The following is a 72,089-nucleotide window of genomic DNA, read 5'->3' as shown; positions in this document are numbered from 1 at the left end:
GCATTTCCCTTCTCTTTAGTGAGGTTAGCAGGGATTTTTTGCTTTCTTACAGGATCATTATCGGTTTCGGATTCTAGCACCTTTGTATTCCTCCCAATAAGACTACTATATACAAGAAGTAATAGTGTGCTCAGTGCAATAGTAGTAGAGTAATAGCTTCTCTAAAAGATCAGGAGTGTAAGACTTCTAGAAGAGCAAAGTTCAACAGGGAAATAGCAAGAAAATCATAACTTTTTATTTCATGCTATCAGGAGCTAACAGGTCAAATTACACAGATAGGAAACATTACAAAAGAAATAGGTTTCTGTAACTGAAAACAAAGAACGCACTATAATTAGAAAGAGGCATTATCAATAAGATGTAAATATGAGAGTTCATAAGAAGAAAAGAAAAAGTGAGGGAAAAGCTCTTTTTGGTTTTCCAACATTTGTATGTTAAATGTTTACTTAAGTTTTCACCTGTGCTGGCAATAAAGCAGGTGTTGTCCAGATATCTCTCTTGTGTGATCCTGCAGGCTAGGCAGGTCAGATCACTAACTCAAAGTGGGATTAACAGAGCTGGGCAGATTCCTTATGTCATTGGGAGAAGAATCTGAGCACTGAAAAAGAGATATATTTTGGGATACTGTTCTTTTTGTTTTGTTTTGGTTCTTTTGAACTGTTAGGATCCATTCCTGTACTTGAGTCAGAGAGAGAAAAGATTTCAATTAAATGAATGTAAAGTCTTCTTTAAAACAAAAGAAAACAGGGAACTTACGTGTAAGTGTAGAATCTCTACTGTTTAACAGATTGAATACACATAACATAAGTATGTCTTTTCAGTGAAAAGATTTCCAGACACTGGTTCAGTACTAATAATCTCAAATTAGAATCTACCATAAACTTATTTTATCCTGGTAGAAAATTGATTTAGGAACAATTCACAAATGTCATTTTATTATTCACCCAGCACTACATGCCAGAAGGGCTCCTTTTCTATTTTTGAGCAATTGCCCAACTTCTTATTTCTTCTTTAGCCTAAGGAATTTTAGAATATGTAACTGTAAATTCAGGAAATCCAGTACACATCTGATCAAACAATTTCACCCACTTGCCTAAGCTGCCACCTTTTAGGTAGGATGCACTTCCAGTAAAAAAAGAAATGAAACATTATACTGGTAGTATTACAATATTGTCTTGAATAATTAAAACAAAATGTCTTAAAAGGCAATATTTTCCTAAAACTGGCACAGACTTATTTGAATAATGCCCTGGAATAAAAAGGTTAAATATATGTCAGTTATATGTAATTAATATCATGCAATACTGTTCATGCTACTTTTCCTGCATCTGTCTCTAAAAGTTTATGACATGTTGAAGTTCTCAAAATGGATGTGTTTATATTAAACTGACAGTGATCTGTAGCAGAGATGACAGCTCTTTGAAGATCATACAAAAATAGAACAAGAAGGTATACTACATAAATACCCAGAAAGATCATGGCTTTAAAAAATAAAATTAAATAGAAGAATAGAAAGTAGAAAACAAAAATCTTGTGAAATGTTTTGTTTATTTCTTTGTTTAGTTCTGCATAACAGTGGCTCCTAGGTAGTTGCACTAGCTGAGGTGTGTTGTTAGTTGTTAGATGATTAATTTTAGAATTGACCAGAAAACATTGAGATCTTATGGCCAAAAGCTGGCGTGACAAGGAAACAGTATTTTGTAAAGGCTCTAATGATGTTAGATGGAAAACAGTGTTTAGAAGGTCTAAAAATTATAACCTTGGGGTAAGTGTCATGTGCAAGGAGTCTGGTTTTATTTTACAGTTAAAGCAGATTTTGGCAGAAAGGCAAAATGGGAAACACTGAATATAAATGAGGTATTTATGATACCACTGTAATTAGGAATTCTCCATGCAATGAAATCAAATATGGCAAAGTGGTTCTCCAATAACTGTGCAAATAAAATTAAATTAAATGAAAACCCATTACATATTGTTATCCTTATCAGTTCTTAAAGAATAAACAGAAGTAAAGATCTAAATTGCATCTTTTAATTGTATATTAAACTTTTAAGATTTACATAATAAATATGGAAATGTCAAATGTGAAATATATATATACATTAAATTAATCATGCACGTTTAGATTTACAGTTGTAAGTAACTTGTTACAGCGATTAACCAGAAAAATAATTCAGATGAGGGTTGTTTTTGCAGTCACAGTTAACGTCTTTGTTACATATTTTTTCAGTGACTTAGAATTAATTTAATTATACAGTATGGTGTGTTTCTTTGCTCCAAGATAGGTTGAATATTAGCTCATACTCTCAGGAAAAGGGTAAGTGATCCTTTGCTTCCCATGCTAATGGTCACCTGCTGATGGGGAGCAACAGCTTCCTGGTAATTGAGAAAAGCAGTTTCCTCGCCTTTCTCTCCCTTAAAAGAACTTGTGCATCCTTAAAATTGGTATTTGTTGCCTTTGTGTATGAAAAGTAAAAATGTTTACTAATCTTTGTGAGATGTTTTCAAGGTCAGTGGAAGGAAAGTCACGTACAAGAGCAAAGCATTAGGATTTAATAAAATCTTTGTCAAATAAGGCACAATCAATTGCACAGCAATATTACTCAGGCCGCTCACCAGTTATTTTCACAGCTTTCTTAAGCAAGGGTGAATAGTATATCAATTGGCAGTAGTAAGATATTTAGCACCCCTTTTCTACTTTGATTCTTGCAGCACTTCCTGCCCACAAGGCATCTGTACACCGGTTGTGCAACTTCTGGCAAGAAGAAAGGACAAGAGCAGTATCTCATAGGACCTGAAGACATTTCCTTCTGCGCTGCACCCGCTTAAAGGGCATAATCCAACAAGTATGTTTTTTACCCTGCCTTCCTTCGATAGTGCTGCATTTCATGGTGTCGCTGTGACATCTCATTTCAGGATATTTAACTCTGACTTTTCTCTTTAAACCCAAAACATTTGTATTTCTAACATGACAATGTGTAACTTCAGTTAACTACTTTTTTGTAATTTTCTTATCTGATTCCTTTCAATTTTCAAAGAACAAACAAAACAGGTTATTGCTAGAGGCTATTATTTAGATGAAAGTTACCTTAATTTTCTTGTCAGAATTTGGGGGTGGGAGGAGATGGGGGAGGGGGGGCAGTGGGGAATGGGGCAAGGGAAATGCATATATAGTAAGAGAACAGATGGGGGAAATCTTATGCTTCATTGAGGCTGGTGTTTACTTCACTACCTAAGGAATGTTCCTCCTGAGAATCACAGCTGAAGTCTGTGTCAGGTTTTGCCCTCAAACTGTAAGAGAATTTTAGGCATAGCTTTGACCTAAAAGTTGTGAGTTGAACTGCCATATTTTTTTACAATTAAAGGAAATGGGAATTTTTAAGGCAATGCAAGCAGAGGTTCTCACATTAAAAAAAAATGGATTCTCGTGTTGATTTTACAATTTAAAAAGCATTTTTGATGTAGACTATACAGCTTCATTCTTTCATGCTTTTGGAAATAACGTCAAAATCTGTGCAATTCTAAGAGGCAAAATATTACACAAAATCCAAACCCAACTTTCTTTTTTTCCCCAGGAGCATAATTGGCTAATTTCAGGCATAATTTTGGTTGGGAAAAGCAACTCAGATTTTGTCAAAACCGTTATATACTTATTCAGACCAAAATTCCAAACCTTAAGAATGTATCAGTTTTTCATAACAGCTTTATTGTCAATGTCTTTGCCTGAGTTTCAGGCAAGATTTCACACTGACACTGACACAGGTGAAACAATAACACAGCAATTCATTCAACATTGATGGACATTCAGAAATGCCTGTGCATTAAACTTTGATTTGTGTGCTCATAGTAAAAAATTCAGGTATCAGGAATATTGAAACTGACCAACAGTGGAGCATTTAATAGCACAAAGTAAATAATGTATTGGGACATGATGATATCATTTCACATTCTGTATATTTTAAGGCTGCAATTTTCTCATATGTTAAAGTAATCAATCCCCCTTGCACTATAAATGTCAAGTACTATATATGAAGGTTAATGTAAATTTTCCCTTTTGCAACAAGAAAACAATATTCTATAAACCTGGAGAAAAGCCATCATATAATACTAAAATGTTTTCAACAGTTAAGCAGGAAAAAGCTGTCAACAAAAGCAAGAATAATGACCATTTAAGCTGTTACAAAAAGATTAGCAACAGTCCTTCCTCACCATATGCATGTGGTTAAAAGTTAATTTTACTGTACATATTGCCAGTCATCATCTTACAAATTCCCATGTATGTGAATAATTATCAGGCAAGAAAGAAGATTAGTTAAAAAAACTATGCATGCATATGAGCTTTGGTAGCACTGTATTTTCTCCTTGAAAGGTGTACAGCAATCTTTTTAAAAAATAGTAGAGCTTGAATTCTGAATTACTACTGTATCTTTTGACACCTTGTTTCAAAAATTTATTAGCCAAAATATTGTGAACATTTAAGCTAAAGCGACTAATTCTTAAGCATATTTTGCAATTTGTTTCCATTTCCTTAGTGATCCAATTAAACAAACTGTCTACCTATTTCCAGTGTGATAGTTAAAGACTAACTTAAGATTTATTCAAGTGTTCCTAAAAGCATTTCCAAAATATACAGCCTTTATTTACATTTACAGTCAACACAAAAGAAAATAGACAGCCTCATTCCAGAGTATTTTGATGGCTGTTTGACCGTTCACCAAGATTAGAGGGAACCAACGGGCACGACTGCAGGTCCACCTTGTCACATCAGGTTAGATTTTGGGGTTTTCTCATTGTCTAACAGTTAAGCTCTCTTGGGGTTTGACAGGAGATAGTAAAAAAAGGCTGCCCAAGAAGATCTAAGAGGCTGCTGGTAAGTGCACTCCACTGGGGTGAGTCGCAAGCTTGTGTCTGACCCAGGTCAGGGCTGGGAATCTAGTTATATCACCTTTTAAATGAGGGTCCCATTCTTTGAACAGGTAGTTATCAGGAGGTTCCCTCTGTCTGTTTCTGCCTGACCATCATGATCAGCAGTTTCAGCTTACGCTTGAGAAACCTTTTTCAACAAAAACGTTACTGAAAAGAGCTCATTCCTAAAAAAAATAAATCCAACACAACACAAAAAAACCTCCAAAACCTCCATTTAAATCAATTATTGACATATACTTTGTCAAAATGATCCCACCCACCCAGTTAGGAGTAAGTAGGCACATTATTCATTCACATTGAATTTGTCAAGCTATAAGGTATCAAGTCAGATTGGCATCCATCTATCATTTCAAACAAGGATCAGATAGCCCATTTATCTGGAACACGGTATCAGATTTCATGTACAGCATACAAGCTCACATATATCCATGTAATTTGCTTGCAGAGTTGACTAGAGGTCATTCGAAGCTTGGAAAATGCTGAAGAACTTCAAGCAAATGAGCATTACCATTACCAAAATTTTTAACGAGTTAAAAAGGAAAAAATCTTGGGGAAAGAAAGTGCATCAAAGTCTACTTAATAGCAGTGTTCTCACCAGGATGTCCCACAGCGAAACTGACCAGGTGGTGTGTGGTGGGATGCTGGGGATGTATGATTGTTTTGTTCTTACGTGCTTCGCAGATTAACTGCTATTGGCCGCTGTTAGAGGGATGGCATTAGAAAGGATTTGGTCTGATTCAGATGAGCCTTTATTTTATTCATCTTCCCTATTATGTCTCAGTACAGGCATATCATATTCTGTCTTTATAAATCAGTTATTTTTATCCTTTTGAAAATTATCCTAATTTTGAAAATTAGGAAACATAACCTACATAACAGAAAGGCAAGCAGTATTCTAATGTCAAATAGTAACAGTATTTACAGCCCAAGTAGTGTCCACTCCACAGTGTGTAACAGGTTTCTAATTTATTTATAAGTGAGGTAGATAGAGCCTTAAAATGTAATAAGGAGAAAAGGTAAGCACTCCTGAAAACTAGGATGGCAGGGCATAAAATCCTGAGATGATTTCAAAATCAAGAGTAGAGGGCAATATGTGAGTTTACTAGGTTACTTTGGTTGCTTTGATGAGAACATCCTCGCTTGCATCTTTCAGTTTGCTTGGGGCCTGTGGGCAGAATCAGAACTGTCAGCCACAGGAGGAAGGTGGAGTTCCCTGCTGTGAGGACACTATAGAAAGGCTAAGCCACAACCACTTTCCTAAACTACAGTGATAAGCAGAGGGTGAGTAAAAAACACAACAATGTCTCTTCTGCCAAAGCTGGATGCATTCTGTCAGGTGTCAAATTCATGGATGTTGGTTTTCATGAGCCTGGATGATTCTCCTGACTTGAGGGAGGGTCAGAAAGGGAAGTCTTGTTGGAATTCCTGATCGGGTTTCCCATTCTTCCTTACACTGAGATAGATTATAATGAAACTTTTCAAACTGGAATCAAATAGGAATCCACAATAAAATGGCTTTTTTTAAGCTTTCATCCCAGACACTAAAGTGTGAAGGAGATGTCTGCTAGAAGGAAGAAAATGGCACTGAGCATGTTTGAACATCTTAAATGCAGAATTTGGTAAATTTCATGGAGTACACTTAATTTCCCAGCTTTCAGCAGAGAAAACAGAACTTCTTTACACTGAAACTGTCAGTCTTTAGAAGTGTTTCGGTTGGTTGCTGACTTGAAAACACAAAAATTCTTGAATACACTGAGGGCTGAAAGTTCAGACAAGTCTGAAGTATTTTGATCTGGAGGGACTTATCTTTTTATGGTTTCTAGTATCACATTAAAAAATCATTTAAGTGGAGAAAGTAGCAGCTGAGAAGTTCAAGCTAGTGGACACTGAATAAATGCTTCTGCCATAATTTGTTCTGTGACAGCCCAGAGCTAAGTGCTTGCCAGCCCCTTGGTGTTAATTTGACACACTAGTGTCATTCCCACACCAGTGAACAGGTAGCTGGTTTAAACCCAGCTGAGAATGTCTGCATGTGTTGTGATTGCTGCATTGGATCACGTAGGTCTACTGAAAAACAGAATCACTACAGCCATTTAATTCAAGAAGATAAATTAAGAATTATTTGTCACAAATGAAAGTAGGAAGGTTTAAAATGTGAAAGAGAGTTTATAATTTCTCTCTTCCAATTTCTGCTTCTCTAGGAGAGTTATGCTACCCTTCTTTTGCCTTTTGTGTCATAAACAGAAAGGCTGTATGACTTATTTCTATTTGTCTATAAGCTTTTTTCATAGAAAATAGAATATTACATCCATAGATATTTTTTGTGATATTACTTAGCATTATTTCAGTATTTTGTGCTTTTAATAGTCTACAGTACATATTAGTGAAGACAAATGGATTTCAGGCGTTCCACAAGCTATATATAAAACAGGTATAATTGCAAATGTGGTACCTTTGAGACTGCAGTCTTAGAAACAAATATTGCATGTTTCATCTTTGTATTTAAGTGTTGAAGCAAATGCTATTTTAATAGTCATATTCTTTAAGAATGAGGATTATAGCCTTTTCTGTGTATTGACATAAGGAATTGAAAGGTTTGCAAAGTAAAGCAGGTTAGATCATACAATCATAGAATGGTTTGAGTTGGAAGACATTGTTAAAGGTCATCTAGTCCAACCCCTCCTGCAATAGGCAGGGATGTCTTCAACTAAATCAGGTTGCTCAGAGCCCCATCCAACATGGCCTTGAACGTTTCCAGGGATGGGGCATCTACCACCTCTCTGGGCAATGTGTTCCAGTGATTCACCACCCACATTGTAAAAAATTTCTTCCTTATAACTAGTCTTAATCTTCCCTCTTTGAATTTAAAACCATTAGCTCTTGTCCAATTGTAACAGGCCTTACTAAAAAGTCTGTCCCATCTTTAGTATAAGCGCCCCTTCAGTATTGAAAGGCCACAATAAGGTCTCCCCGCATCTTCCCTTCTCCAGGCTGAGCAACCCCAGCTCTCTCAGCCTGCCTTCACAGGAGAGGTGCTCCAGCCCTCTGATGACTTTAGTGACCCTCCTCTGGACCTGCTCCAACAGATTCAATTTTATTACCAATTAACTTTCTGTCCTTTTCATTGGAGAACTTGCCACGCAGATTTGTCTTCTACCTTCCCCTCACTTTACTATTTGTACTTCCACCCTTACCACTAACAGTCAGAATCCTATCACATTGCACCTAGGCTACAACTGCTCTCACACCCTATTTGGAAACCTTTTATCTTTTGTTCCCACACTACCGTCTGGGAAACCATAACTAAAGTTAATATGTTGCATAATATGTAATGTTTGAAATACATGAGCTGTCTTGAAATCTTGCTATAGTGCAGAGTTTATCAGTATTTTCAAGATGTGAATCTCATTTGAGAGGAAAATATTAGGTTTTCAGAAAAGTCAGAGAAAAAAAAGGAATATCCCCACCAGCTCCTTGCTGGTCTTTACTGTCTTCTGTTTCTTCTCAGTGTCCATCTTGTTTCTTGTAGATATCTTTCTACCAGTGCTTTGGCAGTACCAAATTATTTATGGATATGGTAGTTTTTCACATCAGAATTGTAATATTTTTCTCATAACTTACTGCTAGCTCCGTGCAAACACTTCCCAGGGTTAACTGAAGTGCTGCTTGAGGAAGGGCATTGCTGACATCACCTCAGCATAGGAGAGCCATAACCTCCCTGCGTAACCAAGAAAGAACAAAACAAAACAAAACAAAAATTTGGGAGATCACACCAAGGTAGGTACAAAAAGAAAAAAAATTCAAAAAAAATTTAAAATACTGGTCTATACTGTCAGCTTAGGGCCACTCCCTGATTATCCAAACTGCTTATGTGTTTGCCCCTACTGCCTAACAGAGGAATGAACCTAGACCCAGCAAGAGATCTGATCACATTCAGACCCTTCCAGTTAAGAAATTTGGGCCATGTGGTGTAAAGAACTGAGAAAAATGTATTGGGCTAGACCATGCCAGAAATACCTGCTATAAAGTAATCGGGGCAAAATCCATTCATTGTAATTATATTGGTCCGTGAAGGAACATTCTTGCAGTAGTATGGCTGTTTGCATTTGTTAGGGCATCATCATAACATAACATCTGCTCTTTTATATCCTTCTTTATAGCTCTGACTTTCAGAGAGATGGTAGTGATTACCTCACATCTTTATTATATAAAAAAGCTGTTTGCTAGTTGAGTGTTCAGAAAAAAAAAGAAAAGTTTTTGTCAGTTACTCATCAATTTGCTCATCTGTTTGTCCTATGCAACATGATGATTTCAAGTCTGCTGACACTGTTACCCAAGGGAGTATGATTCATGCAATGATTTTCCTTCCTTCCTGCCTATTTCTTTTAAAATTGCTAGAACTTTAATATATCCCATAGATATTTTTCACCTTAAACTGTTCTATCCTTACTAGCACTACAGTCATTAATTTCACTTTTGAAATCTTCTTATTTTATGTAGGAGGCTTACTAGTATCAAAAAAAATACTTTAAGATGGCATAAAATTTTGGTTTCTTACTCTTAACATCCCATTCTTGCCAGGACACCCATTTTCTTTTTCTCTTCTCTTGGAAAATTAACTCCTTCTTCAAGAATAAAGACTAATATGCATAATGATACCTTTTTGTTTATAGAATCCATCATCACCAAGGCTATAAAAGAATCTCAGCAGTGCGGGTAGTTCCCCATTTTCAGTAGGGAGGTCATTTAGCATGTTCCAGGATACACAGTCAGCCAGCGACCTTCTCAGTGAGCCTCCTGACACTGAATCCTGTAGTGAACAGAGCACAGTTTGTCGTAAGGAAACACATCAGGCACTTCTGGGTGGAGCAACACAGGACTTCCCATTTCCACTGCGAGGGAAAGACAGTCAAGGAGAGACCATGCTGGCAGCGGTTTCACTTGGGAGAGCTCAAATCAGGTGAGTCTGAAAATGCACAGCAAAGTATCGACTGTGGCAAAACCACTTCTTTGTGGTTGCCTGATTTGTGAGCTAAAACGGTCACGGCTCATTTCTTCATGCTCTAGATGAACTGAGCTGAGGGAAGCATTTTGATTTGTAAAGTACACCCTAATCCACAGAGCAAAGGAACAGGGAGTAATATCTTGTGGTCAGTCTCCCTCTTGAGCACAGTGCTGGAGGCAGTGCCTGAGGTTAAATGGCTTTTAGCTCCCAGCATTGACCTATTTATTAAGTGTTCATTTGCTATTTCTGAAAGAGAGCGTTCATTCTTGTGTTTTGAAGGGTTTAGAAGTTTTCAGTTTAAATGAGCAATGTAATTTTGGTCTCTCTCACAGGAGCTCTTGTGGAGGCTCCTTATGCACAGGAATGCACAAGTGCCTTCCCAGAGAAAGCTGGCAGACTGTAAGGATCATTTCTTTTTACTTCATTGTCCGTTTCTCCTTTCCCTCAGATAACTGTCTTCTCCTTTCCTTATCCCAGATGTAGAAATGTCCAGTCACTCTCCTATGTCCTCCACTTGCCACAAAACTTGCACCTTATCGTGATTTTTTTCATGCAGTTTTTCCTCTGTTTATTATTTACCTTGGTTTTCTTCTTACCTATTCTTTCAAAATATTAGCTTAGTAAAAAACCACAAAAACCACCCTTGAAAAAAACCAAAGGCACACCTGACTTCAACACCTTGTTTCACCCAAACTTGTTTCTATGCACACCTCGCTTCCAGTTCCATTCCAGACCCTTTCGCGTTTGCTGTGCACATGGGATCAACTGTCCTTCAAGGTCTCTGTACCTCAGCTGGTGGGGTAGCCTTTGGCCTCTAAACCAGCATCTTCTTCTAGATACAGACAGTCGATACACGGATGCGAGTTCATGGTTTCCACATCCACGCTCTTTCTTCTCTTTCATATTGAACATTTCTTATCTGTGATGCTAGCCCTTTACTAGAGCTATTCTTACTCCTAGCTGTTTTAATGCCTCTAGAAAGGAGCTGAGTCACACCTGAATCCCCTCAAAGGAAGAAAAAGTGGTACTCTTGCACTTCTTCCCCTGTAAGAGATTTGTTGTTTGGAGGCAACACCCTGCCCCGACCTATTCAGGCATATTAGCTTGTTAATGGGAAAAAGCTGCACTGCAATGCTGTAATTTACAGACAGACACCCTGGATGGGCAGTGAAGCATTCAGAAAATCATGAGAAATTATTAAGTCATGTTTTAGTGATTTTGCCTCAGAACCAGTCCTCATGCTTTTGAAATCTGGGAACTGAGAATCTTGTCACTTCTATGATACTAATTCCAGTAAATCTATACATAACAGCTTTGTAGGCATTCTACTTCATCTCACAGTTGTAAATCTGCATCATCAGATCTTTTAGCCAGCTTGGAAGGTTCTGCACACAGCTAAAACCATGTAAACAGAGTTAATGTAAGGCTTAAATTAAATTACAGTAGATGTCAGAATATGTTAAGACGTCAAATTAGCCTGTTTTGCAGTATTACATACCAATGGAGCCCTCTAAGGGTTACAAAGCAAACTTACTGCTTTCTAGCCAAGATGTAATGCTGCCCATTATGTATTTAATTGAAACATTTATGTATTCTCCACTTTATATTTTTCTGATAAGTTAATACAGCTATAGTGTATCACACTTAACTGGGTAAAATTTAAATGAGTTGACCACTCTGTAAGGGTATCTTCTAAGACAACTATCTAAGTTAATGATACTGAATACTAATGGCTGTTACCAATTAGAATTGACTTAATATGTGTCTGCCTAATGGGCATACATATAAAAATCCCCGAAGGCTTTGGTGTAACTGAGTATAAAATCCTGACTGCTAGTATTTTAACCCATAATTTGCTAGGTAAAATAAAAAAAAAGAAATGCAGTGATTATTAACTTTAATGCAGTTAGTATACTTTTATCATTATCATTCAACATTTTGTATGATGCCTCAGCTAGACTTTTAAAAGAGGGTAATTTTTATGTGAAAGACAAGGCCTCCATCTTTCAATTGAAAGTATTTTTGGTGATATTTCTGAGCTATTGCAATCTGGAATTGACAATATTGGTACGTATTAACATGCAAAATAATTAAATAAGCTGAAAAAATGTGATAATATCCATTTTTTTCTGTTGTTTTAGCTTACTTGGCATGTATTTTATGTCTCTCAACCATGATGCAACCATGACAAGTTTCTTTACGTTTATTAATTTATTATTCACTTTACAAATACATTGATATGACTTGCAGTTCATACTACAAAAAACCCCTGAAAGACTCCAATGCATTTCACGCCACTTAAAGCGTCAAAATCGTGATTTCAGTCTTTTTGGTTGATTTATCTAAACTTAGAAGTCTAGAAAGTCATCAATTCCATGTGTTTCTTCAGAGCTTGGAAAAGAGCTTGCCATTTTCTAACATAGATGTATAAATCAATCTCTCAAGTATATTTCATTCAAATATAAAGCTTACAAAACTTTTTGTAAACTTTATACAAGTTAATGGTTTCGGGAACCATAGCTTACCTCTAAGCTATGTTCTTTTTTTAAGTATCAAATAGTTAGTGACAAATCAGTTTCTGAGGAAGCTGTATTTAAGAATATTTTGGAACATTTTTACTTCTGTTTCAAAGATAATTACACGGAACTCATCTACCATTACAATTGTCATTGTTTGCTCACATGTAAAACCAGTCATCTAATTTTGCATCTTAAATTTGTTCTTCCCACAACACCGGGGAAGCAGAAAACTTGGGTAACACACACTATTCACTAACAAATTGGAATGTTTGATAGTAAAAATCAATAAACTGATTCGCTAGAAAGAAATCAGTCTCATGAGGTTTTTTTTTTTAGCTCTTCCTAATGAGAGGGATGTTGTGTCCTGCTTTTTGAGAATTACTGTAGAATAATTAGTCTGATTTAGGATTTAGAGCCATTGAAACAAGAAAATAGGTAAAACTGGACTGGTTTGCTTGTGTTGACTCTGATTTCAAAAACAGACTGTGATTACTTACAAAAGGTCTATCCATAAATGTACAAACCCAACACCTTTAAGTAAAGCCATGAAATCTATTTCTAATCCCCTTTTACAACACAGTTGTAGACTGCATGTATTTAAACAACCAAAAAGCTTAGTTCCCTGGATCCTGTCAGAAAACACTTTGCCATGAGAAGCCAAAGACTTTCATATTATTTCTTTAGTACATCAGCTTCCTGATTTTTGTGGTGCTTTTGCTTGAGTACAAATCTTACAGATGGCATTCTCTCCAGGGTGACTATACGAAGCTGATTAACTAATCCCTAAATCAGGGTGGAATATGGTATCGGAGGCATGACTCACAGTTATGGACCTAAAATGATTCACGTCTTGTAGATCCTACTCTATATTACTTCAATGTATATTACTAATGAGATGTTGGGTAGATCATTACTACCAACTGCAAAGGAATACCCCACTTTGTTCAAGCATTTATCTCAGTTCCAGAGCATGATTACTTAAATGACCTGAAGAATTTCTAAAAACTTGTTTCTACCATATTAAAACTCTTCCAAGCTTAGTGTTCCTTAGATCAAGGTGTATCAGTCCTGATTATATGAAAAACTTCAGATCCTACCCTGCTAGTTGAAACTACCTAAGTGTATTTATTACACAATCCTATGATTGAGAGGCCAGTATGACTTCAGCTTTGTCCAGCTGCCTCCCCTCGGGTCACTGTGCAAACCCCTTTTCTCAGGTTTTTGCTGGATCAGAAGGGAAGAAAGGTATACAAGATTGTATTTCTTAGATTCAGGGTTGGATTAACAAGCATGTTATAAATGACATTTGGAACTTGTCCATTTTAAGAAATGTACCTTGTTTCAATCAGTTCTGCTGAATGCCTTGGTAATTATTATAACATTTTCAGATGAAAGGGGCAACACATTTGATCCTGACATTGATTTCAACTGGTTCTAGCTCTGGAGTGGGCCAAAGAAAACAGGACCATGATTTCAGTGGGACCACTTAAAGTCAGTGCTTATAGTAGTGTAACGTATTACCAGTTACAGCTCTTTTCCTGGCTTCATTATGCCTGTGAAACTGCATGAGAAAGGTTCCTACAGTTCGTATTTACATGACACAATAAACACAAATACAGGAAATGTGGAGGCCTTCCTTTTAAGTCCTTTGAGATATTTCCTACTCAGTACAACACCATTCCAGTTTTGCAGCAAAACAGTGGTAGAAGTATGGCCGCAATTTGGAGAAACTGGTCAGAAGATAGACCACAAAACAGAGGTCCATAAAGCACATTGGTTTTGAGTTACAAGGCAGGCATTTCACAAGCATGTTGGGTTATAATTGCCTAACCTCCTAACCTTTCCAGAGTTGCTAGGTGTATGTGCATGCATGCAAAATGACAGGAAGGGGACTGAAGTCCATTCAAACTGAAATACAGACTTCTTAAAGAGGTGGTGTGTGGAAACAAGGTCAGATGAATTCCAAGGACAAAAAAAACAGGCTCAAAACCAGGTATGCAAAGGGGAACATCAAGTAGAGAACTCTGCATCTACAACTTCTCAAATGAAGTCATAAAGCCTCTGAACACTGCTAAGATGGTGCAGAAAGTCTGAAGTGACTTCCAAGAATCTCAGTCATGACTTAGCAAGTAATTACTAGCTACACAACACACTCAAGACAGACTAGGTAATGGTGCATTATGCAAAGGTAAATCACAAAGAAATTGAAGACACGCATAAGGTCTGTCAGTTCATGAATCTGCTTCAGTGAGCTTTCCTACATATTGTTCACACAACGATGTCATTGTTTTATTTTTCGTTGTTATACTGCTTTTTAATTGGTTGAAGACAGGCTCCTCCATATGAAATGCAGGTATAAGCAAAAGGTTGTTTATTTCACTGCCGCATTAAGAAGCTTTAAAACACAAAATAGCCCCAGTCCTGATTCCGGAAGCATGTATGCACATCGCTGCTACAAGCACTTTTTAATGTAAAAAACAAGACTCTCAGTACACATTTGAAAGTGACTGGGGATGTGTCTTGGAACTGAGATAACAGTTTATGGTTTTGAAGGTGGAAGCTACACTACAAGCCGTCCTGGCCATTCCAAAATGCTGCAGAAAGTATTTACCAAGCTATGGTGAAAAGCCCTACAGAACAGCTCAAAAGGAAAGCGTTGAGAGGGCTTTTACGTGTCAGCTAGTGACACCCAGTGGCGAGTTTCGTTAACTGTAAAGACCTCGCCTACTGATGCACAGAAAAACACCAATACTTTTATTTTGTTGAGACACATCAAAATATTTAAAACCTATTTAAAAACATTAAAACATTTAAATAGAGAAATATACACAATGTGATTTACCTACAAACATACTCTGATGTGTTAATTATAAAATGGCGTGTTCACCTACAGTGAAAAATTACTTTTTCCTTCTGATTTTTTAATCAAGCTTACAATAAAAGCAAAAATAGCTGTATTTAAAGAAACAGAGACATTACAGCTGATTTTTTTTCTATCTTGATCACACAAAGAATCACTACTCCTCTTTTTCCTGACATTCCCAGTTCCTACAAAAAGGAGTTCAAGATTTGAGCTTATGATTCTCAAAATACAAAAGCAATTCTTCAGAGACTCTTCCTCCATTTAAGATTCACAGCAGAACACCATCTAACATAGCATTTCTGGAGTAGGTTCCTTGTTTTAAGACCCAGATGATGAAAAGTATAAAGAAGTAAGACTTCTCTTCAGAGTTCTTTATTTGGAATACATGCAATGATGCAGGAGACCTCAGTTTACTGTCCTCCCGTGCCTTTTGGAGGTAGGTGATTTTTACGTGAGATTGGGATATCCAAAACATGTATCAACTAAAGTACCAAATACTCCCGAGTAACAGACATGTAAATTCCCTTATCAGATCTGTTCCATGACCAAAAAAGCGGTGAAAACACAGTCCAAGATAAGGATATGAAATTTCAGTGGATATGGAAAAAAAAAAAAGAGAATTCTAGGTTCTCATCCTTGGAAACTCATCTCTTCTCAGTTACTGTATTTCCACAGTGAACACGGCCAAACCAAACTCCAGGAAGTCTGCCAACTAAATTCTGCTAATCTATCTTTTCACATATTTATATGCAACAAAACTGCTTTCTGCTATGGTAAAATTCCAGGTTAGTATTACTTTCTCCCTTTTAATGTTTTTCCACATTGGCTGACATCATGTGCTGTTGTGGAAATGCATGTTAAGGAAGGCTGAAGATTTGAGTCACTGCCTGCAAGATAGACAGAACGAGTAACTAATCACCTCTCTCTCGTGTTAACTCTCCAAAGAACTCAACTGATCAGCTATCAGCTTTTCTGTATGCACCTTCCAAACTGAAATAAACAGGCTCTTTTATAGGCAATCTAAATTCGGGTCTCCAATTAAAAGCAGCCTTAAACATTTGGCTCTCATTCACTTACACATATGAAATTGTAAGTAGGTAAAACAGTCTCTAAATTCACGATACTACTTTGGTTTGTCAGCAAGTAGGCCCTTACAATATATTATTGCACTATCACTTCATAAATCCAGGCACATAATGAAAAGCCACGCTTTATTTAATTCAAAGGGTTTCTCTTATGGTTAAAGATACCTACTTATTTTCTTTTTTTCTTAAACTTAGCTTTTAAACTTCATGTCTCTTAGGCAGGGTTAGCTAGAGGACAACTCAGATAAAAGCTTGAGTCTTTCTGAAATGTAGAAAATGGGAATATTTTTCTGACAAATACATATGGAAACCACACTTCTGTGTTTGTAAAAAATTATCTTACATAAAACTTTTACTTACAGTTTCAGTAGTCAGGGAATGTATAAAAACACCAAGCTTCCAAAAGTGTATATGTTGAGATGTTTGTCTTTCAAAAAATACTGATATAATTTTGGAATTTTCCAGCTGTTTATACTTTCACTCACCAATACTTTTAGAGACAACCCCCATTGATACTTTCTATACCAAGTATTATTTGCGTCCTAGCTATTGCATTATGTCAGTAGTACCAATACTCAACAGATAACATACAGCTTAAATACATTTCTACTTGCTAATTAAAAATAAAGTGTCTGCCACTCACGCTCCAGGGTTTCTGTTCTTCAACTTTCTCAAAGGGCTATAATGCCCTGGGATCTAATATAAAACGGCAAAATTACTCCGGTAATGCAATGCGAATGAAATACTGCCTGAAAGGTCAACTACACTGAGAGAAAGAGGAAAGAGAATTTAAGCAAGCACCATTTTTTTTATTTCACTGGGGAACCCCAAAAGTAGCGAGAATTTCTCTAACTGTTGCGCCAAGCAAGAGTAACACAAAATTGGGCAACATAGACAAAGTAATTTCTGTTATCTTAACTGGTATGCTAGAAAGGACAGTTCTAATTGCTGTATCTCATCAGTTGCACATACTTACAGAGGAGCAAATTCTCATTTTTTTCAACCTCACACAGAAGAAAGTAGACAAAGTACTGAACTACCTGGGGAAGGTTTGCCTTGGATGTACTACATAAGGCACATTGTTTTTCAGTTGCAAGAGACTTGCTGCTTAGCTGCTCTGAACCACCTCATTTACTGTGAATCAAACTCAGACGCTGTGAAGCTGAAGGCTATAGATAACAGGTGGTATCTCAGTATGATGAGGTACTACAGCTTTACACGTGTGATTCTGAAACAACTGCGCAATGATATAGTTGCAGAACAGTTCACAAGTGGAAAGTCAGGAGCATAGCATTTGTGTGGTCATGCTTAGGGCCATGTATGAAAAATTGCTTATCTTTCCCCACTGAATCATTAAAAGTAAAGCTGAACTTTTCTAAACAAGCCTGGAAGGACTACATCTATCTATCTAAAAATCAGAGGCCTGGTTCCTTGGTCCTGAACACAGGTGGCATAGCCTATCTTGCAGCAATTTGGATAGATTCTCCTTGCTCCTTCAAAACAGGGACTGTTCTCAAAAGGCACATGCTATCTACCTGACCGGAAGAGATGCCTTCACAGAGACGGGACAGTTGACACTACCCAAAATTGCACCAAGACTCACAACAGAATGGATGATTATGGGACAACATAGCAGGTCTGCATCTATTAAGTTTGCCAATACAAAGTAGCCTAGCTGTCTGTAATAGTTGATAGGGCAATGAGTGAGTAGAGCCATGCTAATTCAATCCATGGGAAAGGTAAAGAAATCAATCCCAGACGAACACTCCACTGCCCTTCCACTACATTGTGAAGCCCTCTAGACAGTTTCACTCTCTAAGTAGAAGACTTGCAAACTGCAAGCAGATTCATCTGCATATCTCCCTTGGGTCTGTATTGCTATTGGTGTGAAGACTACTCAAGTGTTTAAAATTAATTTCGCAAATAATTACTTAGCTTAAAAATTCACTAGTGTTCTGCATTTTTGTACCCAACTGTTCTTCACAATAGTCTAAGTTCAATTTTGTAGATCATCTTTCCTATGTCTTAAACGACATGTACTCTAGACAGAAGTTTAGGTTTCCACACAAAGGTTTATCTATTTCCAGATAAAACTTTTACTAAATATGTAGACAGTCTTCCATTGTGTTCACTTCTCTCCCTAAATTTCCTTATTCCAATAAAACCAGGTTACTCTGAGTAAAACTGAAGTGATCTTCATTTTTACCAGAGTTAATTTTTCATTTTCACTTATTAAAAAAAAAGTAAAGCATTAAAAAAATTTAAAAGGAACAAAATTGCATAGAATGCTATGAACCTTCTCCCCTTCCTTTCTGTTCTACAAGTAAGTGAAAACCATTAAAATTTCAGCCAGTTTTATCTATTAGCATTAAAATCATGAAGTGTGCAATTTTACCATCTGGGAATTTTTATGAGAAAAAAAAAAAAAAACAAACCAAATTAACTCAATTTAAGATACAGTGGATAATTTTATTTATAAAATTGTTATTGGAACCCAACACACATAGGAAGTATGAAACTCGATTTATAAAGAAGTGAAATGCTTCACAGAAGCATGGATTCCTAAGGCATTCTGAATACAATCCCTCATTTACTGGAATTCATGACACTGCTCCAGTTGACTTCAGCAGCAGAAGACTGGATACTTGATAAACACACAGTTAAGACATAGTTAAAAAATACATAGGCAAAAGGAAACGAACTGGAAGATTGTGTCTCACCAACAACAGCAGCCCCGGCCACAGTGGAAAACTATCTTATGCAGAAGGGCACAAAGACCTGTTAAGACTGGGTTTCTCAACTTCACAGCCAATTCACATGTATTCTAGATACTTGCTTTCACCTAGTTGTCCATGACAACAGGTTGCAAGTCCTCTTGACATCAGATACAAAATCATTGCTGTTTCTGTATAAATATACAGAAGAACTGGTTACCTGGACAAGTATTATTAGAAATAAAAAAAAAAAAATAGCATAAGGCTCTTTCAGTTCTTTTTCTCTTTCTCTGCTTTTATTCTCTGCTGTAGCATCTTCAGTTCAGTCATTACATTCAAAGTTCTGTAAACCCAGGTAACCTGAAAAGTAAATAAATTATTAAATTTAACTAATCCACATACATTTAGTTATCAATTTAATGAAAGCATCCATATAAATGAACACATACATACCACAATTATAATAGTATTCACCAGCAGTGGTGCTGAAAATACAAGTGAAATAAACATCCCTCTTGAATCAAAGTACTGGTATTTAGAAAACAGCCTGAAAGAAATAAACCAAACAAAAATAAAATAACAAGTTTTATTCAGTGTAGTTCACATAACACTAGACTTTCACACCAACTATTCAATGTCGACATTGTACAGATTATCCTATTTCTGGGGATCCCCATGCACAGGCCAGCATTCTACTGTATTAAGTCAGAACAAAGTGACAGTCAGTATCTTGTCAGTTATGAGTATTTATTACAATACCAATCTTTCTCTTTCTTTAAAGTTTTACTGTGCAAAACCTAAATAAAACAACCATAGATTAAGTAACTTACTAATGTTATTACAATAATACATATATTTGATCAGAAATCATGCTTATCCTGAAGGGTCTGCAATGACTTTCTCAGGTATTTTGCTTACTCATACTAGAAAAAGATAACAGAAATAATAGCTGTAGCAAGGCTGTAATTTAGCCTGAAGTGAAACATAAAGACTTACAAACAGATGCCTGCATAAAGTAGTGTTAAACATGTAATTTCCAGTTTCATCAGGGAAAGGTTAGTTCAGTGCTTATGAAAATAAACCACCAATTTAATTCTGGTACACTGGCTTAGTAAAAAAGACAACTGTTAATGCTTTGTATGTAACTATGCAAGTATGTAAAATAGTAGTGATACTTTTGAGAAGTGGTGCTTAACTTCAGCTTATTAAACACAAATAGCTACCAAAGAAAATCCAATAAAAACAAAAAAATTAAAATCACAGCTCACATCCTTCTTCCCTTAACAATCGCATTCTTCTTTTCTCTTAGTTCTCTGACTAGTTAGTTTACAACCATCCATATGAACATATTTATGCAGTACAATCATGCTAGCTATGAAAAATTACCTTTTCTTATAAACTAAGTGATAGCTGTGTTGTACTATATGATTTTATTCAGAAGTTTTATATTAATCAATGGAATAGACCCTCTGCAATCGCATTCTAATGATGATGCATCTAAGAGGTGTCTAATGATGACATGTTTTCTGGGAATGACAGGAAAACAAGACTATTAAGAAGAACATTCATTTAAATGTAAAAATTTAAGTGAAAACATTTACCTCCAATTCATGGCTGCTAATTCATTTATATATTCAGCGCAGTACACTAAGCCCACTGTACAACAAAAGAAAAATATTTGATTCAGTATTTCTCTAAAACTTAACTGCCATCAGTTCTGCCATGTATACTAAAGATATATACATATCAGACATTAGAATTCCTTGACCCTCAGAAGATCAAATTACACATTTAAATATTTAACTGCACAAAACTAATTTAATGTCTCATATAGTTACTAAGTATAAAGTGATCACAAAACGTACCCACTATATTACAAACGTATAGTCCTACTCATCTGAGCTTACAGAAAGACCTCAGCACACAAATGAATTAAAAAAAAAAATAGTTGTTATTTTTGATGTTATGGTGTCCTAACATCACTGTCTGAAGTTAGGGTACTAATTACATATACGCATTTTGGTAAAATACAAACTTTGTTTGAATAGGTCTATAGCAGAGTAGTCTGCTGCAATCAGGTGAAAACTAGCATATTCTTACTCAATAATTGCATGAAATAAAAAGCTATCAAGCCAGTAAGAAAATTCAGTGCAATCACATGTTTAACAGAAAACCAACACAAAATTTTAAGTTTGTCCTTGTATCATTTTCCACAATAAACAAAGCAAAAACTCCCCAGATTCACTGGCTAAAGATGACCTGCACAAGGCAATTAAATAAGTAGTCTGGTGATATGAAGGAGTGCTATCTTGTTTTGCCATCATCTGGATTATCTCTGTTTGGTACTGCACAGTATAAATATACCTATGGCTGCCCAGCTGCCAAGGAAAACCAATATGATAATTTAATAATTTCCTCAGTTATTTCTGACTATCTACAATACAAAATTATATATATTGCAGACATATAAAAAATGGTTCAGTTTTCCAGGTACAAACAAGGCTTGGACTCAATATGGATATATTTATGCACTCATCTTGTTAACAGCAAGTTTACATCATATCTGGGCTTAAAATCCAGCAATGATCAGTTCCATTGCATTTTCCAACGCAGTTAGACCTTGGGCATTCAAACTAGTGTTAGTATCCCCAGCAATACTTCAGATTAAGAGTCTAAAGTAAACAGCATGTCACTGGAAATTCTGAATGTCTAATAAAAAAATTAAGAAAGAAAATTCTGTATTCTTATAGGGAACTTTCAGGCCTATCGTGTCATAAACACGCATTGTTATTTTGCTCTCTGTAAACAACTTTAAACTTTGCAGTTACAAACAGATACATGGAAAATACTAAGTTTTCTAGATTCCTTTTTAGGGGTACTTAAAGTTATTGGAACCTTAGCTTTAGCCAAGATAAGTTATTTGCAGATTTGAGGAAGCTATAATTCCTCCATCAACTTGACTAGTTCATTGAATGGTATTTGAAAAAGTCAACATAGTCTGCAAGCGGCTTTTTGCCTGCAAATCTCTTTCAATTGCTTATTCTTCCCTCATTACCCTGCAAGCATGACAGAACTGAGGTACTGTATAAAAAACGCAGCTCACCAGAAAATCCAACCCACAGCTAGAACCAATAGGCTCATAATACGTGGCTCTAACCCAAACCCATGCCATCTTAATTAAACTGAAGCTGCTGGATCTTCGGCCAGCCAACCATAAAGGCACAGCTTTGGCTAGGCAAGGTGACTGTGGATTCCTAGGCTAAAATCTGATAAACACCAAGATAACACAATCTGTGTAGGAAACCAACTGGAAAAACAATCTAACACCAAGGAAAGCTCTGAAGGGTGGGAACCAGCAGGAGACAAAACTAATTTAAGGGAATAGGCAGTAGAGATCTGCTGAGCCTCTCGAGGAAGATCTCAAACACTCTAGGAATGGCTCACACGCAAGATCAAACAAAGGTTACTTTGTATGAACTAAAGACTAGTAAGAGCCAACAGCCCACCGAAGGGTGAGTGAGTAACAGCACAAGAAGCAGTAGAGTCAGCAGATTTCTGCAGTAACTGGGAGAAAGGTAAATGTGCCAGGGGGAGATCGTGACCACCAACTCAATTCAAGACCAAAAAGACTTGCCGTTGCTGCCCCCCCCCCCCCCCAACTTGTAAGGAGCATGTGTGCTAATTTATGTGGCAAGCGTGGCTGATGTTAATAAGAGGTGGTTCACACTGAAGGACAAGAATAAAAGAGGAAGGAAAGCATCTCTTTCAGAGGGAATAAGAATTAAGAATAAAAGAAGGGATGTCTGGATGGGTGTTCCTACAAGAAATACCACCTGTTGGCGGGCCCTGGATTCAGGACTGGTGATCAATCTCTCTCTCTCTCTCTCTCTCTCCCCCTGTCGTCCCCCCCGTGTCCCCATCCCCCCCCCCCCCCGCCCCCCATTTCTCTTATCCTTTTACCTTTTTCCAGCAAGTAACACAAGGCGTAAAACTTTATATCATGGCAAGTAATAAGCATTTCTCCTACCCGATTATTTACCAACGAGCCTGACTATGGAATAGAAGTCTCTATTTACCTATGGACCTCTGGTATTGCATATATCCTGTTCCAACCAGGAGAATCAGCAAATCTGAGTCACTCCTCCCTCCTTCTTGGTGGGACGTGACAAGCTGTTACTGCAATATACCAAAGCAGTCTTGCTCTTCCTCATGCCAGTATTACATCTGCCAGCAGGGCATATGATGAACCTGCTCTAGAAATTAATTCAGCTGAAAGTGGACCATATTCACTGAACTGCAGCCTTAGAGGCATAAGTAGAAGAGTAGAAGGCAAATGCTGGCTCTTAGTAGATTTCTCTTCTGCTTCTCCAGTGCAGCAACAATATCCTGGGAAGCTGTGATACACACAGCATTTATCATGGAGAAACTTACTTATCCCAGATCCTCACCAGGGCCAGAGTTTTAAGTCACTACTTCATACAGTCTTGGAAACTAAATACATGTTTACAGATCACAGCAGCATCTGTAACAGTTTATCACGTATAGATACACACATTACTACAAGAGCAAAACTGACTCGCATGCACTTTATCTCCTGCGAAGCGTAAACCTGTATGCTGCGCCAGTACGTGAAGAAAAACGTTATCGTTAAAAGACCAAAAGAAACTACGTGCCAGTACCAGCGGCCCCGGGAAGGCCCACAGCCCGCCCGCACCCCCGGGGCGCCCCTCAGGGAGGCCCGGCCCCAGCACTCACCCATGCAGAGGAAGTGCCCCACTTGCACCCGGTAGTGCTGGAAAGATGCGTACGTCAGGAGGAAGCAGAGGACGTGGAAAACCGCCAGCCCCACCAGCCAGGGCTCTGACCAGTCCGTCTTCTACGGACAAAACGAAAGCAGATTAGGCAGGAGCGCCGCCAGGCAGCGGGAGCGGCCAGCTGTCCTTCCTCCGCGCCGAAACAGCGGCCGATCCCAGTCACAGGCCGCGCTCAACAACCGGCCCCACGCCAAGCTGGGCAAGGAGCGACCCCCCTCGGCGTGGGCTTCCCGCGCACACACGGGGCCGGCGCCTCCACCCCGCTCCCCGGGCGAGCGGCCAGCCCGACCCCAGCTCCCTCCTTACCGCCAGGACAGCGGCCAGCCCCGGCGGGTCGCTCAGCGGCTGCTCCATGGCGGCGGCAGCGCCGCTTCTCGCGAGACTGGGCGCCCGCCTGCTGCGTGCCCCGTGGCGGCGGGCGGCGGGCACGCGCCAGAGCCTTTTCCCGCCCGCCGTGGCAGCGCGAGGGGCAGCGTTAGCGCGTCCGCCCTCGTCCCCTCAGAGGGAAGGGTTGTGGCGGCTGGTGCTGTCCGTGTTTGAGAGGGCCAGCGAAGGCGGCTCCCCACACCCCGGTGGCTGCCTCTCGCTACTGGCCGCTCTCACAAACGTGGTGCTTAAAGAGAGATTTCAGTCTCAGATTCCTGTCAGCGAAGCCAGGAAAGTCCATGAAGCTCACCAAGATTAGCTTTGTTAAATCAACCATACTACCATAATGCCTCCACGTTCTGCTCCCATAAAATTAGTTTTTCTGACATTTTGGCTTACCAGATGTAAAGCCTTGGCTTCCACGCACGACCCCCTCCCCCCCCCAAAAAAAAAAAAAAAAAAAAAAAAAAAGTTTGAAAGTCCATGTGTAAGTATACATTGCAAATACTTTTTCCATTTAGTCTACCACATAACCTGATACTGGTCTTCACCATGAGGTAGTCTCTCTTCACTGTCACACTTCTGCAATGTAGTGTGAGATATACCTGAAGCAATAATTTGCTTTAAGTTTATGGTAGTCTTTTCTACAACGACAAGAACACCGAGAGGGTAGGGAGGCTTTTACTTAAAGCATTGTAAAATTAAGTAAGGTGATGCAAAGGGTGGTCATTTCTATTACCAATTTTAAGGCAGGGTGGTGGGGGTGGTGGTTTGATTCCTCACCGTAGGTTGGGAAATAAGACTGGAAGAAACAGACTTGTCATTTGGAAAGGCTTATGGCTAATGTAACAAATCAAATGGGTTTGGATTTTTGTAAACGAGGAATCAGTTTCTTGGAATACCTCAGTAGCGGACTACAGTAACTCCTTGTGATGGCTGCGGGGCTTCACTGAGTGGAGGACAGAGCAGCTGCCTTATGGGCAGAATGTTCTCGTCAGTGGTGAATACGTCATGCAGACAAGCTGGGTGGACAGGAAATTACTGCCTTGTCATGGCTACAACATAGTTTTAAAAAATACATATATCTTTTTCTGTCAACCACTGCAGCAACAGTGGAAACTTTCTTATAGGGATATAGGTGTTGCTTCTTCAAGATTGACTAGGATAAAGTCAGTAATGCTGTTTGTCAGCAGGTGGTAGCAAATCTTTTGTGTAGTATAGGTTCTCTTCCATTTCTTTTTAGTGGAGAATGAAATGTGAAACAAGATACTTAAAAGGTAACAAAGTGATACATTGCTCTTTCATCGGGAAAAATGTGTGTATTTGTCCTGTTACAGCTTCTTCGCAGGGCCAGTATGCCACACTTAGATACAAATTTTAAAAATACTCTAATAACCAGAAATACACAGTGCTAATGATAATACATAAATATTTCTGTTCTTGTTACTATAAGCAACTTAAATAGTTTCTAAAACTCAGTCTCAGATTTCTGTTATAAGATTCAGATTCCTGCGCACTTCCTTTCCACACTACAGTATTATCCAAGTAGATTGGATGAAAGATTAAAAAAAAAATTGCTTTACAAAGGAAGAATCTAAAATCAGACATTTGTCTTAAGTTTAGGTTGCTGAAAAAACACGGTGGGTGGTAAAAAAGCCTACCTACAGGGAATCCCAAGCTTAAATGCTAAATTGTGTTTCTAGTGGTAGCCCTAGATGTCTGCTAGCTGATCTTATGTTGCTGTACTAGCCACCACTTGAAAGTACCTTTTGTACTTGCTGCTGAGATAAATGCAGCTCCAATTCTCCATGAGAATGGAAAAGAAGTTTTATTTTTGAAGCTCCCTACAAGTATGGGAGTTGCTTAATTTCTTTTATTTGATGAGCCTTTGAATTAACAGCTAGTTAGATAATTTTTAATGGTCTTGTTTCATTAAGATCCTAAGATGTAAGCTGTCTTTTGTGATAATTAATTTTTAGTTTCTTGCAATGTAAGATCCGTATTTAAAATACCTTTCAAAATTCAAATAAAATTTCTGCTGTCCTTGTGCTGAGCAAGTTATATCTTACACCATTTTATTCTTTGCATGTGGTATATTGAATGTTCTATCTTTGCAGGGTGTGTTCCATTGTAAACTAAATTTTGTTTACAAGGGATGGGGTTTTCTTGAGATTTTTAAGCTTTTCAAGCTTTTTGTGGGTGAGTCTCCATTTAAACAAGCAGTTTCCTGGGGAAATGTGATGAAGAGTCTTGTCTTCAAACATGAATCAAAATATACAAAATGCTAAACAAAAATAGCTTACAAATGTCTTAGTGTGATAAGGTATGTCAGCGTGACAACGGATGCATCCTCTGATCAGATCAGAGGTTACACGCTGGGATTGTTGGACCACAGTCTGCAGTTATTCTGCTGTGCTTGTCCATACCATGCAGGCTGATCTACAGTTGTAGAGGAATGAAACTAGGTTAATTAACATTGCTAATGTACAGCTGTGGGCTGGCTTCAGAGGTGGTGGGATGGCCGATGTAGATAAGGTGCAGCTGTGGCTGATTGAGTGGTTGAGAGCCAATGAAGAGAGAGCAGCTGAGGAAGAAGCAGGAGAAGAGAGAACACATGTGCTGGGTGAGGAGAGACGAGGAGAAGGCAGCAGAGGGACTGTATGAAGAGTATGCTGGTATCAGATGGTAAAAGACCTTGTTGCAGCCAGCTAGTTTGGGGAGTGCTGCAACAGTAGTTCAGCATCAAAGACAGCCAAGAGGTAGTGAGCCAGTATATCTACCTATTGATCCTGGAGCTATGCATGGTTGTCACTTTCTGCTGTTTGTCTGTCAGGTATCTGAGCCCATAGCTCTGATGGTATAGTTTGACCAAATGGCTCAGACCAATAGAGCATGTTAGCTGAAATTTGATCTCTGGAAATAGAAATCAACACACACATTATAAGCACTTATATAAGATATTTTAAAATATGGGAAGCTATAAACATTTGTACAAATCTATAAACATTTAACATTGTGACAGAGCTTTTGGATACTGTTCTGTACATGGATTTGATATGACAGTTATGTGTTGGAAATGTCAGTGAAATCATCAGAGAGTTCCAGTTATAAAGATTTCCCAACTGTGCCGAGATGCATATCCTCATGAGGTGTCCTGCACAAGAGATCCTACTACAGAGAAAAGGCAACTTGCACATTAAGCTTTGTAGGTGCCTGTGGGCACCTCTCAAACCTGAATCATCAGCCTTGAACAAGGAATAAATCTGTGGATGGAAGCTCTGAGACACTGAAAAGGGAATTGTATGAGAGCCAAATCAGCAAAGTTTTGGAAGCTAACACACAGCACGCCTAGAAAACCGGTAGGAAAGGTCAAATTGCTCAGACAATTCCAAGTCAATGATGAATGCAAGAAGCAGACTACATCAAGCATTTTGGGCAAAGACTAAGTTTTAGAGCTGCAAGATCAAAGAGTTGAAGGCCTAATTGCAGTATTCTTAGTTGCAGTCCTGATGTTTGCAGTTGCAGGACTGTGTGATATTTGGACAGTGAAACACATAAAAATGGATCTGGTGTTAAAACTGCCATTGGCAAAGAAACATTATCATGGGAGTGGTTATATACACAGGGCATGTTGAAGTGCTGTACATTGCAAAAGGTAGCCAATTTCAAATTGAGAGCTGTGGGATTTAGGTGGAAAAAGCTCCTGTTCTGATGAAATAGAGGAATTCAACAAGAAATATGTATCTGCCCAGTAACTATATCATAACCTTCTTTCCTGGAAAAGTATTGTACGACAGGAAATCCCCTCCTCCAGCTCCCTTCTCCTATTTTTATTTTGTGTCCTGTCCTTCCATGCCCTGCTTGTACCATAACCAGTACTGCCAGAAATAAGGTAGTAGCCATTTGTTTAAAAGAAAAAAATAATTGGCCCCTGCAGTGCCTTTTGATGATATAGTGGAAAATACAAAATGAGAAGGAAAAAACACAGCAAAGGAAAGACAATGACAAAATATAGTAACACCTGGGGCACCAGTGAAAATCTATTCCAGAGCCTGCGTTATCAATTAAAGGATAATGCTCCTCTGTAGGCTTGACCCCATACACAGCAGTATGTGGAACAGCACCTTAAACATTCACCCTTTTGTAGTCTTCCTTGCAGCATCCTTTCTTTGTTACTGCTGTTTTCTCTGGAGTTGAATTAAAATTTACCCTGCTTAACAGCACTGTCTGTCTATGGTTTCAGAACAGACTCTGCTAATGCGTTGCCAGATGCTGCATATTTACACAAGTGTGGGTAGCATACAGTCACATAAAGGCAGCAAAAGAAACTTGATTCACTGCTGCTCTAAGGAAAACAAATTAAATGTTTGATCATATGAAAATAGGTACTCTGCCTTCCTTTCCCCCTATCCCTTAGGTCAAACTACTGCAGCTAAGTGAAAATGTGGCTGCGTTCTGTCATTAGCTGTTGCTAGTTGAAAGATGCAAGCAGAGATCTTTTCCTTAAAGATTAGGTCTAGGCTTTCACCACTAGCAATAGATAGGCAATCTTCCAGAAGCCGTGAACCATGGGAATTAACCATGCCCCACCAGTACTATACTGAGTCAAAGTCAGAGCTCTAACATTACCAAATCTTTTCTGTTTCAGAAATCCCCATGCTGAGACTCTAAGGTACTAGGATGTTCTCACTGGGGAGGGTGGTTAATCTTTTTTCCAAAGTCTTTGAATATCACTCAAGAGGGTCCTCTGGTCTCTTCCAGGCCTCAGGTTGAGTAGTGCAGTAGCCTTATTTTCCTTCTTCCAGAAAAAACTCTTCAGCTCACTCTGACAAGGATGGATTTGTCTGGGTTTAGCAGAGACTTAGTTTCTGTCCCTATTTTTCAAATGTTGCCTTCATTTTTTCTTTTAATTTGATGCAACATTGATTCTGTAGGATGGTACTCCTCAGAGATCAGCTTTCTTGAGACCTTGGCAGACTGCCATCAGGTTGTTCAACCTCCCAATGGAATAGTTGGTCCTTTCCCTGGTTGGGTTCACCAGGGTAAAAGTATCTCGACAGAATCAAAGTGGTGACACTTAGGTAGCAGCCCTTGGTTTGGTTCTCTTGAACTGCAGAAGTAATGGTGGTATAAGCTCACTTACACTGATGAGGTAAATACTGTGTTAAAGTTGTCCTCTCTGGAAGTAGAAAGGCCAGGTATAAGTTTGTGTTGCTCAGCTAGCAGTTTGCAGTGATGATCCCACTAAGATATTTCTTTCTTTTTTTTTTTTTTTTTTTTTTTTTGTGAATGCCCAGAAGCTGGTGTCTGATCACTGATTACTTTCCTAATCATTTTGGATTCCCTTCAACTGCAGAGGAAGGATGAAACGTAAATATTTCCAGAACTGTTGCTTGCATATAGCAGGAGGACTTCAGAGTTGCTAAATTCTTGCTTTAAAGGCTGTAATTTGTGTCCCCGCTAACACTGGGCACTCTAGATTGCATCCCAGTGTGAAGCTTTCTGCTTAGGTGAGAAAACTGTGTGCAGGCTGTGTGTATAAGATGTGTTCTCTGTGACTCTGAATGTGGATACTCAGCACATTTGTAACTAAGAGAAATGCTGCTGCTCACTAAACCACTAATGTAGACACACCTTAACTGTTCAAGTTAAGTATGTTATCCTCAGTTAATTAAAAATATGCAAGGACTCAGAAGTTCATCCTTACTGGAGACAATAAGCTAGAAACTAAGATTCCTAAAGGCAATGTGAAGAAAGCCTAATGCAGAATATTTGGTACTTGAAGAAACTGAGAGAATTCTTTTCTGTGGAAACATTTAGAGTGATGTTTATTTTATTTTGCTTTCTGTTTAAATTGAGGGAATACTTGTCTGTGTATTTGATAATTTATTTTGTTTCACATATAAAGGAAAAAATCAAAATACTGGATTTAGTATCTGTCAGCTACTAATTATTGCTATTTTCTTGCATTTACCAGGAATATTTTTAAGGGTTTACCTCTATTTTTTGTTTTAGTGCTGTTATCAGGCTAAAGCATTCCTTTTATGGACTATTAGTGAGCTGGTAGCACATTAGGATGTGCTTGTTAGTGTCCAGTAGCAGATTCCTAGCAAAGAATATAAGAATAGGACAATCAGACAGTGAAACTTGGCCAGTAAATTCCCCTCTGTATCTTGCAGCTCTTTACTTTTGCATGTTGAGAGTTAGAAGAAATTTTTTGTGACTGAGAGTTGAACTGAAGGGGCTGAAGGCTCAATGCAAAACATTAACCAATTGCTGGTGAACACCAGAAAAAGGTTTAAAGAGTGTTGTTGTGAAAATACATATGCAATAAAACCGGTATCATTCAGCTACTTGTAAGGCTAACTATGCGAAATGGGTATTGGGAGGTGAGGAAAAGAAACTGGCATTCAACAGTCTTCTGTTTAAGAACAGTAGGTGGCAATCTTACTTCGGTTTTCCTCGGTATACTTCATTTTCAGGAACATTGTATCATTTGAAGCAAGTTCACAAAAGAGGTTTTGAGATATACTCACATTAAGGAAGTTTTTTTGCTACAGAACTTCATCCTAGTAAAAAGACTAGCATACCTTTTAAGTTTATGGAACAGTAACTATGCTTCCTGCAGGTGTTAATAATTGCCTTATTAGTTCCTACTGCTACATATATTCTGTGGGTACAAAACCCCTGAAGACTTCTGTAGGACCCTACTTGTTGTTAGGGGAAAGATGCAGGCAGAGATCTTTTTCCTTAAAGGTTAGGAAAGCAAGAAAATGTCACCAGTAAGGCTTAAAGAATTGTATTGGGTATCTCTGGAAACACAGAAAGCGTACTGGGTTTTTTGAGTGTCTGCTACTTCAGGTATGCCTGCTCCATGCACAGAATATAGATATATATATAGTGTGCTGTGCAGGAGAAACAGCATGTGCTTTGGTTCAGTTATGCTGTGTCCCACAGCTATTGCTTCTATCAGTAAGAAAGGGAAGTCTGTGTTTGGACCATGAGAGAGCTGGTGAACAAGGAGGCAGCAGCCAAAGCAATTCTGAGCTTTCCAACCATGCACATACACACAAAGCCTGAGCACTCACTGTGTTTAGCTAGTACTGTCCTGTGACATGTTTTTACTACGCAGAATTTCTTTCTGGTGTACTTGATCACTGCTGCCTTCTAAGCACATTTATTACTGTTACCTAAGGCTAATTTCAGATTTATGGGGGCAAAGGTATTATCTCAGGGTTCTGATTGCTTGGAGGTTTTGCCATGATCCCAGTGGCTGTTCTTGGTGTCTTTGTTGAGGCTGGCTCTGGAGCCTCAGCTAGCTGCATAGAAGTGGAGTATCTCCATGTGAAGGACCATAGAATCCTGGCATAAAATTTAGTTTCACAAAGAAGGGAAGATCTGATTTTCTTTCCAAGAAGATTGGTTGCATTACTAGGTACGCAGTTAATCCTCCCTTAGTTTCTTAAGTTTGAATACATAGTTCTCAAGTGTTTGGCTAAAGCAGGTTTTGGCCATCTCAGGTGAAAGCAGGTTATTATGGGCAGACGCTGTTGGGCCTGCATTGACAAGAATCCAAGTTCCTTGTAGTATCTAGATACTCATGACGATGGTGTAGTGAGAAGCTGCCCTAAAAATGGAGTAATTTCCACCTTTTGGAGACTGAATGTTTTGGTAGAGAGTGGGTTAGCAAGCTGTTCACGGTGGGATAGGAGTTGGGGTGTAGTGTGGGGATAGACATGTGGATCTGTGGCACAGTGAGATGGCTTTAAAGGTTATGGAAAGCCTGGTATGTTTCCTGTATGAGAAATGTGTTAGTATGCAGCAAAGTTCAGTCTGAGTATGTGCCCAGATGTAGGCACTGTGCATTCAGGGAAGGAGAAAAATCCTGAAACTTGAGTGCAAAGTTATTATATGATTGATGGATTCCAATGAGTACCCATGTGAGAGATGCAGGAAAAAAACAGAAGGGGGGGGGGGGGGGGGGGGGGAAAGCACCTGAAACTTGTACAATGCAAACCTTTTTTTTTTTTTCTTTTTTTTTTTCTGTGATAGCTAAACATTTGTTTTGTAAACTGCAGAACAGAATGTTTGATTTCCCAGTATCAGCCTCCCAGAAAACACTGCTGTTAACGACTCCCTGTTTGAAGAGATGTCTGTCATGAACAGTAAAGATCTGTGTTAGTTGCAAGCACCAAAGATGTAAAGAAAGTGCCTGGTTATAGATATTAAAATTGGACATCCTTAGGAGTTCTAATTAACACTTTTGTGGAAGAAAAATAGATTAATAGAAAAAATTGATGGAACATATCTGAATGTTATTCATTGAATAAGGAGGTAATGAAGGAACAATGGGGTTTTCAACTTCATGTTTTCTTGGGAAACTACAAAGCAGGGGTCCTCAGACTTTTTAACCAGGGGGCCGGCGCGTGGATGAAGTGGCAGGCAGTCATCTGCGGCTGCTTGGTTTCCCCCCCAACCCCCAGCAGGGGGGTTCTGTAAATACCGGGGGCCGGACTGAGGACCCTGGGGGGCCGTATCCGGCCCATAGGCCGTAGTTTGAGGACCTCTGCTACAAAGAATCTGGCAGTTATGTAACAAGAACACATAGTAAATTGAGAAAAACAGTAAGCCAGACTGCAGTTCCATTGCATTAACATCAGCTGTAAGCAATCTCAGTGGCAACTTGTATATGGTAATTCATGGATTTTACAGTAATGGTTAATGGGAGATGCAGAACTGAAATAATTTTACATCTTAAATATATCATGCTTTATCTGAAATTTTAGTAATTAAAATGTTTAAAAAACAGATGGAGTTAAGATATTTGCTGTATGCATAACACATGAAAATGAAATAATATTTGGTAGCTAATATCAAAGGGAAACAGTATCAAAAGAAAACTCAGTGTTAGAAATGGGAACTTGGATTGCAATGTCAGAAAATAAAACAATCGACTCACTATATTGATTCTTTTAAAAACATGTATGTGCATGAAGGTCTGTGCACTTGGTGTTCTCTGCTAGCAAAAAAGTCTGAGAAAAAAAGTGTTAATTACAGAAAATTCTGCTTTCTCACAAACATCTGCTGGAAATAAGAATTATTAGTTTAGGCCATACTAATAAGAGGTTTGACTATAGCTGCTGAAGAGGGCAGGAGTTTTGAAAGCCTTGAAGACAACTCAATTGTATGGGAATTGGGCACAAGAGATAGTTAGCTCTCTGATTTTACTTTTTCTTCCTCACTTCACTCTTTAAGAAGACAACATGCAGTGAAAAACCTAAGGAGTAAAAGTCTTGTATAGGGCATTCTCTAAGCAAATGCTTAATCCACCTTTTCCAGGCAGATCAGTAAATAGCATATCTAATGATCATTTGTAGCCAGTCAGGCTGCTGGGGATATGCTGTTTTCCAGTTTTCCATGCATTTGAAAGTAAAAAATTGGTGGTCATCCATCTTCAGACATGTATCTGTAAATACTGGAGAATTACTGGTGTAGAGTGATGAATATAATTAAAGATTTTTAAAATGTCACTGTTTCCTCACAGTAAATATTCTTAGATGAATGCTGTCAGTGAAGGATTGTGGGAATGTGGCATCTCCATCTCTGGATATGTTCAAAACTTGGGTGGACAAGGCTCTGAGCAACCTGGCCTTGAAGTCAGCACTGCTGCAAGTAGGAGGTTTGATTGGATGACCTCTATGGGTCCCTTCTGTTCTACATTTTTGTGTTGAGACACAGTTTCAACTAGTAAAATACCCCTTTTATAAAGATAAGACAGTTCTATTCTGACACAAACCTTTCAGTATAAGTCATATATGTAATTTTTTTCTTTGTAAACAAATATATTATTTTTTCTCCTTAAAGTAATTTTGATTTTTTTAAAAATCAGATTCCTTTCTGCATACTTATATCTTTTTATTCAACTTGATGATGAATAGAGTTATTTTTGATGAATGTTTGTTTTTTAAAAAAACAGGCTTTTAGAGCCAGATCAATCCCAGTGAGTGTGCTTTTGCTAGTCATGAAATATTTAATTTGCTTTCCTTACATTTGTTGATAGACCGCATTCTTATTTTTTTATATTAGAGGGCATTTCTTGTTGTGCAGCAAGGGTTTAATTTTTCGTTTTGTTGTGATAAATTTGGAGATACATAATTTCATTCCAAAGGGCAGTTCCCAAAGAAGTAATTTAGGAGCTAGAGTGTCTGAGATGGGATGGAACAAAGAAATTGCCTGGGAGACCATGCGGCTTGAGGCCCTTCCAGGATCAAATGCTAGAAGAGGAGGAGCTGGCATGGTGATAGCCATAAGGCAGCTTCTTTGGCCTCAACAAATAGCTTTTAAGTGGGTGTGTATGCTCATCTTTGAGAAAATGCAGGTTTTGATAATGCTGTTGAAATATGTCATGAAGGTCCTGTCCATAGGCTTGTTTCAGCAGTTGATCATACAGGGAAGGTGTTAGAGTGACAGCCCAGCATGTATCAGTTCATCAAAACACTAGCAGAGCTGGAGTTTATTCTCCAACTCAACTTCAACATTATCTAGACCCAGGTCAAGACAAACCCAGTCCTTCAGAGTCTAGGATGATTGCTGAGGATTCTTGGCATCATTTTAGAAACCATGAGCTGGCATCTTGGCCTGTGAGGTGAACATGATAATAGTTTGCAGCAGACAAATTTGTGTCACTAGCATGTAAAAATATTGGAATCTTTCCATCTTGTGGATATTAGTTCCAGATTTTTCCATGGACTAGCATCCCCGGGTTCAACGTGAGGATTTGCCATCCCCAGGTTCAACCTGAGGATCAGCCTGAGCAACCTACACTAGCTTTTGCATCTCAGATTAGTGAAAGACAAAGAAGGAGAGTTTTGGGGTTGAAGTTTCTGTGATTCATCAACAAAAACATTTATTCTGTGAGTTTATCGTGAGCAGAAGCCCTGCCAGAGTTCTAGTTATTTGTGCTTGTTATTGATAGCATGGATTGAAGTCATTGGGATTCATGGTGCATAGAATTCATGACAAAAGTGACTTCTACACCTGGATAAAAAGAGCAAGAGTTGATACAAATTATGTGTGGTTGAGATTAACAGTTTAGAAAGACAAAGGTGGGAATTCCTCACAGACATCTGCAGAGAAATGTGGTGCTTAAACAGGGGAAGATGGTGTAGGAAGTAGATGACTTGCAAGATTCCCAAACTTTTAGATGCTTGTCATTGAATAAAATATTACAAACACGTAAGTTGGCCATGCTAAAATTCTATTATGTACTGGTGGCACACAATATAAAATATGTTTTATTCTTATTATGAATGATATCTCAGACTTTTATGGTCTTCTACATACAGAACTGTATTCACCAGTCAGATGAAGGCTGCAATATGAGATACATGTTCTGCATCTGGAGGGTTCCCAGGGAATCAAGGAGTTGTAGCTGACTCTGGGATGCCTCTGGGTGCTCCTTCAGCATGATTTCTCATTTGATATCACCTTGAACTTGGCAGTTTGTTTGAAACACCATGCTTCATGGATTTAGCAGTGTGAATGAAGGCACAAGTAGTGCTATGTATAAACTGACACAAACTGCTCTATGCGCATGAATTACTAAGCCTACCTTTGTAGAAGAGGTAGGTAAATATAGATATCAAAATAGAAATCAGTAGAAGTATTTTAATCTTTCAAGGACATTTCAAACTTCAAACATCTCTACTCAAAATGAGAGAAATTATTTTTAGATACATAATGCCTGGAAAATATAGAAGAATAATTGTATTTTTGGTTGCTTATTACATAACTAATTAAGAAATATTAGTTAAGTTCACACTAGTTAAGGAAGTTTAGAAAATTCCTGCATTTTCTTATCCCAGGACAAGTGTTACCTATAAAGAAATACAGTAACATCTTGAGATAAGAAAACATTCTCATTTTTTTACACAAATTCTGGAATTCAAGGTTCATTTTTTTTTTTCTTCTGAAATACTGGAGTGTATATGAGAGAATGCATTGCTGTGGTTTCTCATTTGAGTCTTTAATTGCATGCTATAACTAATATAAATTACACTTTTTTTTTTTTTAAAGAAAATCTGAAGATGATGAGGTTGATAGACAAAAAACTTCTCAGGATCAAAACTACCTCTTTTTGATAAGAAGGTGTTATTTCAAACAGGAAATCTTGTTGATATGCTTTTATTTGGAACTGTACAAATAACAGAAAGGTAGTTTCTGTGTGAAAATTATCAGAGGGCTGGGACACCTCTCCCATGAAGAAAAGCTGAGAGAGTTGAGGTAGTTCAGCCTGGAGAAGGGGAGGCTCTGAGGACACCTTATTGCAGCCTTTCAATATATAAAGAGGACTTATAAGAAAAACAAAGATTTTTTGTGAGGTCTTGTAGTGACTGAACAAGGGGTAATGGTTTTAAACTGAAAGAGGATAGATTTAGATTGGATGCAAGCAAAAACAATATCTACAATGAGGGTTGTGGGACACTGGAACAGGTTGCCCAGGGAAGCTGTGGACGCCCACCACTGGAAGTGTTCAAGATCAGGTTGGATGGGGCTTTGAGCAACCTAGTCTAGTGAAAGATGTCCCAGTGAGCTGGATTAGATGATCTTCAGAGGCTCCTTCTGATTCAGACCTTTCTATGATTCTGTGAGCAAAGAATGGGTTATTGCTAATAGCTCCGAGAGGTGCCTTTTCTGATATCTGGGCCTTCTTAGCAGACCTCTCACCTGAGCCTTTCCAAGTTTTTTGACACCTTAAATGTTTAAGAAAAATATTGATAGTCAGAAAATTGCTACAGAAGTGGGCAAGATGTTTTGGCTGCCTTTGACATACATTTCTTCAGTGGTGGAAACCTTTACAAATCCTCAAATGTTTCAGAATTTTAAGCAAAATTTTATTCATAACTTGTTAACAATATGAATGTAGAGTGGAGCAGGCTCTTATAATAAAGAATACATTAACTGGCAAATGACTCTGGCAAGGCTTAAGCAACACCTTTACTGAAGTCCAATGTTGCCACTCATAAAAACAATAACAAAAGCTGTTTAAGATTGCACTTAAGAACTACATTTTAAAAGGCTATTATGGGAACTGAAAATAATTTATATTAAAAAAATTACAATATTAAAGCAGAAGAAATAGCTCAGAAAGTAAACCTGTAAAAGTTGTTGAGATAATTTTCTGCCATCAAGGTGAAGTCAGTATCATTGTCAGTTCAGGAAAAGTTACAAATTGCTGTGTGTTTTATAGTGTTACCCAGTGTTATGTAAAGGCTAACAGTACGATTTCAACACTCAGTGAGACAATGAAAGATTGTAATTACAAATATTTCAGCCTGAACAAAGCCACACATTCTCTTCTTTTCTTGAAATGAGAGGGTAGTTCTGAATTTTATTGGTGGGGAGAAAGCTAGCAGCTATCCAATTGTTTACTGCTTCTGTTAGGCATTATCACCTTGGTTTCAGTGGTTGCATCACTGTGGGTGAGATGAAGTCACAAAGCATTAGCAAGTGATTGGATTTTTTTCTATAATAATTTTAATTATAGGGTAGTCAGCTGCTGTTGCAGTTTAGGGTAACAGCTTATCAAATGAAATGCAATGTAGTGTGGTGTTCAGTCTTACAGAGTGGACACACATGAATGTTAGCCATTAAAGATTTTACACATTCTGGCACTAGACAGGAATGTACCATTGCTAAAGGAGTTCAGAAAAAAAGGATGCACTAACATGTTTGGGGCAAGATGAAGGAGGAGGTGGCCAAAACTAGAGTGTGGCATGGAGCAGGTGAAAAGAGGGAAGCAAAGAGAAAGTGTTCTTAAAGGACTAGGAGAAAGGGCCTGGAAACAAAACAAAAAAACCCCTGAAGCATCAACGGATTTGAACTAGCTGTCCCATTGGTGATTTTCAAATGTATGCAGTCCTCCAGAGCTGCTAAGTACCAAAGAGAAGAAAGGCTAAAAGCAGAATGAAGCTATGTAGTGAGGACTATGGCCTCATCCAGGATGACCCACATACTGTAACGTTAGAAGATTTTTCTTTTGTCAATGTGAAAATCTCTGCACTTTTGCAAACTCTCCTTTTACGTCATCATTTCCTTTCCCATGGGCTAACATTGTGATAGGTTGACTATGGCTGGCTGCCAGACACCCACCCAGCCGCTCTCATTCTCCCTCCTCAACAGGACAATCGAGAAAATAAGATAGAAAACCTCATGGGTCAAGATACAGACAGGAAGATCGCTTAGAAATGACCATCAAGCCCAAAACAGACTCAACTTCAGGAAAATTAATTATTCTAAATTTAAAATAGAGTTGGGTGGTGAGAAACAGAGGCAAAAAATAAGACACCTTCCCCCACCTTCTTTTTCTGAGGCTCAACTTCACTCCTTTATTCCTGACTCCTCTACTTCCTGCTTCCCCCACACCGGGCGGTACAGGGGGGTGGGGAATAGGGGTTGTGGGTGATTTATAACACTTCATCTTTGCCATTCTTTTCTCCATTTCTCCCTTGCTCCTGCATGGGTCCTTCCATGGGCTGCAGTCCTTCAGGATAAACCCACTCCTGCATGGCCTTTTCACAGTCTGCAGTTCATTCAGAGCACATCCATCTACTTTGGCATGGTCTTCACCACAGGCTGCAGTGTGGATATCTGCTCCAGCGTGGTCCTTTATATGCTGCAGAATGCCAACCTGCTTTGCTTTTTCATGGTCTTCTCCATGGGCTGCAGGGGAATCCCTGCTCCAGCATGTGGACCGCCTCCTCCCCTCCTTCTTCTCACCTTGGTGTCTGCAGGGCTGTTTCTCAAATTTTTTTCGTTACACTCTGCTGCACAGTGGTTTCTTCCCTTAAATATGTTCTCCCAGAGGTGCCACCATCATGGCTGCTGAGCTCAGCTGTGCCCTATTGTTGGTCCCTTGAAGCCATCTGGAACTAGCTGTGTCCAGCACAGGATAACCCTGTTCTCTCCTCACAGAGACTGTCCTTGCAGCCCTCACTGTCCAACAGCTTGCCACGTAAACGCAATACAAGCATCATGAAACCTCTAATCACTTCCTTCAATAAATGCAGGGGGCAGAAAATGTACTGCCATGACATGCTGGGTCATGCCTGTTTGAAAAATATTAGTGTTTATAGGCTTCCCTATGGCTTAGATCTGAAGAACACTGAAGTATTGTATTATTTTTTCCAAGTGGGGATAAAAGTAATTGCTGGAGTCATAGTGCTTATCTGCACGTGGTTGATGGGGTGAGTCCCCTTTCTCACTGCGTAACACAACCTTACCCAGACAGTAAAGGATTGATTACATTGCCAGTTCAACCATGCACTTTTCTTATGCCACAATGTGATGAAGCATTCCTTTGGTAGACTTTCTGCAGGCAGAGATGGCTGTGGGATTTGTAAGTGCCAATGTTTCAAACACTTTGTAAATAATTGGAGTCTGCTTTGTCCTTCATTAGCAATGGGAAGATGCAAGAGAAAGATTTCACTGTGGCTGGACTACAGTTTCTGCTACAGCTATACTCCCAGCCTACAGCAACTCCTTGCAGCACATGTAATGCACAGGAGGATCTCAAAATCTGAAGTGCTGTTTGCTGACTTATTAATGATAGTGGTGATAACTTTGCCTGTGATTGAAAAAATCTATTAAATGATTATTAGTGAAGTGTCATTTCAGGAAAAAAAAATATTACTTGTCTTGTAAATCCGTGCTGGTTTTCAAAGACAGTACTGTGATGTTTATTTTCCAGTTCAATTGCTTTCTGTGTTCTCTTCTGGCCTTTGAAGAGCCAGAATCCGTATAAGGAGTGGTATTGTGGTGAGTATGTATAAAATGAGAACTTCTCTATTTCAGGGAAATATAGATACCTCTTTTGTAATTGCTGTAGTCTCTTCTGAAGGATAATTCATGGATGTTAGCTCATAAGAATACTACATCTATGACAGTTGAAATAGCATAACCTTTGCCAGGAATAATATATGCCTCCATAAGACAGTGAGAGGAAAGGATTTCTAGCTCTGGTCTTTTACATGTAATAGTGTGTGTGGGAACCGGCATGGCACCTTCTTGATAATATGGCCTGGGTAACAACAACTAATACAACAGGAATATGAATGAGTGAACAAAATACCCCAAGCTATTCTGAAGGGTGTTTACCCAAAACCTGATAGTGCTAGGAGGAAAAAAAAACAATGACCACATTTGCTTTAGATGACCTTCATCCCAGTTAAATAATAATCAAGAAATTACCAAGATACTTTTGAGAAAGTAAGTCAGCTTGAAAAGTAAAAAAAAAAAAAAAAAGCTTGAAAATGTGTGATTGTGGGGAGAGACCTTAGAGTGTGACAGAACAGCAGCTTCCTCAGGTGTCATGAGCATCCAGTTACTGGAGCGATAGTACAGGGGGCAACACAGAGACCCACTCCTGAGGTGTGTGCATGTGAACTCATGGCATGCTTTTTTGTCAGTGTGTGGCTTGGCAGATTGTAAGGACTTACATAAAACTAGACAACCCATATCAGCAGCTGTGGGTAAGTATGGGAAACTTGTGCAAAAGTGAGGGAACATGGTGTGAATACAGGAGGGAATGCATATGCCATTCAAACAGGAGCTCCAGAGGAGTTGTGAATGGAGAGCCAGGAGGAAAACACTTGCAAAGATCACTGTGGGTAAGGATGTGGTGGGTAGCAGGGAGAGCAAGGTCTCCTTCTGAAAGCAGGATTTACATCAATCCAGAAAGACTTCACATTTCAAGGGTAAAGAGAGGAGAAGGAAGAGGAATGATGAATGTGGGATAGACCAGCAAAGAGGACAGCAGCCTGGTACACAGCCATCAACAGAAGAAATGGGGAAGGTAGAGAAACAGGGCCAAAATAACATAGCGGTTGACACAAAGTACAGTGCTGGGACACATCAGTCCAGAGATGGAGGAAAAGCCATGCAGCACTTTAGATGATTGCCAGCCAAAAAGGAAGTGCATAGTTGGAAAATGAAATACAGTTATAAGGAGCTTTTGGGAAAGCACATATCGGACCACTCCCCAACCCCCACCCCCAAAAAACCCCACAACCAAACCAAACAAAAAAACCCCCACAAACACAAAACCTAAAAAACCCAAAAAGCCACCCCAAACATTGCTGCAAAGGTCACTGGAACTTGTCCTTGCAAACATAAGACACCTTAATGAAGGAGAGCTATGTGCTGCTGAAGGAAGGTGCTTCCAATTCACATGACCGGTATTGTAAAATTTGTAAGGGAAGAGAGCAGAGGAGGTGAGCGATTTCTTTGAGTGGTGACTGGCTGTTTTCAGGGAGGCTCAGCAAGCTTGGACAGTGAGGGGTGAGGTGAAGGCCTACCAGTGCTTTGCATTTAGGAAATTGGAATCTGTTTGCTGGAGGAGAGCTTATATGCAGCTACCCAGATAAAGTGTTCATGTCTGCCTCTGCCTTTCTTGCCTTTTTCTTTCAGCAGATTTTAGTGGCAGACAGGGAAAAAGAGAAGTTGCTTTAATGAAACAGGAGCAAAACATAATTTTTACTGGAACTAGTCACAGCTGCTTGAGTGACCAAGTGTCTGCTAAAGGAGATTTCCTTACTTCCTTTATTTCAAGAGAGGTGTGTGTGACAGCATTCTGAGTATTTTTACCTGTACTTGGCTCTTTGTATCAATGGTGTGTGCATTAACGTCGTCTTAGTAGAGAAAGCTCCCCAACCTGAATATTTTCATCCTTTTGTTTGCCAGACATGACGCGTAAATGTGGAAATGCCTCCCTGCAACTGCAATTCACTATGTAAAACCCTCTCTTTCTGTCAGCTCCGTATTTCCATAGCAGGGAGGGTGATGGAGGGCAATTGCTTCCTTGAGAACAGGCACCTCCCAGTACAGTGCTCAAATTCAGAACAGGGTAAACTTTTAGCATTAGCATATGAATGGCTGAGGTAAACTACAGCCTACTCAAGGTTAAATATGGGATTCTTTTTTGAGTAGAGCTGCTCCAAATACCTTTATTATCTTATTTGGACATATTAGTAAAAGGAGCTATGGAATTCATTAAAAGACATTGCTTTTACATTCGATGTTGACTGCCGACGTCACCAGAGTCAGGGTGGGGTGGCTGCAAGAAAAGAACTATACCATTCAGTGACATGTCTATTTACTTGGTAGGACAGGAAGAGCAGGTGGGTAGCAACTCCTGCTCTATGAGCACACTTACCCTCCTCCCTCCAATGCACACATGTACACAGAAATCAAGGCTTCAGCCCCACCAGTCCAGCTTAGACCAGTTAAGTACCAATGAGGAAGCAACGTGCTTGCTCTGACTGGTTATGTGCTGCATCCATGGCAGACAGATCAACTCTTATGCATGGTGGTTCCTTTCCTTCCACTTTCACTTCTGTAGGTGTTAATTATCTGTGTATGGTGACTCCCTTTCAAGTGGCTAATTATTGCCCTAATTATTTATTGCTTTCTAGTGGCTTTGGTAATCTTGTAGCCCCAGACCAGCTCTTGAACTTCTTTCATCATTGAGGCTAATCAGTGGTTGCTAACTATTGCAGTTTATGTCACCCTCCAGGCTCTGCTCTGGCGTGTTTCAGAAAAATGGGCACATTTCTTACCCAGATCACAACAGATTAATCTGATGACCTTGTTCTGGGCAGATTTAGTCAAGTCTCCTTTCTCTGGCCAGTGTTTCAAGTACTAGTAGTCAATAGCCAGCCAGTTTGTGGGTAACTAGCAGCAGTCCATTGCACAGGTTATTTCTGTGTTTCTGCTGGGTAGTATGACAGCTGAAAAAGGTTTAAACTAATTGTCTGCAAAGTCTCCAGGGAGTTCCACTGCAATATCTTCCCTGCTTGGCCTGTGCCTTATTTAACATTGCTAGTGGTCAGATGAAAATGCCTGTTCAACAGCAATTTAGAATTGAGCAGTGTAATTGATATAAAAGCCTACCAATCAGTGCCTTGGAAGTTCAGCTGTATAACAGCAAATCTACTAAGCTGTCTCCATGCAAAGTTTAGGAAACAATGCCTAATTTCAATAGAAGTATTTCAATAATCTTCCTCACCTTTTTAAGCTTTCTTGACGTGAGGGGGTGGGTGGGGTGGGGCGCATGATCTGTAGATGTTTCCATATTGCATTTCTATGCAGTCATTGCTAGGGCAATGCAAGACTGGTGCCTTACCCCCTGAACTGCTGTTCCTGAATCCACTGCATAGTAGCTTCCCTAACTGCAAGTTAAGAAATGAATTCACTGCCAAACTCTGGTTAAACTGACATTTAGGGTTAGGTTGAAAGGCATTTAAGGTAAGCAACTTAGCATTACACCTGTAGAACATTTGCAAAATAAAGACGTGCAATTTTAGGAGGTGTCAAAAACTTGAAAAATAGCAGTCTTTCAGTGATTATTTATAATACCACATTTATTTGTTCTAAAATTGAAAGTGAAAAAAAAAAAAAAAAAAGCTTTCTGTATTCATTCCATCCTTACCAAATTGAAAATAATCAGGTGTTAATTTGGATGTGAGAAATATTTCCAGTTCTGTTTCAGAAAGTATTATTAAAACTTGATGGGAGCTAATGGCAAGCACAGGCAGCAAGTACAGTAACACCAGAGACCTAGCATAATCAAGTCATAATAGCTGCTTCCAAAGAGACGTTTTTGTCTTGTCTGCAGGGTTCAATTTTTTGTCATAGAGAGGAGGAGAGAGGAGGCATCATGAGCAATAGAAGGAGAGATCAGCCTCCCAGGCATGAAAGTTGTGTCTGCCTCTACCTTTCAAGAGCTGCTTCTTCCTCCTTTTCTGGTGACACATGTCAGATGAATTGATGACAAGTACTAGGTCTGCAGTTACAAGGAACCACAATTTTTTTTAAGATCTCAGTTTGCTCTAATGCAGATATGTGTGCTTGGCATGACCCTGGCATGGAGCTGAGTGAAGGTAATCATGCAAGGGATGAATTCACATTGCAGATAGCAGTGCTAATGAATTTAGTAATCTTGACCATTAGCCTGAGAACACTAACTGGTAAAAGAGCTTTTCAAGTGCAAGATCTTTTTTCATGTACAAATACAAAAGCAGTCAGACATTTGTAACTTTCTAAGTTGCCCTGAGGGTTTGGACCACCTATTGAGGAATCTGTCACTTTGCAAGTGTATAAGAGTAGGAACAAGAAATTGCTGTATCAGGCTGGATCCAAGAGAGTTTTTGTCACTTAGAAGGATGAATATTTTTGATGCTTCCTGAGGCTTATTTACATGAGGATTTGCTATCTCCTGTATAGGAGAGAGTCCTCAGTTTTGAAGTTTGGATCACATGTGAATTTGGGGTACCCCCTGTGACCACATATGAGAAAGCTGTTATAGAACGCAGACAGAGAAACTCAAACACAACCCTAAGGGAAAATCTAGGCTATGAAACAGGCCTTAATGAGATGACGTTGGAGGGAATATTGTCCAGGGCCATGGAGACGAGTTATGCCCAATCTTAAGTTTTCTCAATAGCTCCTTCAGTGCTAAGATTGTAGTGGGTTTAATTGGAAAAGAGTGTAGACTGGCCTGAGGAATTCCAAGCTGAGTTAGAGCAACTACTAGACAACCGAGCTGTGAGCTTAGAACGCGTAAATGGGCACCTTAAAGTAAGGTGAGATATTTTTCCTGGTGGGTTGTTGTAATGTCACTTGCAAAACCATGATTTAAGCAGCTCCACTCATGTGGTATGTTAACCTCTTTCTAAGAATAATTCCCCTGAGAGAGGAGAGGAGTTTCCTTAAAAGGGACTATAAGAGAGGATATTTATGTGGCAGAGTAGTTCCTTATGTAAGTTAGTCCTGAGTTAACAGTGTTCAGAACTCACTGGTTGTCTACTGCAATACCTAACAGGTTGGGAACAGGACCCATGCTTCCTAAACCCTTTCTCACTTGAGATAAGGAGATGATCTATGACAAAAATCAGTCTGATAATAATATTGTCAGTTTCTCTTACGTGTGAGGTATCTTTGGGTGTATCAAAGAACTCTGGGTAAATGGAGGATGTAAAGAAAAGCTGTAAAAAAACCTGTAATGACATTCTCCTTTCAGCAAGCTGAAAATGGAGCTCCTAAGAATGGAGGCTCCTTGCGGGGGGCAAGGCGGTATTACACAAGAGGTAGCAGGGGAGTTAATGTGGGTGTAGGGTACAGGCACTCAGATAGATGGTTAGACAAATATTCATAAATGAAGGAGATATACAGGGAAAAAAAAAATGAAAAGTTATCTAATAGTTCAATCTGTAGCCAAGTTTCTGTATTGTCCTTTATCCATGCATTTTAGCCAATATCTAGGAGTAGATCTGCCAACTGGAATTTCTTCATTCCCAGTTTCTATTTTTCCCTTTGTGGCTTGAAACACACCAGAAGATATTACCTTACTCCTCAGGTCTAACTTACAGTTGAAAAGGTTTATTTTGAACCCGCTTTGGAGGCTCAGTGCTGCATGTTGGAAGACTTTAAGTAACAAAATTGAAATTTGTATCTTCAATCAAGATGCAAAGCATCATGCTTTTCAACCCATTATGAAGTGAAAAAAAACATTATAACAGTCTGATATCTGAACTGTAATTGTTTGCTCTAGGAAAGATATAATCTATCAGTGTCAATCAATGATCAAATTAAAAAAAGAGGGGGTCACATTCTGTGACAATAAATTTGTTTGAAGCTGTTTAAGATGCTGATGAGCAAAATGGTGTGGTGGGAAAGCAATGTGGTTTGGAATAAGATTTCCCCAATTCAAGAGGTTATGCCACTTTACCCAGCAGTCTTCCACTACCTGCTTTTTTTTTTTTTCTCCGCACACACACACACCCCCCCCCCCCCCAACAAACCATGGATATGAAGTAAACTATTCTAGTTGGCAAATGCTTCATTATCACCTCAATAACATTGTGAATCAGCAGGATGCCAGTCATTACTGCATAGTGTAAAGGGGGAGCTGTTACTAGGCTGAAATCTCATAGAATCCTATTAACATGGAGGCTGCTCTGCTGTCTACAGGCAAAAGTCTCTGATCGGTAGTATCCAGTGCTTTTACTAGAAATTTATGTTTTCCTTTCAGCACCACTGGAGACATTTAGAAACATACTACATTGTGCTGAACAACATTTACCGTGGGCAGAAGAAATTGAGTTCTATATCTATTTGGGGATTGCAATGAATATGTTTTTACAGGTGCTCACTGCTCTGTGCTCTTTTCCCTTCTTTCACATTAGTCTCATTTATTATTGCTCTTATTATTGTTAATATTTTAACTTGCTATTTAGATCAAATATTCTTATACCTTAAAGTTGTCTCATAGAGAATTTATACTTATTTGCATAATTTGGTTTTAGATATCTGTGAACTGCTGGTTCAGTAGGTATCATTCTTATGCTTGTATCTAGCATATGCATTGCACAGTACATGATGTGGCCACTCTTCCCACCAGACTCTAGAAAGTTTTATTTGCCCATCAGACAGCTTACTCGCTGCCCAGAGACATTTCTATATTGACACATGCATTTACAGGGCACCCAATGCCCAGTCAAAGCACCACCTTCTCCCTCCCTTCATGCTCCTACACACACATGTATGCACAGCATGTTTTATTTGCCCATCAGACAGAGAATTCCATCCAGGTATTTGGCAAGAAGGGAGTATCAAGCTCCTACTTCCACTGGGACATGTAATGACTTGTAACTGGTTCTGATGGTGCCCCGAGGTGGAATGTTTGAAAAGCATGCCTTAAGCAGAGAATACTAAGAATCCCATGTGTGACCCGAGCCTGCATGCTTACAGCAACGTCTGCCATTGGCAATAAACAGTGCCTTTTACTTACAGTTTTGATCTCAGTGGCCTCAGCCTACTCTTTACCAAAACATCCTTGCCTTTTTGTAATTTCTGCTGCAATGTGCAAAGAATAAGTAAATAATATTGCTGAGATACTGAAAATGATACCCAGTCACCCTTGTGGTTAGACGTCTGGAGTTGTGTCTCTGAACTTAATGCAGAAAATGACAAAATCACTTTGAAGCATCTATTTCCTCCTTCCCTTTATAATGCCTCCAGAAGAGGCATTAGTTGTTTTAGTTGTGTAGTTCATCTTTACGAGGCTGCTATGCTAATGCATCCCTCTCTAACATCTGGGACTCTTGAGGGTAATGTGAGGCTTGAAAGGAGAGTGGCTGAGTGGTGCTGTACTTGTACAGGCTCTAAAAGCAGGTGCTACAAGTGCAGCCTGTCCAGCAGTTGTCTTTCATACCTGTGCTTCCCCTTTGGGGAGCCTAGCTAGCAGACAGGAGCTGGCTGTGATTCCTTTGCCCCCACTTTCGGACTGGTAGTGAAAGCCTCTTGCCCATGGAGTGACTATTTGTGACTCTGGAGTGGCTGAGTGTTGGCAGAGCTTTATCTCCCTACCTTGTCTGTGAAGGCGTGGTTGGCCCAGAGTAGGCTTTCTGTATGCTTGCAGCAGGATGAGCTGTCTGTTTGGTTCCGTGGCCAAGCACTGAGTCTGCTGGGTGTGTGCATACATGTGTGTGTAGGAGCATGAAGGGAGGGAGAAGGTGGTGCTTTGATTGGGCATTGGGTGCCCTGTAAATGCATGTGTCGATATAGAAATGTCTCTGGGCAGCAAATAAGCTTCTCCAAGAGCATTCTCCAAGGTGATAATAAGGCCAACAGGCAGCACTGCCAGGCATCTTCCCCTGCGGCAGCAAGGCATCCCTGACTGCCATTACAAATTCTGGGTTGTCAGAGTGCTGGCAGGTAAATGAGTGAATAGGCCTCTAGTTGACTCCTAGTTGGTTGAGTAGCCAAAGGTGTTCTTGCTATTCTTGGTGGTAGATAAAGAGTCTTCTGGTAGTGAACTTTCGCCTTATGCCCTGCTACTGTCCTGTCTCTGCAGTATGGAGAGAGGGGACTCTGGATGTGTGTTTTGTCAGGTCTTCTGAAGTGCCCACTGCCTGCACTGCTCGCTGATTGCTACTGACACCTTCCCGGCCACTCCTCGTAGTTGTGTGTGCTCTGTGTGGAGTTCTGTACAGTGGAAAGCTGCTCCTGCACTAAAATGTGGTTTGGCCTTTGTGGACAGAGGGCTGGAGCAAGCAACTTACAATATAGGGCATAGTTGTATACTCTAAACTAGACAAATACACAACAGACTCAGCCTGCACCAAGCTGCATGATAAATCTTTTTTTTTCCTTTCCACCTACAGTGACATCTCTTATTTCATCACTGATTCTGTACTTTGATGACATGCTGTCTCACCAAAACTGAGCAGCAGTACATTTTCAAACTATGTGGGTGACAGAGGTCTGTTGGTATCTTGATAATGGAGTTGAGACGCCTCTACTTGCCTGGCAACATACTGCAATATGACCTTTAAAAGTTGAATGGGTTGGGTTTTTTTGTAGGCTTTGTTTAGTAAGCATTACCTAGAAGTGGCCTGTAGAATATTTCTACCTAGGGGCTGAAAGACAAGAAAAGCTGAGAAAGCACTGACAGAGTGCAAAAGAAATAGAAACCTCAAGATAATGTAGGAGGCTAAATAGAGATTGCATAGTTGAGGAGCCCATTAAACACAGTGGTGCCATTGCTGGTAACAGAACAGAGGCTTTGAGTTGACTCTGGGAGGCTTCTGGACTATGTCTTGCCAAGTTTTTTTGTCTGGAATCTTCTGCGCTATCTAGAGTTTTATTTTAGCTTGTATAGCTAAAACAATAGTTTATCAAACAAGTAACTATTATGTAATTTGTTTAGCTTTAGCTAGCATTATGCACTTGTGTATTGGTGTAATAATTTTGATGTCCTTCTGCAAATAACAGGTAGCAATACCAAGCAGTTCTTCTGCATACAATGAACTGTCTATGACTCTAGAATAACAACGTAGTGAGCTGGAGTACATTTGAAGGATGATAGCAGAGGCCTTGAAAGTACAAGTACAGGAAGATACCAGAGGCTATAAAGAAATCACCAGTGGTCAGTTATTGGTCATCAAAATAATGCAACCTTGGGAGCTCAGTGAGTTATGGAGCAAGGTATAGTGCATGTTAACATAAAAAAGTACAGTCAAGCAGACTCTGAAGTGAGGAGAAAAGAATACCACCACTCCACCCCCCTCACCCCGCTTCAGTATCCTCCTCTGCTGATTCTTCTCTTCTTTGTGAAGAGGACTGTTGCAGTTAATGGTTAGTGTAACAGCAGAGGTAGTAGGAGTGTGTAGGGAGGTGTGTGTATGGCCATTTTAACTGTACAATTTAGAGATTTTTTCAGTGGAATTTTCTTTTCTGTTCTTTTTTGCTTTTTCTATAACGGTTGTATCTGAACTGATAATAATTATTTGATTAGAATTTAAGATTATAATTAGACTAACGATAAATTATTGGTTTCACATAAAAAGTGTGTTTCTGTAGCCCACAGAAACTGCACATGGGTACAGGTTAGAATCACTTCAACTATGTCCAGAAAAGCGGTCATTCATATCATTGCTCCTGAGTATTACTAAGGTTAGAGATATGGAGGCAGAATTGTTTGAGCAGCTGGAGTGACAAGGACAGAGTGGGTAAGGGAGACAGGAAGATGTCCCAGGGCTCTGCTCTGGAGTTACAAGTAAGAAGAGTAAGTGTTTTAAAATACATAGTCAAGCAGGGTAAAGATTATAGCAAGAAATGAAGCTCCATCTAGTGTTATATATTCCATGCTATGCTATGATCTATTTATTCTATTATAATTTTATCTATACCTATTATATATCTCCAGTTAGTGTTATCTGTTACTAGGCAGAGGTAGAGAAATTGCCGGTTTTATTGGTGAGAAGGCAGAAGTGCCCAATGATATTTGTAATCTGTGGTTGGAAAAAGATTGGATTGATTTATTTGGATCATAATGATAAAAGACATCTTATTCTAAGAATGTCAGAAACGTGTGAAAGGACCTCTGCTAAAATTAAACATTTTTAAATCATTTGGCCAAGGTAATTTGCATACAGGAGTTGTAAAAAAGCAGATTGAATGGTTCTTCACATAAATCTTGAACTTGTTAAGAAATTCAAGAGTTCTAGAAGAAAACTAGAATGCCAATATTTAAAAAAAGGTTAAACAAGAGGACCTAGGATTGTCCCCTGATACTGATCAGGGGCAAAATGAGGTCCTAACTGATGCAAGATGTTAAAGTACTGTGTCAAGTTGACAAAAGACTTTTTCAAATTACCAGTTTGAAACAATAAGTTTAGATGTGATAGAAATCACTGTGTTAATATATTTTTGTAAAAGATTTGATTTTACATGAGCTTAATTAATGTAGCAGTAGAAGACTGATCCCAGTAGGCTGATTTAGTGCTCCTGAAGTAAATGTATGCAGTGTCAGCACATCAATAACACAATGCAAGCAACTCAGACATCACTTGGAGTTCCAGGGGCCTTCTGACAGGAAAGTAGGCCATCAAGGAGGTGAGCAAGTGATACGAAGGACATGCATAACCTTAGATGAAGGAATTCTGTCTCTCTATTAGTAAACTAAGCTGTACAAGCCATGGGCACTGGGTTGTAATTGTCCATACTATTAAATTTATACCAGGGAGTTCTTAGAAATTACAGTATAGCTGCACATGCATTCCCCAGCAGTGGAAATACTGATGGCTGTTTCTAAGAACGATCATGATGAATATAGCTTTTGCATTGCAACATTAGAAGATTTACCTCATGCAGAATTTTGTGTTGCTAAGATCTCAAAACAGGCTTAATTGTTAAATAGCTACCCAGATTCATACTGCTGAGTAGTCTCAGGGCTAGAGGTCATCATTTAGCTCTGCTGTTTCTACTTTTTTCCCAGACACTGCTGCCATAACGCAGAAAGGACAGTACAGCAGTGTAATGTTGTTAAATAGTCTTCTCTGTATACAGTACCTTACAGTAGTAAAACAACCAGGGACTTGCCCCTTGGAAAATTTTCTGAAAGTCCATATTCTGCCAGCAGTTGCCTTTTACCATGCTAAAGTCAAGCACCATTTTTTTAATCTTCTTTCTGAAATGCTTCCTGCTACTTATTAAGCTAAGTAATTGTGGTCAGTCAGCATGGCACGAGAGACGCACAGGTATGAGCCCTTATGTTGAAATCATGCTCTATGTCACACCTGTTGTGAATTCAGAAATGCTTCTCTAGTCCTTCTCTGGCCAAGCTGTATTTCATGAGGAGCTTTTCTCATATGGGTTGCTATTTCTGCTTTAAATGAGAATGTAGGATGCTGTGTGGCTGGCCACATGCTTATAGCTAGGAAGAGATCATAAGACAGGGACTCAGCTGGGAAAAAAAAGCCATTTTAATAAAGAGTTAACAGCCAACACTGACTTCCAGAGCAATATATTACATTTGGGTTTTGTTTTTTTCTCTTAGTATGCATTAACAAGTTTGATGAGTGAATGGAACAGACGCCTAGACCTTTGAGGAGAATCAACCTTACCATACAGTAGTGTATTTAATGGAAATTGATGATCTGATTCTGGAGCAAGACCTGGAAGTCTTAATACATGTAGGGAGTTTCTGAACTAGATAATGGCCCAACCCTACATAATTGGCTGATGGGTATAAAATGGCATGTTTAAGACAATTCCTTCTTTTACAACTTTGTTAACTGTCAAAGAGAAACATTGCTATTGTATGTGAGTGAAGAGATCAGAATAATTATTTACCATGTCTTCTGGTAAATTGTATGCCCAAATCCAATTCTGTTGTTGTCAGATCCAGTCGTCAGGATGAACATTCAAGAAACAATGTCCTCTAACACAGTATTGCAAGCATCGTATTCAACATCGGTCAAAGTGCAACTTGAGATATAGCTGACAAGTTCAGGAGTTCCTTTCTATTATGTCTCAAACCACCTTTGATCAGCTTGCCTTCCTGGAAATCACAGTCTGATATCCAGACTGGTGTTTGATATAGGTGGCAAGATGCTTGGTATTTGTTACTCCAGCAGAGAAAGTTTACATCTGCCATGAATAAATCCAGAGCATTTGTTGTTTTGGTGCTGCTGCTGCTTTTGTCTCATGTTGGTATTGTCAGAGATAGCCAATTATAGTGTCAACAATTTCAGTGTTACTTCCATCATCTACTGACTGTTGCATGGCAGCAGCTTGTTGCTGAAAAGAAAGTTGCAGTCTCTGTCATGATCAGATTGACAGAAAGAAGGGTGCCACCTTTTGTTGTCTTCCTGTGCTCTTCATTTACCATGCCAACGTATCAGTGGCATCATGCATCTTATACCACAAGCTGCTATGTGGTGCACTAATTTGCTCTCAGAGGAAGTTGTTCAAGGCATATATTCCCTGTGGCATTTTCATGGTCACTCTATTCCAGTGCACAGTCATCATGATTTAGATGTCAGTTATAGTCCTTCTGTCGAGGTGCATGATGTTGCATTGGGCTTTATAAAACATACTTACCAACACTCTTGAAGGCACTATATTGATGAATTTTCCATGTCATTATTTACCTCTCTAGCAATTTTTGTGTCAGCTGCCAATTTTTCTAGCAATGATTTTATATTTTATTCAGATCACTGATTAAAATATTAAACCAGACTAATCCAAGGGATACTCAGTAAAGGGCAGAAACCCATTCAGTAACAGAAATTCATATATTTGTGTATTTTGAATTCTGTTGGGTCAGCTTTAAATCTTTTAAATATTGGCCACATTCACTTTATAATACTGGAATCATAGAATCATAGGATAGTTTGGATTGGAAGGGACTGTAAAGATCATCTAGTTCCACCCCCCTGCCATGGGCAGGGACACCTTCCACTAAACCAGGTTGCTCAAAGCCCCATCCAGCCTGGCCTTGGACACTTCCAGGGAGGGGACATCCACAGCTTCTCTGCACAAACTGTTCCAGAGTCTCACCATGCTCACACTGCTCACATGCAGAGTAAAGAATTTATTCCCAATATCTAATCTGAATCTACCCTCTTTCAATCTGAAAGCATTACCTTCCAGCCTATCACTACACTCCCTCATAAAGACTCCCTCCCCACCTTTCTTGAAGGCCTCCTTTCAGTACTGGCAGGCTGCTATAAGGTCTACCCAGAGCCTTCTCTTCTCCAAGATAAACATCCCTGACTCTTTCAGCCTGTCCTCATCCTGGAGGTGCTCTAGCCCCCTGACCATCATTGTGGCCCTCCTCTGGACCCACTTGAGCAGGTCCATTTCTGTCTTATGCTTGGAGCCCCAGAGCTGAACACAGTACTACAGGTGGGGTCTCATGAAAGTGACACAGAGGGGGAGAATCATCTCCCTTGATCTGGTGGCCACACTTCTTTTGGTGCAGCCCAGGATATAGTTGGTTTTCTGGGCTGCAAGCCCACATTGTTGCTCATATTCAGTTTTCCATCCACCAATATGCCCTTGTCCACAGGGCTACTCTCAATTCACTCATTGCCCAGCCTGTGTTTATGTTTGGGATTGCCCCAGTGCAGGTGCAGGACCTTGCACCTGGCCTTGTTGAACTTCATGAGGTTCACATGGACCCACCTCTTAAACGTGTCAAGGTCCCTCTGGATGGCATCTCTTCCCTCTAGAATATCAACCACAGCACTCAGCTTGGTGTCATCCACAAACTTGCTGAGGATGCACTGAATCCCACTGTCCATGTCCCTGACAAAGGTGTCAAAAAGGATGTTGTGCGGGACAGCATATTGTGTGGGAGTAGGTCAGTTGCATTCAGATTATTAAACCCCAAATACTGCTCAATGGAAAGCAGGCTTTTGGTCTGAGCAAGTATTTATAATAGGAATAAAGAGCCTTCAAGATTCTGGAAGGAAACTGGTCCCACTTGCTAAACTAGGGGCAGAGAGAGAGACTGTTAAATTTAACTTCACAGCAAGTTAGAGAGAATTAAAGTTTTTTTCAGATGAAAGTGACTGTGTTCTTGATGAAAAGAGTTTCAAGTACTGTGTTGCCTGATTTAAAGAAAAGTGAAATTGTTTTCTTCTGTTGATTCTAAATACACAATGTTACTGTAGTACTTTGATAGAAGATTGCAATTGCCAAGCTGTAGCACTAGGGCTTTTTCTGAGCTGGCTGCCAGGATGTATGACTAACTGACACATATCAAATATCAAATATCAGAAAATCATCTTGTTGTTTAAGGACACATGTTTAAGTATTTACTTGGTATTGCACCTGATGATATTTAAAATCAGAAAAATGTTACCAAAACAGACATAAAGACTAAACTAAATATAGCTAGCAAGTAAGTCAGGTTTGATATTAGACTGGAGTTAGGTTACCAAATTTGTGGAAGAAAAATCAGCTTTCAATAAAGTCTTCAAAAAGTAAGAGATGTGTATCAGTTACAAAGCCCAATGATTTTTTTTTTAATGTTGATCAAATGCCTATTGTGAGTGATTGTCATAATAATAAATTCCAATCCTTATCTTCTGCATTGCAATCTTCACTTCCAATGAAGTGTCACTGATTTTTTTATAGTATGGAAGATGTGTTTTGTGAGACTTCAGTGAAAGAATCTTCTGTTGAAAGCTATTACAAACCTGATCACCATGATGGGCTTTTGAGGATGTCTTTGTAGGGCATTGATCAACTCCTGCCATCACTGGGGACATGTTGTGGTAAATGTAAGAACTGTATGTGGGGACAGAAGAGGATGACTCAGGTTACTGGCAGAGAGCAAAGCAGTTTGGATGATTGAATGGAACTGGCTTTTGATATATAGTACCAATCCAGAGATCCCGCTCACTACTCCCAAGAGAAACAAGTGATGCACAATACAGCTCACCACCTGCTGACTGATGCCCAGCTAGTCCCTGAGCAGTGATCCACAGGCCCCAGCGAATCCCCCTTTTTTATATACTGAACATGACATCATATTGTATGGAATATCCCCTTTGGCCAATTTGGCTCAGCTGTCCTGGCTGTGCCCCCTCCCCATTCCCGTGCCCCTCCAACCCTCTCGCTGGCAGGGCCTGAGAAACTGGAAAGTCCTTGTCTTAGTATGAACATTACCCAGCAACAACCAAAACCATCTCTGTGTTATCAACATTGTTCTCACACCAAATCCAAACCACAGCACTGCACCAGCTACTCAGAAAAAAATTAACTCTATCCCAGCTGAAACCAGGACAGTGACCTTTAAAAGGTCCCTTCTAACCCAAGCTATTCCCTGATTTTATCATTCCACTCTTTTTCTTCTATTTTAACTTAATAGTCTTTTGTTGATATGGTCTATGCCATATCAATCTTCTGAATTGCCTGTGAGTAGATTTCTGGGTTTCCATTTTCTATAGACTTTTCTCTTTGTGCAGCGCTTATTTTTCTTCTTCAAGGTTGGAATCTGTTGACAATTACAATGGCTTTTTTTTTTTTTTTTTTTTATAATCCTCTTTTTTATCTGATCCTTTCCAGAATGACTTTTAGCAAGATCTGGCACAAATATAATACCCAAGAAATTATTCTGTATTAACGTTTTATTTGTATGGGAGATGTATGTTGACTTTTCTCTAGGCATCAAGTTACCATCCAGTTTTCTGTATGTCTGTAGATAGTAATCAGGGAAGCAATAGCAAATGAACTCACTATATGGTATACATGTAAGTTATTAGATTTCTGATTTGCCTAGTGTGATGATTCTTTTACCATATAGCAAAGTGAAATTGTCTCTACCATGGCACACTGCAGATACCTTCTCTACTTCCACAGGTCCAGTTTTGTTTTCTGTACATCTGTGTTTATGTTAAAAATGTGTTGCAATGCAGTCTTCTGTGTTCAGCTAGTGTATCTAGAATAAGTCACACATCACAATATGGCCTTCATATTCACTGTCAATTCCTGTGAATGTCACATATACAAAGCTATTCTTTTTTTTTTTTGCTATCAGTTTGAATGCCAAACACTCTAGTTAAATCTGGAGAGGTTACAAGCACTCCTTCCTCCCATGTTCTGCAAACAGATAGTGTACTTCTTGGCATCTTTCTTCTACCATGCTGGCTTATTCTGTTGAGAGCATAAAGTACTATTGTGATACAGAAAGCCCCTTCACATAATTTTATCAGAAGCAGATTCAAGTATCAAAACATACCACAGGTTAAAAAATGCAATGTCTAAGGGCAAAACCACTATAAAGTCAAAAAAACCCCAAACAAACAAACAACTTTTTACCTTGTTTTCATTTTTTCATGCCAAGCTACCTGAAGTGTAAAATTCTAACAAGCGAATAGCAAATTTTACCCATATAATTCCTTTTGATCACTTGTTATCAGAAGAATGCTGTTACATACTTTGCTTTTTTTATTTTTTCTGTGTACTAGACTAAAGAGGATCTTTCCTATCTGAAAACTATTTTACATACATACATTCTGTGTGAATCTGAAATGAGGTTTATGAAATAATGTTCACTTAAACATCTGGTTTTGTTTAATTAATGTCATTAAGCATTACAAATTAGTATACTACTCTAGTGAAACTATTCGAAAAAGATATGGATTATGAGTAGTCCCCTTGTTTAAGTTTTCAGTCTGAAAAAGCCAAATTTCTTAAAGAAAATGAAGCCTTTTCTGGGGGAAGAAAGAAGGTGAGTCTGATTTATTTTATAGTTTGAAAATTAATTGTATTGCATTATCAAGTTATTCTAGCTTTGAATGTTTTACACAAGAAATAAAGAAGGCAGGAGGACAGATAAAGATTTAGCAACAAACTCTTGTCAAAAAATGTCCACTCATGTTGAAAATCACTACTTTGTTTTGAAGTTTGTGATCAATACTATGCTATATATCTTGTAGTGGGTCCCACAACAAGCCTCTCTTCTACTGACATTATCTCTTAATTATATCAGAGCAAGAAGGAAGGGGGACTAACAGGCACATTTGAGGTGATTGAGTTCTTTTTTTCCTGAAAGTTTTATTCTAGATAAATGAAAGCTTTTAGTTTGTTTCAGGAATAATTACGTGTCAGGGAGAGAGGAATTTGTAGTAGTCTGTCACTAATCCTTTGCCTCTGAATCAATAAAAATGCCACTGGAACCTGTGTAATGAACTACTACAAGAAGGGACACACAGTCATAGAAGGAGAGAATTGAATCTGGGATTTCTGGCACTACATCTTGAACTAATCATATCTGTGTGGACATGTGATTAAGCTTGTGATTTCCATGTTTTACCATGGCATGCCAGGAAATACTCCAGATCTCTGTGTGTGCACATGGTAGTAATTTCAGTAGTACTTAGATAGCAATTTTAATGTCCCGACATGTCCAAAGTAACTAGGAGTTATTTTGCCTGTCACTGCTGTTACCGCAGCAAAGCCTAAGCAAGGCTAGTGCAGTTGTCCACTACCTCAGATACATTTTTCAGTTTGAAGATAATTTTGTTTTTACATGGAGGCTTTTATATTGATGTTTCATGATCAGATATATGTATTTTTTAACCCTTCACTATGTCCAGCAGAATCGCTGAATGTGAGGAGTTCTTGCTGAGCTCATATTTTGCTATTTGTGGGACAGCTGCCTGTGCACATTGGGCTAGCACCTAGAGCTACTGTTAACCATTTGCCACCTTCTCTTGCAGGCTTGTAAAGAAGGCTTTTGAGATGGAGCAGAAGCCTAGACTGATGAACTAATAGTTTTATTTATGCACTGGCATATGCTTTAGCAATGGGTATACCATTTCTCCCTGGAAGAAAAGGCTGCAGTCCTCTAGACAGTGACAAAGTGAATACTTATTTATAAAGCAACTCTGGCATGTTTGCTGTAGGAGTCTCCAAAGCTGTGACTGATTTGGTGCACCTTGTCTAGATAAATGATGTTCCTATTATAATAACTGAATTCCAGATAATACATGATTCAGCTGAGCCAAAGCAGCTGATAGCATCATAGCTGTTTGCCAAGTAATTGTCTACCGAGGAGATTTCCAGAATATGCAAACAGGAGATGACTTTTTTCCATGAGCTCCAGCTGGCTGTTTTCCCACCTGCAAACTGAATCTCTTCTATTCTTTTCTTTGCTCTCCTTTGCGTGAACATTCTCCCTGGATGTCTTGATACACCAGTGGGTGATTGGCCATGACCTTGAAAAGGGGAAAAATAAAAATTAAAAAAAAAAAAAAAAAGCAAATAAGAACCATCTGCAGAGAACATTTTGCCACTGGGTTGCAGCAAGCTACCTCATGCACATAGTGTAGCTGTTCTCCCTGGCTGCTGTGCCTGGGACAGTGCAAGACACTAATCCAGATTCTCCCCAGATATAAGGGGTACTATTAAGTTTGCAGTGCTCAGGCAGGCAGGTGTGAAAATAAACCATTCATGGTAGGGAAAGACATCTGTCCCTCTTTGATAGTAGCAGTTTCTCCCAGTGGACCCAAGTGTTCAAATTAGAACCAAAAATAGGTTTTCTTTGGTGGCTTCTGAGCTTTGCTAGAGTGGGAAGAAATTAAAAAAAAGGTGGATTTTTTTGAAAGAGGAGAACCTGATATGAATAATGTCTTCCAGGTAATGCACTAACCAAAGACAGTGGCAAAGGAAATTACTTCAGCAGTCAAGCTACAGCAGGTATGAATCACTGAAGGTAAAGTGTATAATGCTGGGTATTAAAAAAACCCCAAATGTTTATCACTGCAGAAAACACTGGGCTGGATTTAAATACATTCTTGGGAACTTAATGCATCTGTGGGAGGAAACTTGAATGATTCTGGAAGGATTGTTAACAAAAAATCGATGCAAGTCATTGCTAATTGTAGGGTATTTCACATCATGTAGCCATTACGTCTCTCACATTTCCATCTGTTGTTTGTTTAATGTGGCCTGCTGTATTTGTGCTAAGAGATTAGCAGGTTAACTAAAATGTTAATGTGAGCTCTAGCAGAACCCAGAGAAAAAAGTGGAAGCAGAGTGTCTGAATGTTAGAAACCTATTACCTAAAATTTATAAATGCCAAAGGAAACATCCATTGCTTGTAGCTTGCAAAGTACTCTGAGTAGACAAGGAATAAACAGGCATCCATCATTCATAGAAAAGGTGCTGGGCAGCTAGCTGTTTCATCTGCCATTGCCATCTACCTGCCAAACTACACTTCCCTGCCTATTCAGAGAAAACATATTGTACAGAAACATTCTGCTGACATATAATATTAATAGCCGTACATGTCCTTCCATGATGTGTACTGGAAGGAGGATCTGGGGAACTACAAGCCTGTCAGTCTGACCTCCATGCCAGGGAAAGCTATGGAGCAGATCATCTTGAGTGCCATCATGTGGCCTGTACAGGACAACCACATGAGGCCCTGTCAGCCTGGGTTCATGAAAGGCAGGTCCTGCTTGTCTGACTTGATCTTCTTCTATGACAAGGTGACCCGCATAGTGGATGCTGTCTACCTAGACTTTAGTAAAGCCACTGACACCATTACCCACAGCATTCTCCTGCAGAAACTGGCTGCTCAAGGCTTGGACAGGTTTACTGTTTGCTGGGGGAAAAACTGGCTGGATGGCTGGGCCCAAAGAGTGGTGGTGAATGGAGTTACATCCAGTTAGCTGCTGATTGCTAGTGGTGTTCCCCAGGGCTCAGTATTGTGGCCAGTTCTGTTTAATATCTTTATTGACTATCTGGATGACGGGATTGAGTGCACCCTCAGTAAGTTTGCAAATGACACTAAGTTGCAGGGGGAGTATTGATCTGCTTGAGGGCAGGAAGGCTCTGTAGAGGGATCTGGACAGGCTGAATTGATAGACTGAGGCCAATTGTATGAGGTTCAAAAAGAAGAAGTGCTGGATCCTGCACTTGGGTCACAACAACCCCATTGAAGGCTACAGGCTTGGGGAAGAGTGGCTGGAAATCTGCCCAGTGGAAAAGGACCTGGGGGCAGTGTGCCCAGGTGGCCAAGAAGGCCAATAGCATCCTGAGTTATATCCAAAACATGTGGCCAACAGGACTAGGGAAATGACTGTCCCCATGTACTTGGCACTGGTAAGACCAGACCTCAAGTACTGTGTTTGGTTTTGGGCCCCTCACTACAAGAAAGACATAGAGGTGCTGGAGCGTGTCCAAACGGCAGCAAAGCTGGTAAAGGGTCTGGAGTACAAGTCTTACGAGGAGCTGCTGAGGGAATGGGTTGTTTAGCCTGGAGAAAAGGCGGCTCAGGGGAGGGGTTATTGCTGTCTATCGCTACTGAAAGGAGATTGTAGCGGGGTGGGTGTTGGTCTCTTTTCCCAAGTAACAAGCGATAGGATGAGAGGAAATGGCCTCAATTTGCACCGGGGGAGGTTTAGATTGGGTGTTAGGAAAATTTTCTTCCCTGAAAGGGTGGTCATGCATTGGAACAGGCTGCCCAGGGAAGTGATTGAGTCATCATCCCTGGAGGTATTTAAAAGATGTGTAGACATGGCACTTAGGGACATGGTTTAGTGGTGGACTTGGCAGTGCTACGTTAACAGTTGGACTCTATCATAACAGCCTTTTCCAACCCAATCAATTCTATGATTCCATGATTATGATTCTGTGATTTTGTTTTGTCCTTTTGTGACTGGTTTTTTTTGCATCTGAGGACAAAGGGAAGCCCTGAAACGAACCAGCCTCAAAATATCATTTGCAGTTGGCAGCTGTAGTGAGCTCTGGGAGAAGTGCAGAAGGGACCTAGAGTACTGTTAGAACCACATAAAAGAATAATGTGCTACACACCGAGGAAACATGATCCATGCATATGCTGCCTTCTTTTTTAGTAGCTCCTGTGAGGTAAGTTTTTCCCTGATTTCTAACCACTTGCAAAATTACCTTTTTTACATCTAAGTGGTTCATTCAGGGAGCAATGACCACTGTCATGTCAGCTGTGATTTATCAAAGCATGGAAGTATTTTGATGGTGTAAAGAGAATGTGAGCTAATTGATGTAAAATTTCAGAAGAAACTAAAAGTCAGTTAGGAACTGCAGAGAATGCATTTTATGAGAAGGTAGAATCACAAAGCTGCTTTGATTTACGTCCCTGGCTTCACCAATATTGCCTTTGATTTTTGGGAGTGTGGTCATATAAAATTCTAGTTTACCTTTCCTTAGCTGATAATCTCCTTTTCTTGCTGCAGATTTTCAAAGAGAAAAATGTAATACCCCCTTGTTCAGTGTAATTTTAATCAAAACAGCAGCTTCTTTTTGCTTGGTTATTTCCATCCCTTCCTTGCAAAATGTCAGGAATGAAAAAACAGACAATATTGACCAATATTTTATTTTGAAAACATTTTCCAAGAAAATGTATGCAATATTGGGAACTTTTCAGAGTAGATGTTGTACAGTACATTTCTAGATGCAGGTATTTTTAATTTAGAACCAAACTGAAAGGTCACTCCACTTTGTTTGCTGTCTATGAACTTGACAACTATCTCCCCTGTTTTCTTCTCTGTTGTGTATCTACCCAGATTACGTCCACCTTTTGCCAAGGCTTATGTTTTCTGGTTCCCTAAGCTTTGTTTTTCATAGCAGAGTAATTCAACTGAGGCCTTGCGTAAGCTGGGAAGAGTGGAAAGTGTATGTCACACGTCCTGCAGGCTGTGGTTGTGTTTACTTGCCCTTGACTGGGGTTTGCTTTTTCCAGACCAGCTGCTATTTGATCATGTTCAGCATGTCCTACACTCTAATCCAGAAGAGACACCTCTTTAATTATGTTGATAATCCAGATCATGCAAAATTACATTTTTTATGCTCATGATATTTGTGATAGAGACTCCTTTACATCCCATGTTTGTTTGGAAAAGAGATGGACTAGCACTTGAGGACTGAAGCTTCTGTATCAGTCAGTGCCCAAAGAGGTTCCTTACTCCTAGAGCAGGGTGAGAAAGTATCTTAGCACACTTTGTTGCCTATCATCTAATAAATATTGCTTTTCTCTGCAGTTCCTTATCAGATACATACTGTCCTAGAAGTCTAAAATGTTACTGAAATATTAAAATACTTTAGACTATTATATTTGTGTTGCTACATTTATTTTAAGAAATACAGGTGGTGGAAGGGTGAAAGTCAGAAAAACAGGGTAAAGACAGTGGTTAGCAGATTAGGGTATTAAATGATCTGTGGAGAATCTCTTAAGTGAGAGATAGAGGGGAGATGGCTAACAAGATATTACTAAAATAGCCTTCTTACAACTTTCTCCTGGAAGCACATTCTGCTTTTGCTGATGCCCAGTGGTTTAATCAGTTCTGAAATGGTGTCAGCAGTGTGCTGGCTTCTCTTTGCTGTACTAAAAACATGCTCAGCTCTACACTCTGAAAAAAAAAAATAATTACAAAGGTCAAATGGATTCGGTTCCTGAGTAAACATCTTTATTTCTGTGCTCATCAGTGTAACATGTTGGCTAGCAAAGAGAGATGAAAGCTTAGGTCTGCAATGTGACATGGTGGTGATAGGCATAAAATAGGAACGATGTGGAGAAAACATTATGGACAGCTAGAGAGGGGAGGGATGACTAAATCTGAGCAGATGTAGAGATTTTCGTCTTCTTCTCACAGACTATGTGAGAAGACGCCTGGATCCAAAGTAGCGTTCTGGAGGTTCAGAGGGCTGGAGCACTTCTCCTGTGAAGACAGGCTGAGAGAGTTGGAGTTGTTCAGCCTGGAGAAGGGAAGGCTCTGGGGAAACCTTATAGCAGCCTGTCAGTGCCTAAAGGGGGCCTACAAGAAAGCTGGAGAGGAGAGGGACTTTTTAAAAGGGTGTGTGTAGTGATAGGACAAGGGGGAATGGTTTTAAACTGAAAGAGGGTAGGTTTAGATCAGATATTGGGAAGAAATTCTATAGTGTGAGGGTGGTGAGGCAATGGAACAGGTTGCCCAGAGAAGCTGTGGATGCCCCATCCCTGGAAGTGTTCAAGGCCAGGTTGGATGGGGCTTTGAGCAACCTGGTCTAGTGGAAGGTTTTAGGAGGCTGAAACTAGATAATTTTTAAGATCCCTTCCAACCCAAACCATGCTATGATTCTGGCCTTGTTTATGCAATATGGCAGGTTGAGCGCTACAGCCTAATCCACGGCCTCTGCCTTGCTGCAGCACCCGTGCTGAAAATCAGATTCAATCACAAGAGATTTTATGTGTGGACTGAAGCCACATTGAACCACTCTCATGTTACTCAGTGTTACTCTAAAATGTTATGTCCAAAATTAACTTTAGGGTCATTTTTATGTTTGCCAGAAGGCTTTTACACCTTTGTTCTTTCTTCATTGGTCTGCAGCAACATGTTACATCTGAATTTACTACATATGCCTGTTTTGCCTATGTTAAATACCATGTCTTTGTTCACTTTGTTAACCCTAAAACCATTTTTTTTCAGCTCCAGGTCTGCATTTCTTTAACCAACCATGGGTGAGTTGTTCATAGATGTGGACCCTCCAGTGCCAGGCCTGTGCCCCACCTCTTATCAGCCTGTGCCCATACTCCCTTGTACCACAACCTGTGTCCCCACTTCTGAAGGTCTGTGCAGTCATGCCAGGCTTGTGTTTCTTGAATTACGTCATATGTTGTATCCTGGACTGCATAAAAGAAGTTGGGTCATCAGGTGAAGCAGGGTGTATCTCTATCTCTACTTCACTTTCAAGAGACTCCACCTGAAGTACTGTATCCTGCTCTGGGGAATAGTACAAGACCGACATGGGCCCATTAAAACAGGTCCAGAGAAGGGCCATAAAAATGATCAGAGAGCCGCAACACGTTTCCTGTGAAGAAAGGCTGAGCGAGATGGGGTTGCTCAGCCTGGAGAAGAGCAGGCTCCGCGAAGACCTTATTGCAAGCTTTCATTATATAAAGGGCACTTACAAGAAAGGCAGATTTCTTACCAGGGCCAGCAGTGACAGGACAAAGGGCAACAGTTTTGAATTGGAGGAGGGTACATTTAGACTGGGCACAAGAAAGATTTTTTTTTATAATGAGGGTGGTGATACACTGTAACAGCTTGCCCAGGCAAGCTGTGGATGCCTCATCTCTGGAAGGGTTCAAGGTCAGATTAGATGGGTTTTGAGCAACCTGAGTGACTATGGGATGGTGACGTTCAGGATCCTGTGTGGAAGGAAACAAGGCAATAAACAGGATTTGAACCCTGGCCTTCAGAAGAGCTAATTATTGCCTTTTCAAGGACCTACTTGGAGGAATCCCATGGCTTAGGGCTCTGGAAGGCAGCGGGATCCAAGAGAGCGGGCTAATATTCAAGAATCGTTTCCTCCAAGCTCAAGATAGGTGCATCCCTATGAGTAAGAAATCAGGCAAAGGGGGCAGAAGGCCTGCATGAATGAGAAGGAGTTTTTTGGAAAAACACAAACAGAAGAAGGAAGTTTATGGAATGTGGAAAAAGGGACAGGCCAATTGGGAAGAATATAGGAACATTGTCAGAACATGCAGGGATATGATGAGGAAGGCTAAGGTCTTTCTGGAATTAAACCTAGTGAGGGAGGTCAAGGACAAGAAGGGCTTATTCAAGTACATCAGTAGCAAAAGGAAGATGAGGGAAAACGTGGGCCCGCTGCTGAATGAGGTGGGTGCCCTGGTGGCAAAGGGCACAGAGAAGGCAGAGTAATTGAATGCCTTCTTTGCTTCAGTCTTCACTGCAAAGGCCAGCCCTCAAGAATCACAGACCCTAGAGGCAAGAGAGGAAGACTTTCCTTTGGTCAAGGAAGATCACCTTAGAGATCACTTAAGCAAACCTGACACCCACAAGTCCATGGGGCCCAAGAGGATGCACCCCTGAGTGCCGAGGGACCTGGCAGATGTTATTGCTAAGTCACTCTCCGTCATCTTTGAAAGGTCATGGAGAAGAAGAGAGGTGCCTGAGAACTGGAGGAAAGGCAATGTCACTCCAGTCTTCAAAAAGGTGAGGAAGCAGACTGGTCAGCCTCACCTCCATCCCTGGAAAAGTGATGGAACAGCTCATCCTGGAGGTCATCTCTGAGCATGTGGAAGAAAAGAAGTTTGTCAGAAGTAGTCAACATGATTTCACCAAGGGGAAATCATGCTTGACCAATGTGAAAGCCTTCCCTGATGGAATGACTGGCTGGGTAAATGAAGGGAGAGCAGTGGATGTTGTCTGCCTTGACCTCAGCAAGGCTTTTGACACTGTCTCCCATAACACCCTCATAGCCAAGCTCAGGCAGTGTGGGTGAGATGGGTGGGCAGTGGGGTGGAATTGAGAACTGGCTGAGTGGCAGAGCTCAGGGGTTGTGATCGGTGATGCAGAGTCTGGCTGGAGGCCTGTAGCTCGCGGGGTTCCCAGGGGTCAGTACGGGGTCCAGTCCTGTTCAACTGATTCACCAGTGCCCTGGATGAAGGGACAGAGTGTCCCCTCAGCATGTTTGCTGGTGACACAGCACTGGGAGCAGTGGCTGAGACCCCAGCAGGCTGCGCTGCCATTCAGCGAGACCTGGGCAGGCTGGGGAGCTGGGCGGAGAGGGACCTCATGGAGTTCAGCAAAGGCAAGTGGAGGGTCCTGCCCCTGGGCAGGAATAACCCCCCGCACCAGTACAGGCTGGGGCTGGCCTGCTGGGAGGCAGCTCTGCGGGGAAGGGCCTGGCAGTGCTGGTGGGCAGCAAGGTGCCCATGGGCCAGCAGTGTGCCCTGGTGGCCAAGAAGGCCAGTGGGACCCTGGGGTGCATCAGGAGGATCATGGCCAGCAGGTGGAGGGAGGTGATCCTGCCCCTCTGCTCTGCCCTGGTGAGGCCACATCTGGGGTGCTGTGTCCAGTGCTGGGCTCCCCAGTTCAAGAGAGACTGGGAACTGCTGGAGAGGGCCCAGCGGAGGGCTACGAGGATGATGAGAGGACTGGAGCATCTCCCTTGTGAGGGAAGGCTGAGAGAGCTGGGCCTGTGTAGTCTGGAGAAGACAAGACTGAGACGGGATCTTATCAATGCCTGCAGGTACCTTAAGGGCGAGTGCCAAGAGGATGGGGCCAGGCTTTTTTCAGTGGTGCCCAGTGACAGGACAAGGGGAAATGGGCACAAACTGCAACACAGGGAGTTCCAGCTGAGTAGAGGAAGAACTTCTTTCCTTTGAGGGTGCCAGAGCCCTGGCACAGGCTGCTCAGAGAGGCTGTGGAGTCTCCTTCTCTGGAGATATTCAAAACCTGCCTGGACATGATCCTGTGCTCTGGGTGACCCTGCTTTAACAGGGGGTTGGACTAGATGATCTCCAGAAGTGCCTTCCAACCCCAGCCATTCTGTGATTCTGTGATTCTGATCTAGTTAAAGATGTCCCTGCCCATGGCAGCGGGTTTGAACTTGATGGTCTTTGAAGATCCATGGCAGCTCAAACTGTTCTATGATTCTAGTACGTTTAGTCTTAATGATTTCATTTTACATAAAATTTGTTTCTTTGTTCAAACTTGTTACTTCCATGTGTTTAGAACTATTGTACTATATAGAGATAAAGAAAATGAAAACACACTACATACAGACAGTTGACCAGCTAAAGAAATTACTGTCACAGCTAAACTAAGTAAAACAAAGTTCACACAAAGCAGGCTGGATGCCCCTCAGTTCTGAGGCTTTGCTAACTCAATACAAAGCTCATATACTGTTACTAGCAATGGCAATATGACTGCCAGAGTTACAGCTCTGTAAGGCAACTGGGAGCTGTTTGGCAGCTTGTCTTAGAAGTCATAAGGGAAAACTAAGTTTGTGGAAAGTGACTCCTTAAATGTGCTGACAAGTTCCCACCAGGTCCATGGCTGCTTAGGAGGACTGCTTCTGTGGCTCTTTACTCTGAGGTGGCTTTTGAGTACTTTCACAGGCATCAGTGGTTCAAGGGATAAGAAGTTTGACATTGGTTGGTGAATTAAGATTCAAGCTCGAGCATAGCTGAGGTGCTCTCAGGCAGTTTCATCACTTCACCTCCCAACCTGAGGGGTCCCCAGTCAGTTGTGATTCCTGTTCAAAACCAGCCATATATGCAAGGTCAACAGCTCCATGTAAGTTCTCCCACAGTAACAAAACCTGTACTTTTCATGGCAGGAGTTTTTTCTCCATGTAGTCATAGCAGCAATCAATTTATGTCTAAAAGGCTATTCATATTTCTAGCTCTATTTCTGTTTTTACTTCCTTTTTTTTTTTCCTTTTTCCTTTTTTTTTTTTTTTCCCCCTCACAGGACTATCCTTTAGCTGCTATATAAAAGTAAAAATCCCAAGTATTTCCATTCTTTAAATACTCTATCTAGATTTATAATATAGTTTTTTCTTCTCCCCTAAACACTTGTAATTTTCTCAGCAGCTTGTGGAAAAGACAGAGCCGGTATGCCAGGCTTTCCAGCAACTTTTCTGTCCTGTGCAGACAGCTGGCAAAGTAGCTTTTTTTCTTCTTTTTATGCCACTGGAAATCCCACACCCACTGAGCAGTTGATTATCTGCCTTTTCAGTATGTTGAGGTCTTGATATTAAACGGTTTGCTTGCTGGAAATTACTGCAGTCTCAGAAATTTTTGAATAATTCTGTATTGTCTTTATCAAAAACATGATGACCCAAACTATATATTTGTCTGCAATTTTCCCCTTCTTACTCATGAAAAATGTAGAAGTGGAATGTGAAGCCATTGCCAAATAGTTTACCTGGAAGGGAATGGGGAAGCTGATGGTATTTGGGATGTAGAGTCTGGATGTTTCAGAACAGCTTGCTGCTGAGAACTGGGGAGGCGGGAACCAGGGAACCAGCAGCATGATTATAGAAAAACTTCAGTCAAGTGAGTTCTTCTACCACTGTTGTGTTGTTCAAGTATATTGAAAACGTTAGCAAATTTACTTCCAAAATTCAAAACAGGAGACAAAGGTAAATCTAAACCTATATTTTATTTGAATGACTTGCAGTTTAAGTAACAGCAAATAGAAAAGTCATTAACAAAACTACCAGGTTTCCAAGAAAACAAGTAATGGTCTTTTAGTTATTAAATGCCAAACCCAGCAGTTAAGTGCTACTCAATATTATTGAAATGTTGACAAAATTAAGCACAGTCAATGATGTGAATCTAAACATCTAAACTATGCATATTGAAGAACAATTAACCTAAAAGTGTTACTGGCAGACCCATGCTTGCACCATCTTTTTTCCTTGCATCGCTCATACTGCTAGATATTTTGTGTGATAGCCTGAATTCCCTGATTTTAGGAAATACGCATCGGATATTGTTGTCATATTCTTATTCTCTTCAGAATGTCTTTCCCATTGTTTCATAGACAATATGCAGAACAAAGCAAGCAGTCATTCAGAGGGCATTATGGACATTTCAGTTGATTCTGTGTCTTAAGGGTTTGTGTTATTTGTGTAGTACTTGACTATTAGGTGCTACATAATAAGTCAAAGAAGCAAGTTTTAGGTCACACCACATATCCCCCAAAATTCTATTGCTTGAGAGTAACAGTGCAATGTCACAGTTATCCTGAAGGTGAGATCGAAGTATTTTGATTTAATATATCAAAATGCCTTTCTAATCAATTGAAGGGAAAACAGAGACTAAGACTATGACCAAGACTGGCCATGATTTAGACAGCTCGACCTTACTGTAATAACCTTGAGCCAGAAAACTGATTGGACTCTTGGCAAAAGATCTGTGTTTTTGCAATTACACATGGGCATAACTAACAAAACATTGTTTGTATATGACTAGACGATAGATTGGTTCATAAAGTAGAGTTTGCAATCTAAAAGTAAGCAGTGAATACTCTATCCAAGTCTCTGTTATCCTAGTTTCTTACGCTGCATCACTGTCAGAAATTATTTCAAGAAGCAATAGGTCTGAACGGCTCAAATCAACATAAGCCTGTCAGAATTCTCAGACACCCCTTTTTGCTCAAAAAGGAGAAGAAAAGGGAAATTAAAATTGAGACTAAAAAGTCTGTTACGTGGAGACGCAGTATGATCATTGTATTTCCAGAACCTTTTAAAAGTAATTTTTGACTACCAGCTATTACATAGATACCCAAGGTAGTGAACTAGGTAGCTTCTAATTTACTCTAGTCCATGGGCTTTGATTTTGATCACTGAGTGCTGATTTGAGAGAAAAAGAAAAATATAAGATTGTATTTTGAATATGATCTGATTTCAGGTGTGGAATAAGAACCCACTATCTGTTTACACATATATAAAGTTCTTCACATGCTAAGGACATGCTCTGCAAGAAGTTAGCCATGCAATATTGTAAGGAACCAATTCCAAAGCCCTGACAGTGTCTTCATACATCACTCTTAATGGTAAGTTTGTTCTGAGAGATAGTTCTTTAGACAGGCATATGTCTGTCCATATAGACCTAGTACACATACCGTGGGGTAGGTACTCCTCTGCTAACATGACTAAAGGCTGTCATGCAATGGATCATCAACTTTCAATGGAACATCACCTTTCAACTCCATTTGGCCCTATCAGTTTTATGCTAAGGTAGTTCAATACACTTCTTTTGTGTCATAAGACCTCAGATGAATAAGAATTAAGCTAATTTCTTTATGTGGTGGGTATAATGTTGCCCATGTTTCATGTTTTTCTGATCTTAGCAGGAGAAAGGAAAAATTGCATACTTTTTTCTTTCCAGCTATTTGATCTGACAGAGACCAAGAGATTTTGTCTCTGTCTTTAACGTTTTTCTGTACAAGGTGCAGAACTTTAATCAGAGGTACTTGGAAACAGAGGGTTTTTGTACTGTTAAGATGAAGAGTCTGTTCATTTACTCAGGCAGAGTTTTTGGCATTAAAGATTTATTCTTTAATTTCTTATTTTGACTCCATTCTCTACTTCATCCATAGTACAGAGAATATATTGCATGAATATCAGTATGGAGGAAAAAAAAATTCTTAATTCAATTTTGTGTGTATACTGCAAGCTTATCCAAACACTTGTTTTTAGAAGTGTCAGTGGAAATGGAATAAGAAAAGGCATTTTCCAAAAGTTTATAATTCTTCTTTGTCTCACTTTCAAATCATTATACGAACACCTGAGAGAGATTTTGGCATTTCTACTTTGAAGCTGTAATGTTCTAACCCTATATAGGCAAACATACACAGTGGATTCTGATGGGATCCAGCTATTTGACACTTTGTGACCTGTAGGCCCCAGTCAGCTTTAAAATTACCCCAAACCTTAGCATTTCATAGGTCCAAATATCCGGTAGGTTGTGGCAGTCACATCTGTCCTTTGTCAAAGCTTCTTTTAATGCAGGTAGGGAGATAGGTTCAAAATTCACTTGAATTTCAGTGATATCTCCATATGGTTTTGTCATGGGGGCAATGTGCATTAGCTACCTGCCTTTGACATGACTGACATGGAGGTGAGCACCTTAGACATTTGATAATGTCACCACTCACCACAGAATCCAATATGAAATCTGTCCAATGTAGGGTGAGCAAGAGATCTCTAAGGACACTGTGGTTTAGTCTCTAAGTGGGATGGACTGGCAGAACATGAATGGGTTTATTGAAACACTTGGAAAGGCACAGAAGTGCCAGTTCTTGGTCAGGTGCAGTCAGTACAATTCAGGAGGGAAGGAAGGGAACTGGCAAGCAGAACAACCAAAGAGTGAAGGTGCGAGTCAAACCAAACTGCAAAGCAGGCTGGGCAACTGTGCTCAGGCACAGCCTGCCAGGAAAGGACAGGCAGCATCCAGATGCTCCGAAATGGGATGACATCAAATTGAATGATTCCTAAGTTCATCATACAGAGTTGGCAGAAGCTTTTTTGAATGTTTTTTGAGAAATCTGCATTCATATGTTAACATCTGAGGCTGCTACACTATACTGTCTTCATGATATACTTAGGAGTAGTCTTCATCCACACATGCTCTTCTGGGCTTCAGAGCTGTTTGGGAAGTTGTTCTCTGTCTGTTCCAGTTTCTTGATCATTTCTTACAGAAGACAGTTTAGCACCATCACAGAAATAAAGTATCATCCACTGTCCCAAAGCTTTTGGCATTGTTTATCATTCAATGTATAAATAAAATTCACTCTGCACCCCAAGCCCCAAGAGCCTACATTCATGTCAGTGAATTCATACTGCCCCTTAAATATAGTGTCTGAGTATATTGCAAACATGACTTTTTAGTTCCTGCCATTCCTGGTTTAAATTAATCATACTCCCCCTTCAGCAGACTGGGCTTTTTTTTTTTTTTTTTTTGCTTGGCTAAAACTCTGCATGCATTACGTAGGACCTGAAGTACATTCTTTAGTTAGATTAAACTGTCCTCTGCCTTTTCTGCCTCTTTCTTTCCCGCTGTTGGTAAGTATCTAAAGCACAGATGCTGCATCTAGCATCCCTGGAACAGGTTAAAATTGATTTGATTTTCTGTGGTCTGTGTATTGTCAAGCTAGCACATTAATATGTAAGAACAGTTTCTCCTTCCTGACTTGGTGGTCCAGGTCTAACCAGCACCTGTTTGCTGACCCAGATTTGTGCTGTGCATCTGGTGTTGAAACAGGAGTGAGTATGATAATGGAAAAAATCTAAATAATGCTTTGAAAGTGCCAGTCTTTCTCTACTGACTATAGAGGGAGCTGAGGATCAACAGTCTCTAATTTACATGTTTTAGTTAAGTACCATTTTTAGATGGGAAGCATTCAAGCTCTGGAATCCACTGAAACAAAAATGTGTGAATGTATGTGGCCACAAAGGAAGACAAGAGGGAGACTGTGTGTGTTTGGTTGAATGTCAGGTGTGATCTGACATTCCATAAATTTCACATAGCCTTAGATAGAGAAAAATGGGGAAAATTGCTAAAGAAACGTCCCTTATTGTGTAATTTTGCAGCCTATCTGTCCATTTTTGAATCTGCAACATCCACAAATCCTGCAGGCCTTAAGCTCCTCATTGTTACAGA

General features: G+C 39.7%; 1 protein-coding gene across 1 annotated transcript; it reads right to left on the bottom strand.

Annotated features, from left to right (window-relative positions):
• Positions 1–18,846: 18,846 nt before the first annotated feature.
• On the bottom strand, positions 18,847–24,356 carry TMEM18 (transmembrane protein 18). The gene is made up of 5 exons (XM_055810928.1): positions 24,233–24,356; positions 23,868–23,988; positions 20,714–20,768; positions 19,566–19,659; positions 18,847–19,472 (listed from the first exon to the last, which is right to left on the bottom strand). Exons 1-5 carry the CDS (start codon positions 24,278–24,280, stop codon positions 19,383–19,385), a joined length of 408 nt encoding a protein of 135 aa, XP_055666903.1. The 5' UTR covers positions 24,281–24,356; the 3' UTR covers positions 18,847–19,382.
• Positions 24,357–72,089: the final 47,733 nt, after the last annotated feature.

The sequence above is a fragment of the Falco peregrinus genome, chromosome 7 (assembly GCF_023634155.1).
Source record: "Falco peregrinus isolate bFalPer1 chromosome 7, bFalPer1.pri, whole genome shotgun sequence".
Taxonomy (NCBI): Eukaryota; Metazoa; Chordata; class Aves; order Falconiformes; family Falconidae; genus Falco; species Falco peregrinus.
This window is presented reverse-complemented; position numbering and strand designations above follow the sequence as displayed.

Coding starts and splice junctions, on each gene's coding strand:
- TMEM18 (XM_055810928.1), bottom strand. CDS start 24,280: ATGGAGCAGCCGCTGAGCGACCCGCCGGGGCTGGCCGCTGTCCTGGCG. Junction 20,769..23,867: donor GGGGCACTTCCTCTGCATGG/GTGAGTGCTGGG, acceptor TTTGTTGTACAG/TGGGCTTAGTGTACTGCGCT. Junction 19,660..20,713: donor TTAGCAGCCATGAATTGGAG/GTAAATGTTTTC, acceptor TATTTCTTTCAG/GCTGTTTTCTAAATACCAGT.